The sequence below is a fragment of the Oncorhynchus keta genome, chromosome 12 (genome assembly GCF_023373465.1).
Source record: "Oncorhynchus keta strain PuntledgeMale-10-30-2019 chromosome 12, Oket_V2, whole genome shotgun sequence".
Lineage (NCBI taxonomy): Eukaryota > Metazoa > Chordata > Actinopteri > Salmoniformes > Salmonidae > Oncorhynchus > Oncorhynchus keta.
Window position 1 is genome coordinate 27,376,016 of NC_068432.1, and position 63,019 is coordinate 27,439,034.

General features: G+C 41.9%; 2 protein-coding genes across 7 annotated transcripts in view; one reads left to right on the forward strand and one right to left on the reverse strand.

Annotated features, from left to right (window-relative positions):
- The window catches only part of LOC118391194 (cell adhesion molecule DSCAM-like), a 152,517-nt gene extending 145,621 nt beyond the window's left edge, over positions 1-6,896 (forward strand). For 4 of the 5 annotated variants that reach the window (XM_035782314.2, XM_035782315.2, XM_035782316.2 and 1 more), the window contains 3 exons: positions 2,233-2,430; positions 2,670-2,972; positions 4,965-6,896. In XM_035782314.2, coding sequence (XP_035638207.1) covers positions 2,233-2,430; positions 2,670-2,972; positions 4,965-5,359 — 896 coding nt within the window. In that variant the 3' untranslated portion in view covers positions 5,360-6,896. The remainder of the gene's footprint in view (positions 1-2,232; positions 2,431-2,669; positions 2,973-4,964) is intronic. The other variant, XM_035782318.2, reaches the window with a different exon arrangement.
- Positions 6,897-21,135: 14,239 nt separating this feature from the next.
- Positions 21,136-48,590, reverse strand: LOC118391195 (calmodulin regulator protein PCP4-like). 2 transcript variants are annotated; one of them, XM_035782319.1, is made up of 4 exons: positions 48,463-48,590; positions 25,670-25,718; positions 23,471-23,509; positions 21,136-22,286 (listed from the first exon to the last, which is right to left on the reverse strand). In XM_035782319.1, the coding sequence occupies exons 1-4, from the start codon at positions 48,469-48,471 to the stop codon at positions 22,150-22,152; spliced, it is 234 nt and encodes a 77-aa protein (XP_035638212.1). In that variant the 5' UTR covers positions 48,472-48,590; the 3' UTR covers positions 21,136-22,149. The 2 variants fall into 2 exon arrangements, with proteins under 2 accessions (XP_035638212.1, XP_035638214.1); XM_035782321.1 differs by lacking the exon at positions 23,471-23,509.
- Positions 48,591-63,019: the final 14,429 nt, after the last annotated feature.

Consider the following 63,019-nt stretch of genomic DNA (forward strand, 5'->3'; position numbering starts at 1 on the left):
GGAAACAGCAGAGGGAACACCCCCCTATCCACATCGATGGAACAGTAGTGGAGAGGGTAGCAAGTTTTAAGTTCCTCGGCATAAACATCACAGACAAACTGAATTGGTCCACTCACACAGACAGCATCGTGAAGAAGGCGCAGCAACGCCTCTTCAACCTCAGGAGGCTGAAGAAATTTGGCTTGTCACCAAAAGCACTCACAAACTTCTACAGATGCACAATCGAGAGCATCCTGGCGGGCTGTACGGCAACTGCTCCGCCCTCAACCGTAAGGCTCTCCAGAGGGTAGTGAGTTCTGCACAACGCATCACCGGGGGAAAACTACCTGCCCTCCAGGACACCTACACCACCCGATGTTACAGGAAGGCCATAAAGATCATTAAGGACATCAACCACCCGAGCCACTGCCTGTTCACCCCGCTATCATCCAGAAGGCGAGGTCAGTACAGGTGCATCAAAGCTGGGACCGAGAGACTGAAAAACAGCTTCGATCTCAAGGCCATCAGACTGTTAAACAGCCACCACTAACATTGAGTGGCTGCTGCTAACACACTGACACTGACACTGACTCAACTCCAGCCACTTTAATAATGGGAATTGTTGGGAAATGATGTAAATATATCACTATAGCCACTTTAAACAATGCTACCTTATATAAGGTTACTTACCCTACATTATTCATCTCATATGCATACGTATATACTGTACTCTATATCATCGACTGCATCCTTATGTAATACATGTATCACTAGCCACTTTAACTATGCCACCTTGTTTACATACTCATCTCATATGTATATACTGTACTCGATACCATCTACTGTATCTTGCCTATGCTGCTCTGTACCATCACTCATTCATGTATCCTTATGTACATATTCTTTATCCCCTTACACTGTGTATAAGACAGTAGTTTTGGAATTGTTAGTTAGATTACTTGTTGGTTATTACTGCATTGTCGGAACGAGAAGCACAAGCATTTCGCTACACTCGCATTAACATCTGCTAACCATGTGTATGTGACAAATCCAATTTGATTTGATTTGATTTGATTTTGACTGGGTTTATTGATACACCATCCAAAGTGTAATTAATAACTTCACCATGCTCAATGGGATATTCAATGTCTACTTTTTTTTTTTTTTTTACACATCTACTAATAAGTGCCCTTCTTTGCCAAGCGTTGGAAAACCATAAGCCTGTGGTCTTTGTGGTTGAATCTGTGTCTGGAATTCACTGCTCGACTGAGGGACCTTACAGATAATTGTATGTGTGGGGTACAGAGATGAGGTTGTAATTCAAAAATCATGTTAAACGCTATTATTGCAAACAGAGTGAGTGAGTGCAACTTATTATTAGAATATTTTTTGTTATTTAACCTTTATTTGACTAGGCAAGTCAGTTAAGAACAAATTCTTATATACAATGATGGCCTAACCCAGCCAAACCCAGACGAACCTGCGCCGCCCTATTGGACTCTCAATCACAGCCAGATGTGATACATCCTGGATTCGAACCAGGGACTCTAGTGACGCCTCTTGCACTGAGATGCAGTGCCTTAGTCCGCTGCTCCACTCGGGAGAAAATTATGTGACTTGTTAAGCACATTTTTACTCCTGAACTTATTTAGGCTTGTCATAACAAAGGGGTTGAATACTTATTGACTCAAGACATTTCAGCTTTTCATTTTTTAACCAATTTGTAAACATTTCTAAAAACATAATTCCACTTTGACATTATGGGGTATTGTGTGTGGCCCAGTGACAAAAACATCTAATTTGAATCCATTTGAATTCAGGCTGTAACACAACAAAAGGAGGAAAAAGTTGAGGTGTGTGAATACTTTCTGAAGGAACTGTATGTGTATGGTATCCAACCAAAAAATGAGCCTATTTGCAAAGGACTGCAGTCAACCCAATCAAACATTCTCTTTGACCATGATGGTTTTCTCACTGCTATTGTAAGCTCTATGTATTTGTGTGAAAACAAGAAGTCCCGAGATGAACTCCATGTGCAGAGATATTGTGATGGTGGGTGTTTTCTCTTTGTTGGTTTATGACAGGATAGAGTGTCCAGCCTCATTGCTATAGCCAGCTACAAACTTTAAAACTCCTTTAAAAACAGTCAGCTTAAAAAACAGAGCATTGCGTTACTCGAGATGAGCCCTTGCTAAGTGACATAACACCCTGGTGTGTGACTGTGATGTAACATCCTGTGTCCTTCCTCCTCAGACCCCACAGCCCGCCGCACAGCCAAAGCAGGCCCTGCCGCACGCAACCGCTACGCTAGCCAGTGGACCCTGAACCGACCACACCCGCCAGTCTCGGCCCACACCCTGAGCACTGACTGGAGGCTGCCCACGCCACGGGTGGCCGGATCTGTGGATAAGGAGAGTGACAGCTACAGTGTCAGCCCATCTCAGGACACAGGTAACAACGCACCTGAAGATGAGACAAGTCTGTAACAACAGCTGTAACAGTCCCCATATAAGAATGTCTGCAACATAACCCTTAACCATGCCTATAACAAACCTTTCACCTCTGTATTAACAACAGATAGGCCTACTATAAAACTTGTAACAATGCCAACACTTATTAACAAATATAATGCTTGCATTAGCCCCTAACTGCTTTACTAGCACGACCTCTAACCCTAACCCCTGGTGTAGACCGAGCGCGGAGCAGCATGGTGTCCACAGAGAGCGCGTCATCCACCTATGAGGAGCTGGCGCGGGCCTACGAGCACGCCAAAATGGAGGAGCAGCTGCGCCACGCCAAGTTCACCATCACAGAATGCTTCATCTCGGACACGTCTTCGGAGCAGATGACGGCAGGCACCAATGACTACACAGACAGCCTGACCTCCAGCACGCCCTCCGAGTCAGGCATCTGCAGGTTCACCGCCTCCCCGCCCAAGCCTCAGGACGTCAGCCGAGTCATGAACATGGCCGTGCCCAAGGCTCACAGACCGGGTGAGGCCGCGTAGACACATAGCTAGCTCTGCTATAGCACTTGAGTCCTGAGCTCTGTTGCTAACCTGTTGCTAACCTTCGCTAACCTTCATCAGGCCTGTAATGCTATGGGTTTGTAAATATTTACTGCTGATGTATTCACTCAACTGTTGAATATGCTGAAGATAATGATGTAGTAATGCCACTTGATGATGTAGTATTGCCACTACGACTTGATGCAACAAATGTGGAGTTTTGCAGACAGTTCTTTGCATAAATTACAGGGACATGTATTAATGAATTAAGCTTATTATATTGACGATAGTGCCACAACATTACATTGCAGGAAGACCAATCTTTAAAATTGAACCACTTAAGTCTGTGATCTGCTATGAGGTCACTTTATCTTATAAATTCAGTCTATTTTTTTATTAAAGTCATCATCTCTATTCATTCTATTTTTGGATCATTGTAGAGTATATTTAATTAAACTCAGACTTTGTAGACTTTACTCAGATAACTGTGTAATAAACTGCACTAGTGTCTTAAATCTATAACATTACTTATTTAGGTTATAGAAAAGCCACAGTCTCCTTCATCCATTACCCCAATGTGTATAATGAGATATGGGGGGGCTTTAAACCACATTGTAAATGTTGTCATTCATTTAATGTTGATCAAGGCCATGAGGACAGATTGCAGCATGGCGGTATGAGAATAATTCATCACTGAAGTATTCTTTGGCATATAACCTCAATAACCAGGCAAAGTTTGTATACATAAATCTTCTTAAGGCTAGGTGTCCCGCTAGACAACTTCCGGTGAAACTGGAGGGCGTGCAATTCAAATAAATAATCATAAACTTTATGAATATTAAACATTGATGTACATACAGGTGTCTTATATCGGTTAAAAGCTTAAATTATTGTTAATTGTACTGCCTGATTTACAGTCAAATTTACAGCGAAAGCATGCCATGCGATTGTTTGAGGACGGCGCCCCACATCAAAATATTTTTCCACCGGCACAGGTTTTATAAATTCACAAATAGCGATTAAATATTCACTTACTTTTGAAAATCTTCCTATGATTTGTCATCCAAAGGGTCCCAGCTACAACATGTAGTGTCATTTTGTTAGATAAAATCCTTCTTTATATCCCAAAAAGTCTGTTTAGTTGGCTCCATCGATTTGAGTAATCCACTCATTCAACATGCAGAGAAAGGAATCCAAAGAGCTACCTCTAAACTTTGTTAAAACAAGTTAAAATACATTTCTATTTCATCCCCAGATTAAAATGTAAAATGTAATTAAACTATATTATTTAATACGGAAAGAAGTATGTTCAATAGGAAAACGGTATTAGCAGGTGCGTGTCCTCTTCGTCGCGCGCGCATACACAAATGTTCAAGTCTGTGTCCGTGTACTAAAACTCATTATTCTTCCTCATTTTGGAAGACACAAGCCTGAAACCTTGAACAAAGACTACTGACACCCAGTGGAAGCCATAGGAATTGCATACTGGGAGCTAGATTTAATTATTTACCTATATGTTCCATTGGAAGAGCATTGGATTTTCTCCTACCATATCTATTGTGTTATAGTCTTTTACATTATTTTAACATTTATACAAACTTCAGAGTGTTTTTTTTTCAATGGTACCAATTATATGCATATCCTGGCTTCAGGGCCTGAGCAACAAGCAGTTTATTTTTGGCACGTCAGTCAGGCGGAAATGGAGAAAAGTAGACCCTAGCCTGAAGAAGATTTATGTAAATTACTTTCACATACTGTATAAGCTAGTTTTGTTGGTTGGAGTGGCAGATGTGATGAGCTTGTATCTGAGGGGTAAAGACATTTCTATTTCCACCCAACCCTTCCCCCAGGGGCAGTAATTTCTCTAATGAAGTATTTTGAACTGAGATTTTTTCATAGTTTGGCCATGTTATGTTTAATTCAATGGTGTGGTTTTCCAAAAGCTAACTCCAATCTCTCTCTCTACTTTGTCCTGTAGGGGGCGAGCTTGTGCACCTGCCTCCTTACCTGCGCATGGACTTCCTGCTGAACCGGGGCATGTCGTGCACGGGTACTGGAGGGAGGGGTGGTGCCGGGGGGGAGGGGGCCATGGGTCAGGCCTGTCTGGAACCCCAGAAGAGTCGCTCCCTGAAGCGGCCGTCGCGTATGGCGCCCCCTACACCCACAGAGGCCCCCCAGGCCACCAGCAGGGCCAGCAGCAGGGACCCAGTGCCCCAATGGCAGCCCGGCTCAGCCGCCACCCTGCCCCACAGAGAGGGCTCAGAGCTGGCCCAGGCCGCCAAGCTCAGCACCTCCCAGGAGTCCCTACTGGACTCACGAGGACATCTCAAACAGACCAACAACCCCTACGCAAAGTCCTATACGCTAGTATAACACCAGAGGCATGGGGCTGGACTAAAACTCACACTAACACTGGACTTATTACACTTACAAGTGCAGTAAACTGACTCTCACCACACAGTCCTGTATATAACGTCCCCTTTCTTCTTAAACGAGGGATAACTTTTACTAATCTCCTTTTATTTATTTTGGAGCTTTCTTTGTTTTTTAAACTTGTGAGAAATTTCACTCATCTGAAATGACACGCAGAGCTTGACAAAATATTTACGTTATGCGGGAACATCATTTATTATTGATTATTATTTTTAATCAATAATTATTAATAATGGATTATTTGTTGTTAGTTGTCAACGTTTAATGATTAATAATTATTGATTACAAATGATCAATTATTACCATTACTACACTGTTTTAATAAGAACCTGGACAACTTTTTTCCGGAGTGTGAGATGATAATTTGGAGCCCATCATTTTTTTTCTATGGAAAATTCCTTTTAAACACTGAATGAAACTTGGGAAAAGCTGAAATCTGAGAATGAAAGCAATTGACAGCAGTCCAAACTTGTCAGCTGCTCTCAAATTGTTACTTTTTGAAGAAAAAATAAATCTATTTCCTATGGATGCATGGGGACTGACCAATTAAAGACTATTATAAGGATTATGATCACTACTGGACAGCCCAGTTGAGCATTTTGTCACACTATGAAATGATCCAATGTGAAGATTTATTATTCTTATTACTATAAATATATATATAAAAAGAGATCACTTTTATTTGTGGATATTACAGGGAATAATTGATTTGGTTAATGAAGTCCTTAGTCATGTTTGCACATATCTCGTTTTGATTAGGAAATGGAGTCACTATTGATATTTCTCTGTATTCCATTCTCTGATGGTGCAATATGAAAAAAGATTATGAAAATTATATGGATACTATTTGCTCTATACTGTACTATAATGAAAATGTTGTGAGTATACTTACAGGGCGGGACAAACTCCAGCTATGTATCAGGTGTAGTTTACCACTGCTAATTTACCAGGGTGGTAGATGAAGTTAGCTAGAACAGGGAGGGTTAGAGATTTAACGGTTTGCACTTCATGACACCCAAAAAGTGTGTCCAGTCAGAGCCCCTATTCTCAGTGCACTAGGTAGAGTCTTCAAGACTCTCACTCTCCTCTTCAGTAGATTTACTGTTGCTGCATTGCAGTGATGCTCCTCTACAGGGAAAAAACAATGAGACAATCCAACAGAATCCCCCTTTCAAACCAAACCTAAAGTCTATGGGAAATATCTATCTAAAGTGTGGATATAACAAAACTGTCTTGTTGTTGTCTACCCTGGCCCATTTCTTTCTTTCTTTAAGTCCTGGAGGGAGAGTTTGATAAGAATGCTGTGAGGTTATTAATGCCAGTTTTTATTATTAGTTTTAATTCATTGTCTCCATATTCCTTTTAACAAGATGTTGCTTTTTATTTTTAACATGGTGTTCACCATGGTGGCACTGAAATAAAGAGAAATTAACACACCGTTCAAATTTGATTAATAAAAAGGCTGTTCCCAAAATGATCCTGCAAATTTGGACATGAATGACTGGCGATGGGTCTTTTTAGAGGCACTGATAGAGGAGGATGCCTCCGAAGGTTTCCCTGTGTGGGTCACTGGGGGAGTGAGTGAGTGAGTGAGTGGGGTGGTAGTGGTGGATTTTTGGATAACTCATCTAAAAGGGCAACTGAACGTAAAAAGCAACTTCTCTGGTTGAAAACGGCCTGTCAGAAACATTTATTCCACTGCCAAAACTAACAAAAAAGTTTAAGTAGAATAACTTTGCTTATAAAGTCAGTATATTCCAAAACAGAGTTTTGTGAGATTTGTGTAACTGAGGTCGTCATGACTTACATGAGGGTTAGGTTTGGATTACAATCATGCCCATGAAATGGGATTGTATCGCCAAGGGAGAATTGTTATGCACTGAGAAATTAATGTGGTGATTGCGCTCTATCCAATCATAGCAGCGAACCTCCAGACAGCGAGACAGACCTGCCTATTAAGCAACTCCCCAGACTCTGACTCATTTACATAAAACAACTTGTCGCCAATGTTATGTTGAAATAACATTTGGCCCCTAAGCCCTTTATGGAGTGAACAACTTGCTAATGTGTTTGATAGTGATCACTCAAGTCTGCCACTGTTTTGGTCAAAATGAGAATTGAGACAACTGCCTCTTGTCAATATTCCAAAATTCCAAACCCTTTCTAGAGTGTCTCGTGTCCCGCTGCGACCTGTTTTGTAAGATGATTCTATGAAACGCTGCCAGACAGACACACTCTCTGGTAATAAAGTAGTTTTTCATGCACATGTTATACCTTGAGAAATACTGCACCAAACACCTTAGCTAAATGTCAAATTGTGCGACTAAGACCTCGGCAAAAATGTGAAAATTACAGATTTCTTGATTTATCTCTATGTTGTTTCTATTGTGCCTTTCAGAGGGACAAATAACAGTAACTGCCAGGGTACGATAAATCAAACATAACACCCACATCTAACCACACCCCCAAGACTCAAATCTCATTTATCTTTTTTTAAATATATCATTATTTTCTTTTTTCTCCACACCAGATACAAACATACACATACAAACAACACATTACAGACGCACACAAACAACGACTATCTCATCTGCCCAGGTCCGCATGCTCACCCCCCATCCATAGTACCAGCATTATTGTTTGCCACATGCCCTTAAATTGTACCAATTTGTTTTTCTCAGTTACCCATGCTATTTCAATAATTAATCATTAGATTTTTCCATGGTGTTGATGATGGCAGATTAATTGATCTCCAAGTTTTTAAGTATATGTTTTTTAAAGATGAGTGATGGAAGAGAATCATCCAGCCCATTGGGTATCTCTCACTGCACCCCCATATGACACGTCTTGAAATATGCAGACAGATGGATTAAAAGTTAGTTTACATTCTAATACTTCTGACAGCCAACGTTCTTGCTCCGCCCATAACCTTTGGACTTTATAGCGTTCCCAGAAAGCATGAATGATTGAGTCATTGTTCGTTTTACACTTAAGACATGACTCTGCCATTGTGCCGTGGAATTTGTGAATTTTGTCTCTTGCATAATAAATTGTAAACATTAGTTTATACTGGATTAAGCGTACATTTTTGGGTAAGTGTAATTCCATTAGTTATGCTCCAACATTCCCTCCATCTTGTGACAACATCATTTATTTTTTAGTCTTGGTTCCAATAGCATCTAGCATTTATCTAATTTATCTTAATGAGCAGCAGAAAAATGCATGCGATTCGGTGAGTTCAGCCACTCTTTAAATGAATTTAAACAACAGTCATTGATGATCATCACATTCATTACAGCACTCATGAGTCTCACAATACTAAAATTCTCCAAATGAAAATATTGTTTGTACCAATGACCTTGAATGTTTTTTCTGTGCTAAAGATATTAACCAGCCCTCATTAATAACTTGTGCACAACTCTTTGCCTGCAGGTGGCAGTGTTGCAAAGTTAAGCTGTCTATTTTCATTGAATAACACACTTCATCAATGTATCATCTCTAGGTAGCCTCAAAACATATCAGATAAATTTCACACTTACCGTCTCATATTTCTAGTAAATTTGGTAATGGTTGCCATCCTCCATGCTTCAATATGCAGTGAAGAATGTGAGACGGTATATTCATATTGACTGATCCAATGTGTGGTGTTCTTCAAGACTATTAGGAGAAGGTTTAGTTATGGGGGGAAAATGTGAACTGGCAGGATCAATAGCCAGGATGGATCAAACCAATCAAACCTTATGTTCTTGCTGCAAAGAAGTGTGTGTACAAAAACAGTGAGAATTAGCCTACATTCAACTCTCATGGCACTGCTTCGGATGTGTTCTGTGTATAGACAAACCTAAACAAAAACACACTCAGTTGCTGCTGGAATGCAAAGGCCACATTTCAGGGCCTAACAATTAAGTCCCTTCAAACACAAACTCTCTAATATGCCACTAGCTAGCACAACTTGGCATTTTAACCCATTAGGTGCTGAAAACAGCTCAATTTCAATCCCCCAGTGAGTGGGTGTGGTGTTAGGCTAGTAGCTGTGACTTTGAGTAAGAGGCGCTTACTAAATTGGTCTATTGATTGGGAGCCTTCCAGACTGTCACTCTGGAGATTCAGCCTGAGCTCCGCAAACAACGCCTCGGCCTGAAAATTGCTTCCACTGTCCTATATCACAGACTGGGGGGCTAATGGGAAGGAGTATTACTCAGCATGACAACTTTATTCGCCATCCTCTTCTGAAGTACACAACAAATTAAATGCAGTGACAGAGATTTACACAGCCCGCCACACTTGGCCGTTATTAACTGCTGTCATAAATAAAAGGTGCGGGCCGGACTGAATTCCCTCTGATATGAAGGAGAAATATGGAGCTGTCTGTCACTGGGCCGGGCTGGTATGTTGATTGCATCTATAGATGGACGTGGAGCGCTGCTTGATTTGCTTTAATTAAGACATGTTAAATGCAATCACATGGTCGGCCAAGGGTGTATGTTGTGTGTGGAGAGGGGGGTATGGAGTTGGTGTGGCATCTGGTGTGACATATGGAACATAATGTTTTTTTTTATGAGATATTGGGATATGGGTACATGATGACAGGGAAGTAGGAAGATTAATCGTTTCACAGTCCTCATTTCAGATGTTAATTAAAACTACGACCATATGACTCAATGGAGATGATATAAGAATTATTGAACTGGGTGTGTGTTACAGCTCAGTTGCTGTACCGTACATCCTTCTGGGGTTCAAGAATCCATGGCATGGGTGTGATTGCTCAGAGTTTTGGACCTCCAATTTATTCTGAAGTCAGTATATTTATCCAATGTACCACCATCCTACTCAGTATACTGGTCTATCTCAACTCCTACTCCCAACCCTGGTTCGTATGCTGGCTTCCTGCCAGCGTTGACATCAAACAATGCTGCAGCATCTTTCAGGAAGAGAAACCACTTCACATATCTACATAATGTTTCCTTATGCCTCAGTCCAAAGAATACCTCAAATAGCCAGGCAGCACATCCCACTGACACCAACGTCGCAAATATGAAGTTCCATCTGCATGGACTCTGGGGTGCACTAACCCCTTGGCAAATCGCTACTGTAGGTTAAACCACTTAACAGTGGTGTTAGTTAGCTTACCAACAGGGTCATCCCACTATATTTTCATTCAGTAACTTAAAATGTACAAATACCCATTGTAAAAACTGCATACAGTACATAACAGCAAGATTTTGAGAAAGTGTAAACGCGAAGACAGAGACAGAGTGTCATTGATCTTGGGCAATGTATTTATAGTAGAGCGTTGAGTGTCTGTCACCTCTGACAGAGACCCTCCATTGACCACCAGCACTGAGTCATAAGGCTGGATCTCTTGGTGCCTGAAAACACAACTGCTTCAGCAGCTGTCAGTAGAAAGCATGAATAGGACATTCTTGGGTTAGGGTCAGCCCTAAAAACATTCCAAATAGACTGAAGAGAATGGTATAGTTCCACCATAGTAAACCGTATGGTGTGGCAAATCAATAGTCTATCCATACAACACATGTAGATGTCAAACCCAATACATGTTAATGTCATCGTCACCAATCAACTGCATTACAGTTAAAAATGACTTTGACTACAGTACCACCACCATCTGCTACCAGTTTATATCAGCGCGAGTTAGCATTTAGCAGTCACTTCTTCTAAACCTGAAAACGTATCCAAATTGGACTTTAGTAACCACACCGTGGGCCTTTTACAATACACAAATCATGACGGATTAGACAAATATCCACTGTTAGTTCATATTTGTTAAATGTGCACCAATCCGTCGTCCTTCTTCAGTCCCCCACGGCCTGCGTTCCATTGACCTCTTTACCGCATCTATAGCCAGGTTATAGATTCCTGTATGTAGGATTAGAACAACACTTAAGGCTTGCACAGCCTCAGTGATAGTATTTTTACCGCAAGTTTGTGTCCTGGGATCCCGCTTAATAGCTTAGTGGTTAGCTGCTAGCCGTCAAGCTAATAGAGCAGGCTAGTAGTGTTAGCCACCTGGTGCTTTTATCCATGGCTGGGCACAAATGTGATAGGTGCAAGATGATTTCCACACAAGAGGAGGGAGGGAAAGTGGAATTGATCAATGGACAAGTGTCTGTCTGCCCTACATGCATCACCATCAAGCAGCTTCGGGAAGAGATTGTCCAGTTGCTAGTGCAGATGCAGCAAAAGCAGGACCTGCTTTCCAAGTTAACCGACCTGGCGACAACCCAGGAAAATCCTATCTCAGTCTTGATTGCCTCCTACTGCAACCAAGGTGAGTCGGGCGGTGTCTTTATATTGAATGTAAGAATGCAATAAACTGATATACAATGATTTGATTATTTCCAATGACATTTTCATGCTTACTGAAACCTGGCTTAAACCTGAGGATTGTAGGACTCTAAATGACACTACCTCTCCAGCCTTTTCTTATGTAAAGAAATCCAGTCCTTATGGCTGTAGTGTTGGGGTGGCTGTCATTCACAGAGACAAGTATACAGTGCATTCGGAAAGTATTCAGACCCCTACCCTATTTCCACATTTTGTTACATTACAGCCTTATTCTAAAACTATGTCCACACAATACCCCATAAAGACAAAGCAATATTTTTAGCAAAAAAGTCAGATCATCTGATGCAGCATTCCATCACTTTCCTTCTAGGTCAAATAGTCCTTACACAGCCTGGAGTCATTGTTCTGTTGAAAAACAAATGATAGTCCCACTAAGCGCAATGGGATGGTGTATCGTTGCAGAATGCTGTCGTAGCCATGCTGGTTAAGAGTGCCTGACAGTGTCACCAGCAAAGCACCCCCACACCATCACACCTCCTCCTCCACGCTTCACGGATGGAACCACACATGCGGAGATCATCCATTCACCTACTCTGCGTCTCACAAAGACAAAGTGGTTGGAACCAAAAATCTAAAATTTGGACTCATCAGACTAAAGGACAGATTTCCAGATTTTCTTGTTCGAGAGAGATATATATATACATATATTTTTTACCATTTAGTGTGTGCACTGTATTTACACTTGGGATATTGCATTTCAACATTAAAGTTAAGACAATCGCTGACGGACATCTTTAACTCGTCGCCAAACCCACTGGCTCCAGGTAATCTACAATCTTTGCTAGGTAAAGCCCCGCCTTATCTCAGCTCACTGGTCACCATAGCAGCACCCACCTGTAGCACACGCTCCAGCAGGTATATCTCACTGGTCACACCCAAAGCTAATTCCTCCTTTGGTTGCCTTTCCTTCCAGTTCTCTGCTGCCAATGACTGGAATGAACTGCAAAAATCCCTGAAGCTGGAGACACGTTTCTCCCTCACTAGCTTTAAGCACCAGCTGTCAGAGCAGCTCACAGATCACTGCACCTGTACATAGCCCATCCAACTACCTCATTCCCATACTGTATTTATTTATTTATCTTGCTCCTTTGCACCCCAGTATCTGTACTTGCACATTCATCTTCTGCACATCTAACATTCCAATGTTTAATTGCTATACTGTAATTACTTTGCCACCATGGCCTATTTATTGCCTTATACCTCCCTTATCTTACCTCATTTACAAACACTGTATATAGTCTTTTTCTACTGTATTGTTGACTGTATGTTTGTTTGTTCCATGTGTAACTCTTTGTTGTTGTATGTGTCGAACTGCTTTGCAGTTCTGCTTTGCAGAACTTGTTCTCAACTAGCCTACATGGTTAAATAAAGGTGAAATAAAATAAAACATTTAATTTAATAAACCCTCCCAGGAAAATGTTCAAGGAACCAGAGTAAAACGTTCTCAAAACCTCCTTGTAACCTACAAAGAAAGTTCCCGGAACAGACAATATTCACCTCCGTTCTAAGAATGTTTAAAAAACATTCTGTTTTACCAATCATAAAATGTACAGCTTTGCTCCCAGACCAATTTGGAAACCAAAAACGGACGTTCCCACAACATCCAGGAAAGCAAATGTGCTAGCTGGGCTCATTCCTATTATATTCACACATGGCTCAACATATAACACAGATCTGAAAACAAATCCACTGTAATTGGTAACATGTTATTGTTGTAAGTTTGGCATATAGAACATACTGTATATGTAAGGGATAATGAGGTGTATGGGAAAGTTTGAGAATCCCATTATGTATCTATTGGATCTTTGAAGGCACTTGATCAGCAGGGTTTCAGTGCAAAAAATATTTTAAACAGTTGTCTCAATTGACTGCTGCAACATTATTGGCTTTAAAGCCATATAGTAAATCACCTAGATCGATCAATGCAGTCAAGTTCAGATTACAGTGCAAACTCAGGATGAAGCTGTTAAGCTAAGAAGCCTGTCAAACAGTGTAATGATGCTTAGCTTCAAAATGTTCATGGTTCAAGCAAACACCTTACCTATCAAGCTGACTTAACACGTTCTGCCTACCTCAAATCCTATATGATATACTTTTGTTTTTAAGATACCTTTAAAAGTTATTTGAATTGATAATTTAAGGTCCTACAGTTGAAGTCGGAAGTTTACATACACCTTAGCCAAATACATTTTAAACTCAGTTTTTCACAATTCCTGACATTTAATACTAGTAAAAATTCCCTGCTTTAGGTCAGTTAGGATCACCACTTTATTTTAAGAATGTGAAATGTCAGAATAATAGCAGAGACAATTTATTTCAGATTTTATTCCTTTCATCACATTCCCAGTGGGTCAGAAGTTTACATACACTCAATTAGTATTTGGGAGCATTGCCTTTAAATTGTTTATTTTTGGTTAGCCTTCCACAAGTTTCCCACAATAAGTTGGATGAATTCTGGCCCATTCCTCCTGACAGAGCTGGTGTAACTGAGTCAGGTTTGTAGGCTTCCTTGTTCACACATGCTTTTCAGTTCTGCCCACAAATGTTCTATAGGATTGAGGTCAGGGCTTTGTGATGGCCACTCCAATACCTTGTCTTTGTTGTCTGTCGTGGTCATTTCCTGTATTACTAAATGAGGAGAGTTTACAAACCACACACCAGTCAGAGTTATACTTAAACTTCATCTTTAATTATATGAGCTTCACCATAGGCCATTGACTCTCAGATCAATTCAGTGTCTATAAATGAATTCTGAAAATGCTAACAAAATAATTATAGTATCTTCTATAGCCAAGATACACCCCTCTCAACTTACATGACGAACCACATCGAACCACCATCTCAGAAACTTCACAAAGGGCCTTTTACTTGAGAGATGAGTATCCCATAGCCAGATAGCATTAGCTATAAATTATCGTTCAGTTTGGTCTCTAAAACGAGATTCTAATCTCATTCCTGGTACTCCATAGTACCAAAACATTATTTCACTATCTGGAATGCTCTTTAGGCTTTATTGGCCAAAGACATCGTAAATCTCATCTGTCAGTGCTATCACATAGAGGCCCATCCTCAGTGGAACACACACACACAATATTCGACAGATTATATTCTGTTGAATAAAACAACCATTCTAAAGCAATACAAAGATTATAAAATAATCTTACAAGCACTATAACATAATCTTGCAATTTTCCACAACATCTCCCCATCACATGGTTTAACAGATACATTCACATATGAAGACAGTGTTCCATTCTGACCTCTCCCCTCTCTGGGCCCCAAGTGACTTTTCCCTAGAGAAGAAAGGGAAAATGCAACTGCCGACAGTATAGTCCAAAAAGAGACATTCTAATGACAAGTATCTCACATAAGCATATTATGAAAGTAAATGAAACATCTTATTTATCTATGTTACCTAACTAATTCTGATTCAGCTACGACATGTCATTAAGCCATTTTACTACAACTTTGGAAGTATGCTTGGGGTCATTGTCCATTTGGAAAACCAATTTGCGACCAAGCTTTAACTTCCTGACTGATGTCTTGAGATGTTGCTTCAATATAGCCACGTAATTTTCCTACCTCATGATGCCATCTATTTTGGGAAGTGCACCAGTCCCTCCTGCAGCAAAGCACCCTCACAACATGATGCTGCCACCCCCGTGCTTCACGTTGTGTTGGTGTTCTTCGGCTTGCAAGTCTCCCCCTTTTTCCTCCAAACATAACGATGGTCATTATGGCCAAACAGTTATATTTTTGTTTCATCAGACCAGAGGACATTTCTCCAAAAAGTATGATCTTTGTCCCCATGTGCAGTTGCAAACTGTAGTCTGCCTTTTTTATAGGCGGTTTTGGAGCAGTGGCTTCTTCCTTGCTGAGCGGCCTTTCAGGTTATGTCGATATAAGACTCGTTTTACTATGGATATAAATACCTTTGTACCTGTTTCCTCCAGTATCTTCACAAGGTCCTTTGCTGTTGTTCTGGGATTGATTTGCACTTTTTGCACCAAGGTACGTTCATCTCTAGGAGACAGAACGCGTCTCCTTCCTGAGCGGTATGATGGCCGCGTGGTACAATGGTGTTTATACTTGCATACTATTGTTTGTACAAACGAACGTGGTACCTTCACGCATTTGGAAATTGCTCCCAAGGATGAACCAGACTTGTGGAGGTCTACCATTTTTTTCTGAGGTCTTGGCTGATTTCTTTTTATTTTCCCATGATGTTAAGCAAAGAGGCACTGAGTTTGAAGGTAGGCCTTGAAATACATGCACAGGTACACCTTCAATTGACTCAAATTATGTAAATTAGCCTATCAGAAGCTTGACATGATTTTCTGGAATTTTCCAAGCTGTTTAACGGCACAGTCAACTTAGTGTATGTAAACTTCGGACCCACTGGAAATATTGTACAGTGAGTTATAAGTGAAATAATCTGTCTGTAAACAATTGTTGGAAAAATTACTTTTTTCATGCACAAAGTCGATGTCCTAACTGGCTTGCCAAAACTATAGTTTGTTAACACGAAATTTGTGGAGTGGTTGAAAAACAAGTTTTAATGTCTCCAACCTAAGTGCATGTAAACTTCTGACTTCAATTGTACGTACTTTAACTTCTTCGAGATAGGGGGCGCTCTTTTAATTTTTGGATAAAAAACGTTCCCGTTTTAAACAAGATATTTTGTCACGAAAAGATGCTCGACTATGCATGTAATTGATAGCTTTGGAAAGAAAAAACTCTGACGTTTCCAAAACTGCAAAGATATTATCTGTGAGTGCCCCAGAACTAATGCTACAGGCAAAACCAAGATGAAATTTCATACAGGAAATGGTCCAGATTTTGAATGCGCTGTGTTCCAATGTCTCCTTATATGGCTGTGAATGCGTGAGAAATAATGGTGAGACGTCATTTGACATTAAAAATAATAATTAGAGCAGTGTAATGATGCTTAGCTTCAATAGGTTAATTGTTAATGCACACACCCAATATAGGCACCTGGCCACCTAGCTCTCGAAAACCCTTCTTCTCCATATGTAGGGGTTTCAGCAGTTACATTTGTCAACATTTTATTCCTTTTGAACTATAATTCTGAGGCTTTAACGTTTAGAAAAGTCAATAATCATCGCTTTCAAATGGTTTTCCGAAAGACGCTGATATTCCCCTTATCTTTCCAACAAGTTCAGTCTCAGTGCAGTTAGACGTTCATCCACGTTCTCCAAAAGTCAAATTTTGAAGTTGCTCATTCTAGGCACTCATTCCGAATGGTTAAGAATGGGGTTAAGGTTTGGAATAGGGTTAAGGTAAGAGCAATAATAAAACAAGAATAAAAAACCAGTGTCAATAACTGGGATAAAAACAGAACCTTCTGATCCAGAGTCATGAGATTATGCCCATGACTTAAATAATATAAATAATATGCCATTTAGCAGACGCTTTTATCCAAAGCGACTTACAGTCATGTGTGCATACATTCTACGTATGGGTGGTCCCGGGAATCGAACCCACTACCCTGGCGTTACAAGCGCCATGCTCTACCAACTGAGCTACAGAAGGACCACGACTTCATTTCATGACTTCCTCAGGACATGGATAGACGTCCAATTTTGAAGTCAATCTTGAAAGACCTGGCTGTATCTTTCATATCAGAGAGAAAGAATCTTTCAAAAAGATACACTTACTGTAGCAGTTTTGTACAGATCAACAGCTGTGTCTGCCTCCAGTTGACGAACTACACTTCCTACTCAGTTACGCTTACACACAGGTGTTTGGAGCATGCTAGATAGCCAATGATGTCTTCCCTTTGTCTTCCGTAAACAAGCACTGCAACATGGAGAAATGGCCGTGTGGGAACACTATCCCTAACCCCATAAAGGTGTGTAGTAATTTAACCTTATTTATTTGTTATTATTATTTGTCACTGATATGAAAGATACGTACGTTCCTTATGTTTCCAAAAACTACCGCAAGTGATGCAATATTTGGTTGTGCACGTTTTTGTGAATCTTTTCAATGTTTGTATTTCAAATTTTTGTGTGCCTGAAATGCTCAATTGATGCAGATTTGAAATTAATAACATTGATTTAAAAGAAATCCCGCTATGCCCTCAGACGAACCATCAAACAAGCAAAGCGTCAATACAGGATTAAGATTGGAGGATACAGGATACAGGATTAAATACAGGCTGAAAAACTGGGGAGTCCTACTACACAGGCTCTGACACTCGTCGGATGTGGCAGGGCTTGAAAACTATTATGGACTACAAAGGGAAACCCAGACACGAGCTGCCCTGCGACGCGAGCCTACCAGACGAGCTAAAGGCTTTTTATGCTCACTTCGAGGCAAATAAAACTGAAGCAAGAGCACCAGCTGTTCTGGATGATTCGGTGATAACACTCTCGGTAGCCGATGTGAGCAAGATCTTTAAACAGGTCAACATTCACAAAGCCGCGGGGCCAGATGGATTACCAGGACATGTATTCAAAGTATGCGTGGACCAACCTCAAGTGTCTTCACTGACATTTTCAACCTTTCCCTGACTGAGTCAGTAATACCTACATGTTTCAAGCAAACCACCATAGTCCCTGTGCCCAATGAAGCGAAGGTAACCTGCCTAAATGACTACCACCAATAGCACTCACGTTGGTAGCCATGAAGTGCTTTGAAAGGCTGGTCATGGCTCAGACCAACAGCATCATCCCAAATACCCTAGACCCACTCCAATTCGCATATTGCCCCAACAGAGCCACAGAAGACGTCATCTCAATAGCATTCCACACTGCCCCCCCAGGTGTTAAGATTAGGCAACATCACGTCTGGCACGCTGATCCTCAACACTGGGACCCCTCAGGGGTGTGTACTTAGTCCCCTCCTGTACTCCCTGTTCACCCACGACTGCGTGGCCAAACACAACTCCAACACCATCATTAAGTTTGCTGACGACACAACAGTGGTAGGCCTGATCACCGACAACAAAGAGACAGCCTATAGGGAGGAGGTCAGAACCCTGGCAGTGTGGTGCCAGGACAACAACCTCTCCCTCAATGTGAGCAAGACAAAGGAGCTGATCGTGGACTACAGGAAAAGGCGGGCCGAACAGGCCCCCAGTAACATCGATAGGCCTGTAGTGGAGCGGGTCAAGTGTTTCAAGTTCCTTGGTGTCCACATCACCAACGAACTATCATGTTGGCTCCCTTGTCAGACTCATGATACTTACATTTAGGTCAGTGCTTGCAAGATCCACTGACCACTGTCCATAATGGTACAGCATTTGTCTTCAGGATTAGCATCCTGGAAAGACCCATCGAATGTTCTCCCCAGTTGCACGCACAGGTGTGACATAATAGTAATTTTCTGTGCAGCCTATCCACCCAAAATGAAAAGCAGCAACCACTGTTGAATGTCTTCATTTTTCTGCAAATAGTGCAAAGTATAATTTACACTATGGCATCCATTCACAACACAGTGTGTTTTTGTGGGCATGCTGGTTAGTAGCTTGCTAGCTAACAGTCCCACCACAGATGAAAGGTTACCAGTGTCTTTGGTTGTACGTTCTGCTTGAGCTAGCTAAAGGTTTGTAAATGAAGCCAAAGCAAGGCGTAGGTGGACATGTGATGAGGATTTTAAATGAATTAAAATGATAAGATGCTACTGGGACTGTTGATATTGCAAACAGACAACTCAAAGCAATAGGCCAGAGAAGAATATGTCATTTTTTTTGCATTTTGAACATGTTTATCTAACCAGCTTATTTATCTTTTCTGTGTTGCTATCTAATATTAGAGCATGGATAAGCTTTTTAATTAAAAAAAAATATCATGCCTGTTTATATTGAAAACCCTATTTGGACGTCCTACAGTTAGAATACAATTCTCCACTTTTCCCTGAATGTTCAGGTCTCAATCCAGTTTAGGTAAACTCATGACAAAAAAACAAAAGAAAGATATCCAAACAGCCAGCTACAAAGCACAGTGTCCCCACATAGCTTTTCATCAGGTCCCCTGATGATCCAATGATCTCAGGTCATTGCATGAACTACAATGTTGCCTTTTATGGTTTATTCATGACATTACTCCTAAGACAATCCATAGTGCTGATTATAATCTTTCAACACCGCATTTTAAAGGATTGCCATCTAAAAAACGATAACTTCACGGGGTACACTGAAAATCAGTAAAGATAGTTTCAAGTGCTTAAGACACATTCTGGAGTTTATTATATTGTAGCTCCAAGATATCAGCAGTATTAGCTTTCAGAGCCTGTTCAACCTCCCTAGTGATGAAATTGATAAATATGAGTTATGACATTTTACAAATAAAATGGATTTAGTATTGTCAAAGTAAGGCCTAGATTCAATCGGATTAAGCGTTAACCAGTGGGTCTGAGTTGGCGGTGTCAGAGGTGTTACTGTGTTGGAGCTTTCAAATCGGTGAACAGCTACTTCTGTGATCGTTGTCATGAAGCCACACCCACCTCACTCACGATAGAAGTTCAGAAAGAGAGAGTGTATGCTATATAGAAATAATCAACCTCAAATTGAAAATCATTCAACAAAATAATGATAATTTCTATCAGCCTAACTGAGGTATAGATAACATCTCACATTCAAGTGTTCAAGCTTGTAAACAAGGCCGTAAGGGATTTCTCTTAATGCGTCTCCGTGCAGCCAATGGCAATGTCCGCTTTAGGTAGAATGCCGAGAGCCGCTTGTGGATTTGAGAGCTCTAATGCGGTTGTTGGCTAGAGCAGATCTGACAGAATCTAGCCCTAAGAAAATAATTTTGGGCCCTTGTGTTGATTTGGTGTTTGGTGTGGAGTGGAGTGGAATAGTTTAATGGGGCTGTGTACAGGGTGGGGGCTGGATTCAATCTGTGTCATGGAACATTGTCTTTGAATGTTGAGCTGTAACGTGGAATTCCCCCGATGCTTCTGCGATACGGATTGAATCCAGCTCCTGGGTGTGTTGTGTGGCAGTAATATTGTGACGGAATAGTCATGGAGGAAATGTGATTTTTTTCAGGTGGAAGCGGGCAGGGCCATTTGCAGGGCCATTTGCAGGGCAAACACGGACATTGACGGCATGTGCGGCACAATCTGCTCAGACCTGGATGTGTATTGTGTCGGTGGGGATCGCTGCTGCTTCATGACTAGTTTGAATCATGCTGGCATGTTGTTTTCAGAGTTCAGCTGGGCTTGCCATGTTCGGCACTGGTGTTTGATTTATTGATTTTATGTTCGGCAATGTCAAAATGATTTATTAAATAAAGAAAGAAAATAGACATCGATGACAGGCACATGGGCTAGTGGGGACCATAAACAAACACAATGTTAACAAAATAACTTCTGACTCAATGTTTACCTCTTGGATATTTATTAAGTATTCTTTGAACGTGTCTCTACTGAAGATTGATGGTATTGTACAGTATATTCCACTCATTTGGGTTTGAACAACAAAAGGAAACAATGGGGATTCAATAGAAACACCCATTAAAAAACTATTAATGTCGAAACAAAGTCATACAAACAAAATAAAAACACTTTCCATTGACGTTGAAGTTGAAGAGAAGGAAGGAAATCCACAATTCTCATGTAAATAACGGAACAAGCCCTAGATTTAGTTGGCAAGTTGAGACACCGGAGACATTGGAAAGCAAATTGTAGCCATTGATTCAATTCTAAATGCATCAGCCACTGGGCGCTGCGATAACTGGGAGGGATCAAACAAGACAAGCTGGAATGTCTGGAAACACTTCCCACAACGAGAGGGAAACACCCTTAATAACAGACATACTAGGGGAAAGAATCTTTAGATTTATGATGCCACAGTTGAAAAGAATGCAGAATCTGACGATCAATCTTCACAATACATTTGTCTACATGTTCCGCCTGAGGGTGATAGAACCCTGGTTCCAGTTTCTTAATTGCTTTACGAGGAAACCAACTTATCAAGCAGCGTTTTATTGTTCAAATGGGTATATTGCAGCGTACACGACATGAGAGAGACATGTGAGGACTACTAAGGGTTTGGACTGCTACAGCAACTGGAAAATATAGAGTGTAGTAGTATTACAGTATCATTAAAAAATGAAAATAGCAAAATCATAGGAAAGATCAAGATTTATCCAGAACTTAACCATAATTTATGGACACAGCAATCAATTAATAAGTTACATATAATCATTTCAAAGATATCAGTGACCCCTTGATCCTTGAACCCTGACCCCTCCCTCTAGCCTTCCCTCTTCCCCTTAACTCCCCCTCAGTTGAGTCCATAACGGTGTGGTTTGATTGACATGCAAGACCAAACCCCCAACTGGTGCAGTCCCGGCCTATGGGAGACAGAGCTGCCCGGCTCTGTCCTGCCCACTCTAGGACTTTACTTCCTGCTTCTTCTTGCTCTGGAACTTCCGGAACTGTGATTGGATGGCCACAGCAGCCTTCTCCGTCTCCGGAGCCTTCATGTCGATGTCCGCAAAGTCCTCCTCAGGAGCAGCCTTAGAGTCATCTGTAGTGAGGCAATAAAGACAGTGAGAGACTGGAAGAGAGAGTGAGACAGCATAAAAAAACTCGGGAATCTTACTGTATGTGACTCTACCACAGTTGGGGTCACTCTATTTCATCCCTCCATCATGAATGGAAAAGGTCACCTAAAAAATGGACAGTTTTCAATTCATGAATTGACTGAAAAACCTTTGTTAATAGCTATAGAATGTTCCAAAGTTCATAGAAATGTGTTTAATTTGAATTCAATTCAATAGATTATGTTTAAAGAAGCAGCCTTTTTCGAGCGTTTACAGAGGGTAGGGGGCTTTGCAACTTCAAAGACTTTAAATCAGGGGATAAAATGTGAAATATGAAGCAAGGCAAGCCTTTCTAATCTCCCATACATATACATGCTGTCATGTCCTCTCTTCATCCAGGAGGATTTCATTTTCTAACTCCCCTTTCATTACTCATACATTCCCCCCTTTAATCTAGAAGACAAAAGACATGTACATTAATACATCAGAATATATTTATGTTATATTTACTTACAAATGTAAGGTTAAACGTTTCCTAATACATAGATAATCACAGCCAAAATGCCAGCAAAGACTAAATGATTTCAGATGAGTGCCCATGCCAGATACCAAAGAGGGAACATTCTGTGAATATTAAGCCTTGGTTGATTGCTTAAATATGAGGAGTGAACATACAGAATTGGATGCGTGAAGTGACTGTGAATGACCAAAAAAGCAATACTGGGTGCAATTTCTGTGATGCAGGTTCAATTACTTGGTCTCATCCCAACAGCATTGGGATGCGATAGTATACGTCAGTCTCCATTCACATGCATCTACTATGTGGATTGAATACTGAAAGATCCATTCCTTTACAAGATGTCACAAATACCATATGCATTTTACATTGTACATAGTTGTGAATGTACACTCTTAGAAAGAAAAGGTGCTATCTAGAACCTAAAAGGGTTCTTCGGCTGTCCCCATTGGAGAACCCTTTGAAGTTCCATTTTTGGTTCCAGGTAGAACCTTTTGGGGTTCCATGTGGAACCCTTTCCACAGAGGATTTTACCTGGAACCAAAAAGGGTACCCCTATGGGGACAACCGAAGAACCCTTTCGGAACCCTTTCTTCTAAGAGTGTACTAACATATAAAATGTGCACACATACAGCAAAATGAACAACATACGTTTAGGTTTAGATGGATTTTCTTCACGCCCGTGGCATCCTTTGAAGACAAAATGTTTTCAATGGAGAGGAATGTACATTTCATGATTGCAGAGCCCATACAATTACTCTCCATGCTATATTTCCTTGTGTAATGGAACAGCGTGGGGACATTCCATTTCCCTGTGGGCCTAACCCATCTAAATTGATTGAAGTCAGTGGCTATTGCCAGTGTGGGTGCGTTGTTTTTTAAATATAGTTTCTGGAGGAAAGGGATGTTTCTCATGTACATATCTTGTGTTCTTCGTTAACAGACTGAGTGCCCCCCCCCTCTCCTCTGATACATATTGCACACTTCACAACAAGGTCACAGTCCTCCTAAACCATGAATTGAGACTTGAGGAGGTGCATGTGTGAATATCTAAATTCTCCCAAATTGACGATGTCTTCATTTCTGGGGGAGATGGTAAAAGGTCATGTTGGAGCTAGTGACAGTCTGATGTATGCTGCTCAGGGACACTGGGACAATGATTGATGAAGGTATAGTCTCAGAACATCTAGGTGAGAGCACTCAGTAGCATATGGAGGTGTATTACAATAGCTGGAATCCAAACTACAATACATGTAATCCCCACTACCAAGTATATAGTTCACCAAATTTGTCTAGAATAAAACATAGTCAATATAATACTGAATAAAGTCAGCCTTAAAAACTATAGGACTGAATGTGAGATTGTGGTAATAGATCATTCACTCATGTTACTAGAGCAGGCATGGGATGCCATTGTCAGTCTTTACATTATTATAGGTTCCTATGGTACATGTATTCTATCAACTTAAACTTAGGCAATAAAACCAATCAAATTCAATTGGCAGGAGTATGGTATTTGTGTGGCTTTTACCTTTGTATTAAACTGTATAACAATGCAACTCATCGTCCAACCAGTTGAGACTAAAATCCATATGAACACCAGGTCTTACTCTTTATACTGTCATCAGTGGCTCCAGAAGGGTGGAGAGGAGGCTCACGGCCACCCTGTTATGCTGAAGGAAGGATCAATTTCATGTGCAGAATGGCCAAATGAACCCTTTTAAAAGTGATTGGCTATCATTAACCTGCCAGCTTCATTGTGTCTTAGGATGAGATTCAAGGGATGGGGGGAAGGACATAATATGTTACATCAATTGATTATATTGTGTATTGTTTAAAAACGTATTGACTCAATTATTGGCTCTGTCGAATTATATAGACTACAGGAAGTAGCAGGTTTACCTTCTAGTGTACAATATGACTATCAAATACCAAAGTCAGGGAATAATCTTGGGGAATAATCAATTATTTGAATCTATTTGAAGTAGGACTTTTAATTAAATTTATCCTGTAGTCACATTCACTTTACCTAAATGACTGAATTCTACACTTAATGTCATTTATAGATATCAAAGGATCCTCCAAAGTATTGCAAGCCTAAGTTTGACGTCTCTAACTCTGAGGATTTGAATGTCATTATCATGACAACAATACCATGCCCCAGCTTGGAAAGTAGGTCTTTCTGTGAATTTCAGGCATGAATGTACCCAAGGTAGATTGTCTTTATTTCTATAATGGCATATTTTATTTCATAAAAAAACACAGAGAGTTAGTCAAGACAAATTATCAGTTGAGTTCTATGACTCTCACTCAATGTGTTCTATGACTCTCACTCAATGTGTTCTATGACTCTCACTCAATGTGTTCTATGACTTTCACTCAATGTGTTCTATGACTCTCACTCAATGTGTTCTATGACTCTCACTCAATGTGTTCTATGACTCTCACTCAATGTGTTCTATGACTCTCACACAATGTGTTCTATGACTCTCACTCAATGTGTTCTATGACTCTCACTCAATGTGTTCTATGACTCTCACTCAATGTGTTCTATGACTCTCACTCAATGTGTTCTATGACTTTCACTCAATGTGTTCTATGACTTTCACTCAATGTGTTCTATGACTCTCACTCAATGTGTTCTATGACTCTCACTCAATGTGTTCTATGACTCTCACTCAATGTGTTCTATGACTCTCAAGCAATGTGGTCACATGAACCAACATGGATGGCGTTTTCTGAATTTCACAAGATGATTTTTAAAAGCAGGATATTAGTTAGTTACAGCAGGCCTACGTGATGCATGTTGTGTATTTTGTCATATTTCTCCTGTATAAATCCTGTACACACCTTGTCCAGCAGGTTTGCTGTTTCCACTCATGGCTCCAGATCCTTGTCTCTGCAAAGGAAGAGATAGCGAGGGATCAATATTCCAATATTCAATACTTTACATATGGGGAAAAACTTAGAGGTAGACCAGTAGCCAGAAGGTCTTGGGCCGTTTGTGTACGTCCATGCGTACATGTGTGAGCTTCTGCAGAGACTTCTGCTCCGTGGAGGAAGCCCACACTCCCCTTCCTGCACATCACATCCCTACCTGAGTTATTACTACAGTGCTTTCAATGAATTGAAACACAACAGATGAGCTTTGATGCCAGGTAGGCGGCTGAGGAGGGAAATCACAACAACAAAAAATGGTAGTCTCCTCAGTTTCCTCAGTTCTCCTATAGAAGGGGAAGGAAGGGGAACTCATTTCAAAGCTTTGCCATCTGTCTCACTGTTAGTGTGGAAAAACTCCCAAGAATTCACTGAGGTGATGGGATGGCATCCTTGTTAGGTCTCATCTGTCTGTGTTATACTCTGTCACATGGGGTGAGGTTGATACTGGGGTTCACCAGAGGTTACTAACACCCTCCCTTACTCTCTCCATCTCATTTTCTCTCCCCCTCACTCCATCTCTACCTTTCTTTTCCTCTCCCCCATCTTCTTCTTCTCTCTTCCTCTCTCCCTGCACCCTGCAGCTCTCAACAAACAATGCCTGAGCAGACAGGGGCCATGGCTCCGGACCCAGAGAGAGAGAGAAAGAAAGAAAGAAAGAAAGAAAGAGAGAGAGAGAAAGAAAGAGAGAGAGAGAAGCAGAGGAGGGATGGGAAGCTAATCCAAGTTCAAAGGAATATAACACTCCTCCATATCAGGCCACATTAGAGCCATGAAATGAACTTCTACAGCCCAGACCAGCACTCCAGCGCAGTGCCACACAAGACACTACACATGGCAGTCTATCCTCTATATAGGGAAACACTGTCAAGGAGTACCGTAGGCAACACTTGGTAGGAACATAGGGATCCACTGAACAGGTATACAAACAACACAACGGACAAGACATCCTATAGGACAACACCTCCAAAGACTGCCATGCAAGATACTGTAATACAGGCAACTACAGTGAAACAACACACAAACACACACAAGCTCAAAAGTTTACATTATGAGTTGGTATTTCCCAACTGGAAAGGAGAGGATACCTTTATTGCTTTTCCACTGGTGCTGCTGTGATACAGTAGAGAAGCTCAGCACATAGAGTGGTTACAGAGGTCAATGAAGAAACAGTAATCGCTATCTAATCTGCTCTAATCTTTGTGTTGTTGATCGTTGTCATTAGGGACCCTGTAATTGTTTAATGGTTGTTTTCTCTTTAATGACACGCAAGCAACGGCCAACAGATGTGAAAGGGAACAGCTGTGATGAAAACCATAAACATGAAGGATGGTTTCTCCTAGTCTTCATCAGTTTGAGGAAAATCCCTGATTTAGGGTCGTATCAGCTCTGTGTCTCTACACACTCCTCCCTCTCTCACTTCTCTTCCTCCTCCTCCCTCTCCCCCTCCCTGTGATCCTCCTCTCTGCCTGGCTATGGTTAGAGCTTACATAACCAGGCTGGTCATAATGTTCAGGAAGATTACTCTGAACACACTGGCACATTTTCCACATTACTCCTCTTTGCTCTTTTTTTTCTCTCCAATGAGTCTTTTATCTCGCCCTCTTTCAGCTCTATCTTTGTTTTACAGCGCCTAATAAAATGTGCCCCAAAAAAATTATACATTTGCATGAGGCTTTAGAAACCATGAGTGAATTCCAAATGAGACGTTTGTCACGGCTGCCTGATTCTCACGTTCCCTCTCTACTCTCACTTCTGCTTGGCTCCTTGATGCTTATCGTTCCCGCACTCGCTCATGCAAGTTTAGCAGCTATTGCCAAAGTCCTGCCAGCAACATCATCAACAAGCCATTCAAAACATTATGTATTCTATATTATACATAATTATGGGTCACATGCTCAGTGTGGTGTGGTGGCTTTCCATACTGAACATTTCATTAGGCGCAACAAAGTGTGGGCCGTTGTCTGTGCTGAGTGTCAGATGAAGTGATGAAGCTGTAACAGTCTGTTAATCAATAGGGTTACACATGGAGCACAGTCCCTATCTGAGCCACTTTACTAGAATACTGTAGAGGTTTGAGCGGGCACAACAATAACATCCTCACACGCCCTCTGCCTATCTCTCTCTCTCAAGCATGCAGAGGAGCAACATTTGAGGATCTAGATTAGCATGACAACGTGGTCCGTTAGGCTCTTTTGCTGTTGCTAACTCTGTGGGTTGGCATAATTAGTCCACCAATAGAGTAGCATGTGGATACAAACTGAACTTGCCGTGGAAGCAGAAAGCATCTTCCATAAAAGAGGAGATAAAGCAGTGGATCATGAATATTTGGTGAATGATGTCAATGCTTCAGGGTTTGGGGAGATGTGAACTGCCTTACTTGTCTTTTTGGGTGAAACTAATGCAAAAAAACAGTTTTTGCATTTTATAGCCAAGATAAAAAAATACCCACAAATACCCATAATTTGTGACTGGCAAGAGTCCCACCACAATACATGGAGACATTGACATGATCTGCACAAACAGAGTTATTAGCATTTTGTCTCATGAAAGAAGGCTTGAATTAATATGTATGTCTGAATGAATGAATGAATGAATGAATGAGGACACAATGTGCACTGCCAGTTTGGCATGGAGGAGAGACCAGCAGATTTGTCACGCACCTGCAACCCTGTCTCTGGAAGACCTCAGCATCCACACACGCACGCACATACACACTCACACAAATGCTCTCTAACTCTCTTCCACTTCCTGAAAATCCCCATGTTTTTGAAAGAAAAACATTTTTGTCTATTAAAATAACATCAAATTGCTCAGAAATAGTGTAATGTTGGAAATGACTTTTGTAGCTGGAAACAGCAGATCTTTTATTGAATATCTACAGTACATAGACGTACAGAGGACAATTATCAGCAACCATCACTCCTGTGTTCCAATGGCACATTGTGTTAGCTAATCCAAGATTATCATTTAAACGGCTAATTGATCATTAGAAAACCCTTTTCCAATTATGTTAGCACAGCTGAAAACTGTTGTATTTCAATTTATGCTCAGCCGTGCGTGCCTCGCAAGTGCTACACCAACTGATCTATTTTGTTATCAAAGCTCGAATTTTGAAATATAATATGGTCTGAGAAGAACAATATTGGCAGGCCAGGCATGTGCTGTGATAATGTAATAGGCATACTGCACAAACCTCATTCCTACAGAACTGTTTTTATTAGGTTAAAAACATTTAAGCCATGTTTAAAAATACATCTGAGTGGTAGATGCCGGCTTGCTTTTGACCGCAAAAGTGATCTCGACTCAGAAAAGGTTGGCGACCACTGGTATAGATAAAGGTGAGGAGACAGGTTTAAGAAGGATTTTTAAGCCTTGAGACAATTGAGACATGGATTGTGTATGTGTGCCATTCAGAGGGTGAATGGGCAAGACAAAGGTTTTAAGTGCCTTTGGATGGGTTATGGTAGTATGTGCCAGGTGCACTGGTTTGTGTAAAGAACTGCAACTGTTTTTCACACTCAAAAGTTTACCGTGTGTATCGGTCCACCACCCAAAGGATATCCAGCCATCTTGACACAAAATGTGGGAATCATTGGAGTCAACATGGGCCAGCATCCCTGTGGAAAGCTTTCGACACCCTATAGAGTCCATGCCTGGACAAATTGAGGCTGTTTTGAGGGCAAAGGGGGGTGTTCCTAATGTTTGGTATACTCAGTGTAGAACGCAGTGTATGTTACTGATAGGAAAGAGTCTGCATATGAGAGGTAGATTGTAACCACAGATTTAGAGCTAAGTGTGTTTATATGAGTGTACCCTCCACTTCATTTCTGATTGTGTAACTAATATCACAAACTAGAGATGTGGATAATGTGTACTGTCTCCTGGCAGGCTTCAGTCCAGGAGGTCTGCACTACAGTGTGTCCTGCTTCAGCTCAGCACAGTTCAGCCTGGTTGGGCCCATGGACAGCGCAGCTTACACAGCAGCCATGGAAAACACTACATTAGGTTGGCCACTGAGAGATGCCAAAACAGATGGCTCCCAATGTTGGAATACTTGTTTGGTGTGGCCCGCGAGTGAGCAAGAGTGTGTGTGTGTGTGTGTGTGTGTGTGTGTGTGTGTGTGTGTGTGTGTGTGTGTGTGTGTGTGTGTGTGTGTGTGTGTGTGTGTGTGTGTGTGTGTGTGTGTGTGTGTGTGTGTGTGTGTGTGTGTGTGTGTGTGTGTGCGCGCATGTGTGGGTGTGTGAGTTTGTGTGCTTTGTGAGTCCAACTCATGCCAGACCTAAATAAAACCTGAAACTCAGATGTGTGAGGGTATGTACAAATCTTTATATTTAGTTGCGTGTGAACGTGTGCGTGGGTATGTGTGTGCGCCAGTGTGTGTCTGTTACACGCTGGCATGCCTCGGTTCCATCACACCTCGTCCCAATACATCTGAGCCTCTCCTCCACTCCTTTCCTCCCCTATCTGCTCTCCTCTCCTCTGCTCTCCTCCTCTCCTCTACTGGGCTTAATTTCATTAACCCACAGACCTATCATGAAGAATGACCTTGTCTCCACCTCATTTCATCTTTACTGATAGATGTGTTCCTGACACAAGAGAGCCTAGGACACACAAAGAGTAATGACCGGATGATCTTCCATCAGAGTAATGAATGAATGGTGCTGTGGTGAAAAACATAGGAACACAGCAATGAGAGACAGATTAACAGAGCTTTTACACAACCTAACCTTTGCACACTCAAATTTCAGAAATGTTGGTAAATGAGCTTTAATTGTTTAAAGAAATGATGAAAAAGATCGGTGCTTTTTCTAATCATGGCCTGGGGTTGTTCAACGACAGACATGTATTTATTTAAAAACTTGGTTTCATTTTAGAGAGACAATTAATCATGTTTTCTTTGCACACACATAAAAAAAGGTTTTATTGTCACATACACTGGATAGGTGCAGTGAAATATGTTATTTTACAGAGTCTAGTAGTACAGCATCTCTGGAGGAAATTAGGGTTAAGTGACTTGCTCAAAAGCACATCAACATATTTTCTTCCACCTTGGGTATTCAAACCAGCAACCTTTCGGTTACTGTACCAACACTCTAACCGTGAGGCTACCTGCCACCCCCTGCTATAGCGCTTAGCAAAAAAGAACACACATTTTCATACACATCTAAAAGCTACGAATTCAAAATATGACAACAGTAATATTTTACACACACACGAAGGAACCCACATTTATTTGAAGAGTTTATTTCCAAAAAGCTATAATCACCAATTTTTCACACACACACACAAAACGTTCCTTTTTCAGGACACTGTCTTTCAAAGATAACCCAAATAACTTCCCAGATCTTCATTGTAAAGAGTTTAAACACTGTTTCCCATGCTGAACCATAAACAATTAGTGAACATGCACCTGTGGAACAGTTGTTAAGACACTAACAGCTTACAGACGCTAGGCAATTAAGGTCACAGTTATGAAACCTTAGGACACTAAAGAGGCTTTCTACTGACTCTGAAAAACACCAAAAGAAAGATGCCCAGGTTCCCTGCTCATCTGTGTGAATGTGCCTTAGGCATGCTGCAAGGAGGCATGAGGACTGCAGATGTGGCCAGGGCAATACAGTTCAATGTCCGTACTGTGAGACATCTAAAACAGCGCTACAGGGAGACAGGACGGACAGCTGATCGTCCTGGCAGTGGCAGACCACGTGTAACAACACCTGCACAGGATCGGTACATCCGAACAGCACACCTGAGGGACAGGTACAGGATGGCAACAACAGCTGCCCGAGTTACACCAGGAACGCACAATCCCTCCATCACTGCTCAGACTGTCTGCAATAGGCTGAGAGAGGCTGGACTGAGGGCTTGTTGGCCTGTTGTAAGGCAGGTCTTCACCAGACATCACCGGCAACAATGTCGCCTATGGGCACAAACCCACCGCTGCTGGACCAGACAGGACTGGCAAAAAGTGCCCTTCTCTGACGAGTCGCGGTTTTGTCTCAATAGGGGTGATGGTCGCATTTGATTTATCACCAAGGCCTATACTCTGGAGCGGGATCGATTTGGAGGTGGGGGGTCCGTCATGGTTTGGGGCGGTGTGTCACAGCATCATCGGACTGAGCTTGTTGTCATTGCAGGCAATCTCAACGCTGTGCGTTACAGGGAAGACATCCTCCTCCCTCATGTGGCACCCTTCCTGCAGGCTCATCCTGACTTGACCCTCCAGCATGACAATGCCACCAGCCATACTGCTCGGTCTGTGCGTGATTTCCTGCAAGACAGGAATGTCAGTGTTCTGCCATGGCCAGCGAAGAGCCCGGATCTCAATCCCATTATGCACATTTGAGACCTTTTGGATCGGACAGTGAGGGCTAGGGCCATTCCCCACAGAAATGTCCGGGAACTTGCAGGTGCCTTGGTGGAAGAGTGGGGTAACATCTCACAGCAAGAACTGGAAAATCTGCAGCTGGTGGCCACACCAGATACTGACTGTTACTTTTGATTTTGACCCCCCCTTTGTTTATGGACACATTATTCTAATTCTGTAAGTCAAATGTCTGTGGAACTTGTTCAGTTTATGTCTCAGTTGTTGAATCTTGTTATGTTCATACAACTATTTACACATGTTAAGTTTGCTGAAAATAAACACAGTTGACAGTGAGAGGACGTTTCTTTTATATATACACTTTTAGAACCACATATACCAAGCTCATGCTTATGCAACAGGCACCACTTTTTAGAGGCTAAAAGTTCACAAAAACATCACATGTAGATACAGTAAAACATGTAAAACTGTACCTATTTATCTTTCTTTTAACATTTATTTTAAGAGCTTATATCCAAAACGCTATATATACCGATTTTTCACACATATATCTGGGTCTGGGTGAGAGATTAAGAGATTGCGTTGGCCCCTGACCTCAGTGGCTGGGTCTGTCTGTGGTGAACGCCAGTGGTTGCTGGTCACTCTCCCCGACCATGTCATGCCGACAGTCATTCAGGAGCATCATGGTGATACATTGAGACATCTGTCACAACATTATGTCAGACTCTCACTGAACACGCCAACTTGCCGTTCATCATTAAACACTGCACTCAGGCAAAGGCATAAAATACACAAACATTAACACAGGCACAAACTAAAACAGATTCTCATGTTGGGCCACCAAGCAGCACAGCACAGCCATTTCCAAAGATGCCACTGATTAGGAGTAGGAGATTGGGGAAAGAGGAACAACAACAGCAGTCATGGTCCACTCAGTCTATTACATAGTGTTTCACTGAGACTCAGGCAGTAATATGGCCAGTTAAACTGTGAGTGGGCACAGTTACTGCAGGAACTGCAAAGATAACGATTCCATGGTGTTCATTTAGTTCAGTTCAGTCAGTTCCCAGTTGAGACAGGCATCATGCGTACAGCTTGGACTGAGGCACTGAGGAGCTGCTTGTCACGTCATGCTCCCAGTCCCATATGTCAAAGCCGGAGAGGAAGCTTAACTAATGGGATGAGGGTGATGATATTGATAATGATGATTGTTTCCAGCACATAAGGCTGGTTTTTCCTAGCATGGTTGTGTCATAAGTTATAGTGAGCACACAGCGCTGAGCTTAGGGAGGTGTTGGTAGATAACTCAGAGCTGTGATTCCTTCTTACACACACACACACACACACACACACACACACAAAAGACGTAAGCAAGCATAAGACCCTGCCATCCTCTGTCCCTTCCACAGGAGGTAAATTGCTGACGGGTGAGTCGGTGAATCCCCAGGGCATGCCCAGCCCAACCTGGTCCTATACTCGCATGCAGAGCTTGGCACGCACCACAGCGCAGTGCGTTTAACCTGGTGCCACCCAGAGGTCTGCACTCAGCACTCCAAAGCCCTTCAGCTTGACTCTTCAACCTATCTGTCTACCTGGCAAAGCCACCCAAAGTCACGCCAAACTGCTTCCTCTCACTGTACACCTTAACCCCTTACTAGGGGTAGATGGGAGCCGGGTTACTGTATATGAGCCAAACCTCATTGCCTCAAGCTCACATTGATGGTCTGGATATATGGTATAGAGCTGCCTTTATGGCATAGCTAGTACGTAACCTTAACAACGATGTGTTGTTGTGAAGCTAAATATCATCAGTAGGCAGATAGAGACATTCTCTTCCTGCTGTTAGTTAATGTATTCATCTCATCTCTCATGACTAAATGGAGTCAAATTTCTGCTGTAGTTTAAACCTAGATCGGAGCATCACTTCCTGTTTGATGTTAAACATGTATGTTTAACCATTGATATAATTTATTTAATAAAGCACGCCCTCACAATGATGTGATGAAAGGGTGGTGTGGTAGTTTGGGGGTTGAATTAGTCAAATAAATAAATGTCTCCTCGCTGACGTTTCTGGGGCTATTTTGGGTGTTTCTGGCAGCTTGGTCTCTCCAGAGGTTCTCCACACTGCAGTCAGTGTCTATTAACTATTCAACAAGGAGGAGAGGAGACGCTAGGCAAACTAGGACACAGATGACAATGTCGACAACTCAGCCCCAACCAACAGTCCTCAGCAGCACTATCGTTGGTGGGTGTGCAGGGGATGGGACTCGGGAGCCGGAGTGACAGTGTGGAAGACTGGCTACCACGGCTCAGAGGGATAGGAGGGAGGTGGGAGCTGAAGGGAAGCAGAGTTCAGGTAGGATGGAGCCGGCTACTGAGACAGGCTGATTCAGACACTGGACTATGACAGCTATGGTTCATAGCCACCAGAACTGTTACCAAAAATGTGCACTCAAGCTTAGTGGATTTTCTGCTGCAAAGCACCCATTGTGATTTGGTACCATACATGGACGCTGAAATTGTATCCACCTAAGCATTGGGCGCTCTCCTAAGCTTATCTATGTACAGGCCCTACTGTGATTTGTATTGTTGTCTGGTAAATTAAATGAACACTGAAATTGGACAATACAAGCAATAAGCCAGCTGATTGGAGTGAATGTGGACTATTCAAATGAACCATTTTCACCACTGACCAATGGAACCCTCACTGTATTAACCTAAGAATAACCCCTTCTTCACACATTACCAGGTGTCGAAACTCATTAGCATACCGGTACGCCAATGTTCCCTAATCAAAAAGACCTGACACAAGAAGAGTCTCCTTTAAATGAATGCTTTCAAGGCAGAGCTTTAAGCTGAGATGGTCTTTGTCATTATTCCAGGCTCTATGGGAGGAAAGGGATCTCCTCAGCTCAGCTGCCAACACATTAGATAACTCTGGCTTAACCATAATTCTGTTTTGTTGCCCGATATTCATCTTAAAAGCTCCGGGCTTGGCAACATTGGATGGAAATGTGAAAAATTCAATGCATGCACATACAGAAATTATTACTTAGCCTAATAATCGCTGGAATCCTGTCAAGTGTCCATCTACCTTGAGGGGTAGTGCTAGAATGCCTACTCGTTAAGCAGACGCACAGAAGACAAGTTTAGAGGACAGAGGATGTCCATGTTGGAATGGGATGGCATAATGGTAAAGGTCTTCCTCTCATGCGTTAATGCTCTGGTGTTGGAGGGCACAGTTAAGGCGTTCAACTTTATATTTAAGTCATTCAGCACACATTCTTATCTAGAACAACTTAGAGAAGGGAGTGCATACATTTTCACACGGGTCACCCTTGAGAACCGAACTGGCGTTGCAAGTGCCATGCTCTACCAAGTGAGCCACACAGGCTTGACTCATCCATCTATCCAGAATCTGAAGCTGACATCGTCATTATTAGATACAGACTAGGTCAGCGGTACCCCTGAGAGAAGGAAAGTTAGGGGACGACCTTGGTGGTAGGAGTGACCGTGGGAGAGACTATTTTGAGATGGCCTCCTCTTCGTGACAGTGTTAAGTGACAGTTGTTGAACTTGAGTTCATTCTCTCCGGCATTGCATTTAGCTGTTTGTTAATATCAGCATAGAGTCAATAGTAGATTCTGCCTCTGCTCTTCACTTTAGACCTGGGAATGTTGCCTATGTTCATTCAGTCTGCACACTGACTGATGTAACAAAGGAGAGTGGAATTTTGCAATGACAATAACAAGGCTTCAGACTTAGGTATGTGCATCATAATTCCAGATACTGTCTGAGTATAATGTAAGTTCTTAATGTTTTTCTTTCCGTCCATACTTTCTGGAAAGTTCAGATTCTGTATTACTGTCTTTGTATAAAAGGTAATTATCATTCCATGCGTTGCCATGGTAAACATTGAAGGACGGAAAATCTTTATGTAGAGACAGACAATCCAGCAAGACATGAATCTCTAATTATAGAAGAAGAGGGACCTAGTGACATGTGAGTGCTGTCCTTCTAGTGGGCCACTCATTCCAAGTCGGGTACTTCCATTGACATCCAATCTGCCCTGGCTGCCAGCCCATGATGTGTTAACAGAACCTTCCTTCCCTCACTGACCTGTATGTGTTGTACTAACTACAGTACTCATTATCAGACAGACAGGAAATAGCAGTTTTTCTCCCTGCTGGAATAACCGGAGCAAAACTAATGATACAACAGCATGGTTTCCCCATAAAACATTAACACGCATTAGACAGACTCCAGGGCTCTCTCTCTCTCTCAGCACACATCCAACAAAGTGCACAACATCTTTCAGCAGCACATCTGTATATACAAGCGTCTCAGAGTAGGAGCGCTGATTTACAGTAGTATCAGGTTTGTCTTTTAGATTCGAATGAATGGACCTGATCCTGGATCAGCACTCCTACTCTGAGATGTTTAATGAATACAGGCCCAGACAACATGACGGCTGTTGTCTACACTGTATTTCTATTAGGATGAGTAATCATTATGAGAAGTTAATCCATACAGTCAATCCTGTGCCTCAGTCCTAGCTCGAGCACATGGCTATATGTAGCTGGTTATTATACAGTAAGTGTAATCCTTTGGCATCACATGGAATGTGTTACGAAAGCATCATAAAAACAATGGGGTATTAGATGTTTAGGCGTTGCTATAAATGCATCGTATTTATGTTACTTTATTGAGATTAATGCTGAATGAGACTAAAACAAATGTCCTGAGACTGACTGTTATGAGAAACTGGAGCTCAGATGCTAACCTCCCTTTATGACTCTCTGAGACATGCAAAACTGGGTTCAAATAGTTTGTTTTCTTTCAATACTTTAGCTGTGCTTGAATGAGTTTGTCAAATATATGGGTCTGGCGCAATGGAACAAATGGAATAGTTCCAAAAGTGCATACTTTAGTCCCATCTGGCATACCTGGCAGGCTAAGTCTAACAATCAAAGTATTTGAAAGATCTTAAATACAATTTGAACCCAGGACTGCTTCCACGCTTAAATGTGTCTGCAGTGTAAAGCTTACTACAAGCTCTACGCAGATGCAAGATTCGGAGTGTTGCAATGCCATTTTTAATACCAAAAGGAGCATCTTCTTGTAAATGCTCCAGCATTCAAAACACATTTTTACTACCTGAAAATTGAGACATGCTGTATCATTCCTTCTGCAGCTGTGGGGGCAATGTTGTCGCTTGATTGATATAGCTGATCTAAAAGCTATAAAGGCTATTCATCAAAGTAGCGTATTTTGCATTGATAACCAAATATAATCTCAGCGACTGTTCAAACTGTAAACCAAAACATCAAGAATCCACCCAAAAAGGTATTTTGTTTACTACAGGCTATTGTGAAATGGTAGAACCTGCTGTAGCCATCTTGTTAGCCATGTGCTTTTTCTCCAGGATCAAAACATGATAATTTTCTATTTTTATCTGATATGGGTCTGCTGCCTCAGTTTGTATGATGGCAATTTGCATATACTCCTGCATGTTATGAAGAGTTATCAGATGAAATGCAATCAATTGCAAAGTCCCTCTTTGCCATGCAAATGAACTGAATCCCCCCAAAAACATTTCCACTGCATTTCAGCCCTGCCACAAAAGGACCAGCTGACATCATGTCAGTGATTCTCTCGTTAACACAGGCTGGAGATCACTCTGTCATGCTTACTGAGTTCGAATAACCGTCTGGAAGCTTTAAAAGGAGGGTGTTGCTTGAAATCATTGTTCTTCCTCTGTCAACCATGGTTACCTGCAAGGAAACACGTGCCATCATCATTGCTTTGCACAAAAAGGGCTTCACAGGCAAGGATATTGCTGTCGGTAAGATTGCACCTAAATCAACCATTTATCAGATCATCAAGAACTTCAAGGAGAGCGGTTCAATTGTTGTGAAGAAGGCTTCGGGGCACCCAGGAAAGTCCAGCAAGCGCTAGGAAACTCCTAAAGTTGATTCAGATGCAGGACTGGGGCACCACCAGTACAGAGCTTGCTCAGGAATGGCAGCAGGCATGTGTGAGTGCATCTGCACGCACAGTGAGGTAAAGACTTTTGTCAAGAAGGGCAGCCACTTCTCTCCAGGAAAAACATCACGGACAGACTGATATTCTGCAAAAGGTACAGGGATTGGACTGCTGAGTACTGGGGTAAAGTCATTTTCTCTCTCCTTTCCGATTGTTTGGGGCATCCGGAAAAAAGCCTGTCCGGAGAAGAGAAGTTGAGCGCTGCCATCAGTCCTGTGTCATGCCAACAGTAAAGCATCCTGAGACCATTCATGTGTGGGGTTGGTTCTCAGCCAAGGGAGTGGGCTCACTCACAATTTTACCTAAGAACACAGCCATGAATAAAGAATGGTACCAAACATCCTCCGAGAGCAACTTCTCCCAACCATCCAGGAACAGTTTGGTGACGAACAATGCCTTTTCCAGCATGATGGAGCACCTTGCCATAAGGCAAAAGTGATAACTAATTGGCTTGGGGAACAAAACATTGATATTTTGGGTCCATGGCCAGGAAACTCCCCAGACCTTAATCCTCAAGAGGCGGTTGGAGGCGGTTGGACAAACAAAAGCCCACAAATTCTGACAAACTCCAAGCATTGATTGATGGGCTGCCATCAGTCAGGATGGTCTTGAAAAAGAAGGGTCAACATTGCAAATATTGACTCTTTGCATCAACTTCATGTAATTGTCAATAAAAGCTTTTGACACTTATGAAATGCTTGTAATTATACATCAGTATATATAAAACTCATTTCGTCCGTCATTTCCACTGCTCCAGAGTCCAATGGCGGCGAGTTTTACATAACTCCAGTCAACGCTTGGAATTGCGCGTGGTGATTTTAGGCTTGTGTGCAGCTGCTCGGCCATGGAAACCTATTTCATGAAGCTCCCGACGAACAGTTCTTGTGCTGGCGTTGCTTCCAGAGGCAATTTGGAACTCGGTAGCCACTTGTTGCTCCTAGACGTTTCCACTTCACAATAACAACACTTACAGGTGACTGGGGCAGCTCTAGCAGGGCAGACATTTGACAAACTGACTTGTTGGAAAGGTGGCACCCTATGACGGTGCCATGTTGAAAATCACTGAACTCTTCAGTGAGGCCATTCTACTGCCAATGTTTGTCGATGGAGATTGAATGGCTGTGTGCTATTGCCACCTTGACAATGGGTGTTGGATCACCGACGATATAATGTTACCAAAAGGTGTCCTCTACTCCAAAAATCCCACTCCACCCACCTGCGTGCATGCACATAGATCAACGAAGTGAAACTTGAAGTAACCTTTAATAATTGCTAGCAATTCAATCTGCCTCCTCTCCTTCTCCTGGTGTCTGTCCCCATCCCACACCTCTGATGTTAGCCCTATGTTGTGGACCAGGTTATGGGGAGTGCACAGCAGACAGGGATCAGACAATTTAGCTGGATTACAGATCATTTTAGCATAATCTCTGCTCATTGTGAGGAGCGATTAGGGTCAGAGTGTGGCATCGTGATTCACAATGAGCACTGAATAATTCTGAACCAGGACCATGTCTCACCAGCGTAATGTTGCATGTTTCGTACACCGTGGAGTATTACATAATGGACTGATCTGAGGACTGTGACCAATTTCAATTTCAGAGAAACATATGATTTTTAAAAATTATACCTATGCACTCTGTGAGATGCCAGTTAGTCATTCAAAAGAGATTATACCAATTAATATGACATTTCCACTAACAGATTAACTCAAAAATATTGTTCAGGTCAAAAACAACAAAAGATTTACTTTGGCTAATTTCCTCAGACTTCCATTGACTGAATTGGTGCCTAAATCTGTCAAACAGGCACTTCTGAGCTGAATTTAATTCCCTCTTTCTGAATTTCATCAGTAGAAACAAGGGTAAAAAGGACACAAAGAGACACTACTCTTCCCTACCTCCCTCGCCTCTGCTACACCGACCTTTTTACACTAATTGGTAGCAACCTTCTCTCATTCTCCTTTTCCATTGATGTAGAAAAGGCTAGAGTGAAGAGGGGGCCTGGTGGTCCACTTCTGATGATGAAACAGAGGGCTTTGCTAAGTAAGCATCAAGGCCACCATGCATCCAAATTGTTGGATGCAGTTCCATATTGGACTCTTTGTCTGATGCATTGCCATTACTTAGACAGAGCATCAGTAGGTTAAGATTTAAATAATACTATTTTCAAATAGAGGATGTTATGAAACTGTTTAAGTTTCTATATCATAGAAATGTAATAAAATATGTCAAAATGAAGTTATATACCACTGTTAGTTGATCATAGCATGCATGATTGACGGTTTTTGAATCAACAAACCATTTCCTTATTATTCTGCATCTACTGTACACACATCCATATGAATGGCATACTTCAGTACTTGTCATCTTAACCTACACTGACAACTCACATGGAAAACACCAAACCACTGGACCATGCTCTCAAAGCTAATCAAGCAAGGCTGACTGCACCCTGTTTTTAAGCCTGGAGGCGACACTGGCTGTGCTGCTCTTTCTGTCTATATATCTACCAATCTATCTCTCTTCATCTACTTTATCTATCTGCCTGCACGATCACAATCGACAACTAACTCAGAGACATTGGTATTATTTACAGCACGTTAAGCGTCTGTTGGTTGGGTCCCCCAAGTCTCTACAGGGATAGAACATTCTGGATCATCTACCCATCTTCTTAACCACACTGCACCTTCACTGTGGAGGCAGTGTTTTATCGCATCGTGTTTCATAATTTCATAATGACATCACGCTCAACGTACTAAAATGCTTATTTTTACCCCAAAATAAATTTGAAGGCAATAGAACAAACAGTGTTGTGATTTGTTGTCATTGTGAAGAGGCTGTGAAATTAAACAAGTGAGTGTCTCATCAACACAAAAGATATCATGGCTGTTGAATGAGCCTTAACTGTCTAAATCTGAATGTTTTTTTAATTTAACCAGGTAGGCTAGTTGAGAACAAGTTCTCATTTGCAACTGCGACCTGGACAAGATAAAGCAAAGCAGTGTGACATAGACAACAACACAGAGTTAAAACAGGAGTAAACAATAAACAAGCCAATAACACAAACAAGTCAATGACACAGCAGAGAAAAGAAAGTCTATATACAGTGTGTGCAAAAGGCATGAGGAGGTAGGCAATAAATAGGCCATAGGAGCGAATAATTAAAATTCAGCAGATTAACACTGGAGTGATAAATGAGCAGATGATGTGCAAGTAGAGATACTGGTGTGCAAAAGAGCAGAAAAGTAAATAAAATAAGTATGGGGATGAGGTAGGTAGACTGGGTGGGCTATTTACAGATGGGACTATGTACAGCTGCAGTGATCGGTTAGCTGCTCAGATAGTTGATGTTTAAAGTTGGTGAGGGAAATAAAAAGTCTCCACCTTCAGTGATTTTTGCAATTCGTTCCAGTCACTGGCAGCAGAGAACTGGAAGGAAAGGCGGCCAAATGTGGTCTTGGCTTTGGGGATGACCAGTGAGATATACCTGCTGGAACATGTGCTATGGGTGGGTGTTGTTATCGTGACCAGTGAACTGAGATAAGGTGGAGCTTTACCTAGCATAGACTTATAGATGACCTGGAGCCAGTGGGTCTGGCGATGAATATGTAGCGAGGGCCAGCCGACTAGAGCATACAGGTCGCAGTGGTGGGTGGTATAAGGTGATTTGGTAACAAAACGGATGGTACTGTGATAGACTGCATCCAGTTTGCTGAGTAGAGTGTTGGAAGCTATTTTGTAGATGACATCGCCGAAGTCGAGGATCGGTAGGATAGTCAGTTTTACTAGGGTAAGTTTGGCGGTGTGAGTGAAGGAGGCTTTGTTGCGAAATAGAAAGCCGATTCTATATTTGATTTTGGATTGGAGATGTGACAGGACGGGATAGATACACCGCACCACAGACAGAACCAAATCTCCACCCGAGCGGATTTACATAATCCTGCATGCAACAAAAAAATATTGAACAAATCTGCTTAATATCTGAGTATTTGTAGAGAGCATTCCAATCTAGCCTGTTGACAGAGGGACGGTCACTTGTCTCTAAATGTGGAGATAATGTGGATTTAGGGACCGGGTTATAATGCTATCGCCAGAGGCCTGACACAAGAACTTAATGCATGTACAGATGCAGTTACAAATAATACACGAGTATACTTAAGAAATGACCCAGCTGCTTTTCAAGACCACAGATGGCTCCTAAAGCCCCCAGCCAGGAGGCTGCAGCGTGGACGGTTGCGATGTGTTTAAAAGACACTGAGACCAAGCAATTCTTCAGGCTCTGGCTGAGACTGGGACCAGGGTGTGTGACTGGTTTATGATTGCATGTGATTCTTTCTCTGATTATCTCCCAACCTCCCCCATACACCGTGCGCACCACCTCTTTTCTACTCCACACATGCATAGTCTGATTATATAACCCAGTAGTAACCCAATACTGGGCCCCATCTTTACTGGTTACCTGCACATTGTTTGGAACACATTGTCATTTCATACCAGTGTCTTCATACTGGGCACAAACTGGTGAGATTATTTAGGCCTATTTATAGGTAGAAACTTTGTGTGAAAGTAAATGGGTGGTGGGGTGGGAGGTGAGCTAGTGGGGACTATTGGCATTGATTTCCATTTAATTATTTATTCACAGAGCCCCTCTAAAGCCTTGGCTTGATTCTTTATGGGCATATAAATCCATCATGGAGAAGGGAAGCTAGTGAATGTCTTGTGTGTTGCAAGATCCCACTTTGTAATGTCTTATTAAATCACATTTTATTTGTCACTTGCTTCGTAAACAACAGGTTTAGACTAACATTACATTTACATTTAAGTCATTTAGCAGACGCTCTTATCCAGAGCGACTTACAAATTGGTGCATTCACCTTATGACATCCAGTGGAACAGCCACTTTACAATACATTGAAATGCTTACTTACAGGCACTTCACAACAATGTATAGATATATTTTTTCAATAATAACACACGGAACAAATACACAATGAGTAACAATAACTTGGCTATATACACGGCATACCAGTATTGAGTCGATGTGCAGTGGTACAAGATAATTGAGGCAGATATGTACATATAGGTAGGGGTAGAGTGATCTCATTTATAAAATCCTGTGTTCATGCAGTACCATAGAAACCTATATCAACATGAGCAGGGAGAATCATTGTCAGATAGGTGCTCTGCGACGGTCACACCCTGACCTTAGAGAGCCTGTTTATTTCTCTATTTGGTTAGGTCAGGGTGTGATTTGGGTGGGCATTCTAGTTTTCTATTTCTTTGTTGGCCGGGTATGGTTCCCAATCAGAGGCAGCTGTCTATCATTGTCTCTGACTGGGAATCATACTTAGGCAGCCTGTTTTCCACCTGAGTTTGTGGGATCTTGTTTTTGCACAGTAGCTGTATAGCCCTGCAGAACTTTACGTTAGTTTATCTTTTGTTGGTTTTTTTTGTTCATTTTAAATAAAGAAGATGTACACTCTCCACGCTGCGCTTTGGTCTCATTCCCGACGATGGCCGTAACAGCGACGTACAGTATGATCTCATACCTCAGTGTATTTTGTATTTGTACTTATTATGGATCCCCATTAGCTACTCGTCCAGGGGTCCAACAAAATTTTTAAATCTGTTTTACAAATCTAGTTTTACTTCTTGCGTCAGTTACTTGATGTGGAATAGAGTTCTATGTAGTCATGGCTCTATGTAGTACTGTGTGCCTCCCATAGTCTGTTCTGGACTTGGGGACTGTGAAGAGAACTCTTGTGGCATGTCTTGTGGGGTATGTGTAGGTGTCTGAGCTATGTGCCAGTAGTTTAGACAGCTCGGTGCATTCAACTTGTCAATACCTCAATACATCAATACCTGATGAAGTCAATTTATCCCCCACTTTCAGTCAGGAGAGATTGACATCCGTATTATTAATATTAGTTCTTTGTGTACATCCAAGGGCCAGCCGTGCTGCCCTGTTCTGAGCCAATTGCAATTTTCCTAGGTCCTTTTTTGTAACACCTGACTACACGACTGAACAGTAGTCAAAGTGCTACAAATCTAGGGCCTGTATGTAGGACCTGTCTTGTTGATAGTGTTGTTAATAAAGCGATGCTCTGCCTTCTTATAGACAGACTTCTCCCCATCTTAGCTACTACTGCATCAATATGTTTTGACCATGACACTTTACAATCTAGGGTTACTTCAAGCAGTTTAGTCATCTCAACCTGCTCAATATCCACATTATTTTTTACAAGATTTAGTTGAGGTTTAGGGTTTAGTGAGTGTTTTGTTCCAAATACAATGCTTTTAGAAATATTTAGGGCTAACTTATTCCTTGCTACCCACTCTGAAACTAACTGCAGCTCTTTGTTGAGTGTTGCAGTCATTTCAGTCGCTGTAGTAGCTGACGTGTATAGTGTTGAGTCATCCGTATACATAGACACTCTGGCTTTACTCAAAGACGTTAGTAAAATTGAAAAAAGCAAGGGGTCTAAACAGCTACCCTGGGGAATTCCTGATTCAAAATGGATTATATTTGAGAGGTTTCCATTAAAGAACACCCTCTGTGTTCTGTTAGACAAGTAACTCTTTATTCACATTATAGCAGGGGGTGTAAAGCCATAACACATACGTTTTTCCAGCAGCAGACTATGATCGATAATGTCAAAAGCCGCACTGAAGTCTAACAAGACAGTCCCCACAATCCCTTTATCATCAATTTCTCTCGGCCAATCATCAGTCATTTGTGTAAGTGCTGTGCTTGTTGAGTGTCCTTCCCTATAAGCCCACTGAAATTCTGTTGTCAATTGGTTTACTGTGAAATAGCATTGTATCTGGTCAAACACCATTCTTTCCAGAGGTTTACTAAGGGTTGGTAACAGGCTGATATTGGTTGGCTATTTGAGCCAGTAAATGGGGCTTTACTATTCTTGGGTAGCGGAATGACTTTAGCTTCCATGCAGGCCTGAGAGCACACACTCTCTAGTAGGCTTAAAATGAAGATGTAGCAAAAAGGAGTGGTAATATCGTCTGCTATTATCCTCAGTAATTTTCCATCCAGATTGTCAGACCCCAGTGGCTTGTCATTGTTGATAGACAACAATCATTTTTCATGTCTTTCATAATTGTCATCACAAGTAGATTTTGGTTGATGTCGACTTAATGTTGCACTAAAGACCGGTAGCTAACACACCTAGAAAGCCAATCCAAAACCCAGGTGTGTTATGTGTTTTCGAACTCAATGTGTTTAATTTTTTTTTTTTTTTTAACTAGGCAAGTCAGTTAAGAACTAATTATTATTTTACAATGACGGCCTACCCCGGCCAAACCCTCTCCTAACCCAGAAGACGCTGAGCCAATTGTGCACTGTCCTATGGGACATCGAATCAAGGCTGGTTGTGATACAGCCCGGGATGGAACCAAGGTAGTGTAGTGATGCCTGGAGCACTGAGATGCAGTGTCTTAGACCGCTGCGCCACTCGGGATCCCACTGGGTAGGGTTGCCTGGGAATGCTTCCCTCACACACACACACTGAGGCAGCCACTGACCGAGCCTCTCCATTGGACCACCTATCCAGGCAGAATGTGTACCAGGATAGAGAGGGGGCAGCTGTAGAGAGGGGAGGGGGGGCTGCTGTAGAGCTAAGAAGACTAGCCTCATCTGCCACTACCACGGCCAGCCAGTCTGTCTGTCTCTCTCTCTCTCCTGTCTGTCTGTCTCTCTCTCTGTCTGACTCTCTTTCCCTGTCTGTCTCTTCTTCTCTGTCTCTCTCAGCCAACTGCTGCTGGATTCCATTGACAGAAAGCAATTGTGTTGCACGAGGCCAACTGTACTAGCCTATACACCGGGAAAGTGACCAAAGAAAATGCAGCTCAATTGTTTCTAAGATTGGCCCATTGTTCTGAGGGAACGAGACAGTGATAAGGTCCAAGATTGGGGGCCTCACTTATTTCCATTTCCTCCTGCTCTGCGCATGCAGTGACAGAACAGAATGTGTTATTGCAATGGGTCAGCGGTATACCTTGAATTATTCAGTGACTGTAGGGTGTACTCTTTTCCGGCGCTCAGTGCAGTGTTTGCATATACTGGATTCTGGGATGGCTTGTTCTGTTTTTCTCTAGCAGTGTAATAAACACAGAGACCAATTGCCTTCAGCTGAGACATGATTGTTATAGACATGGTTTTATGGCTTAACTGAACTGACTGATGCATTCGGTTGATTGGCAGACTTTGTGTCTAGGTCAATATCACTCCCGCTTCAACTAACACATTTACTATTCATGCTGGATTAAGCATTAATTTACATGTCATAGCTCAACAATCTTGTTTATCAAATGATTCTCACACAGGTAGAATATTCCCTTATGTAGGCCTCTCTAAGTAGTTCTGCCTACTTCAAATGCAAAATATTAAATGAGAAGACTACATGATTGAGCAGGCCTTTACAGTATGACAACAACCATTAAATAAAGACTGCATAAAACATTTTGACTATGTATGGCTCTTACAGCAACCGCGGCCATTAGACAATCTGCTTTCAATTTCCCGGAATATTTGTATTTTGCGCGCGGAACACCTGGAGCGGAATGCTGGTTTGTTCTTCGGTGATTTCTGCCAGATTAGAGGCCATATGAAACTGTATCCATTCAACAAAAGTCTTCAGTTATTATGTAACCACGTAAATTCATGTTTCCTCTTTTCATTAGGCTAATTGACAGTTTATAATCCTAGTATGTCCTCGCTTTTAAGTATAGAGTTAGTCAGATGATTTATGGTTCTCTTCTAACAATACATTCAAATCATAATGCACCAGAAAACAAATGTGGAGCTGCTGCTGGGCTGCAACCTGGATTCAAGGGTAGACGTAACATAGTAAAAGTAAATCCCTCCATTTTAGTATGCTATGTTAGGTTTTGTATGGTATGTATTCATTTGTGGATGTCTTTCATCCATTTCGTATTATTTGTTACAAATTACAATTTGTATGATATCCCAATGGGCTCAGATGTCAGTTCAATGTATAATTTGATTTACATTTGGTTGAGTTGTCAACTAATGTGATTTCAACATTATATTTAAAAAAGTTTGTGTTATATTGCCTACCTGTCCACATTGACCAAACACAATCCTTTCATTTTGCCTTAAAGATTTCTTCAGGATCGGTGTCCCTTCCACGGGACGATTGAGCTAATGTAGGCTAATGCGATTAACATGAGGTTGTAAGCAACAACAACATTTCCCAGGACATAGACATATATGATATGGGCAGAAAGCTTAAATTATTGCTAATCTAACTGCACTATCCAATTTACAGTAGCTATTACAGTGAAAGAATACCATGATATTGTTTCAGGAAAATGAATTTTGAAAATGAAAAGTTATTAATAAAACAAATTAGGCACATTTGGGCAGTCTTGACACAACATTTTGAACAGAAATGCAATGATTAATTGGATCAGTCAAAAAGTTTGCACATACACTGCAAAATCGAAATTGCACCTGGTCTGAAAATAATACATTGTGGCCTTTCTCTTGCATTTCAAAGATGGTACATAGAAATACAAAAGAACAGTTGTTTTTTTCTTTGTATTATCTTTTACCAGATCCATTGTGTTATATTCTCCTACATTCCTTTCACATTTCCACAAACTTCAAAGTGTTTCCTTTCAAATGGTACCAAGAATATGTATATCCTTGCTTCAGGTCATGAGCTACAGGCAGTTAGATTTGGGTATGTCCTTTGAGGCAAACATTTGGGGAAAAAGGGGCAGATCCTTAAGAGGTAAAAGTAACCTTCTGTCTTAGGTAACTGTAACAAGTGTGATATACTGTATTATACTATTTTGAGCATCCTGGATTTACGTTTCCTATGTTACGTCTAGTCTATGAGACCAGGCCTGGAATTGTGTTTACTTTAAGGTGTCTGTCTACCCTACAAAGATAAGCACGCAGGCTATATTTCCAAAGCTATATTTCCAAAGCATGCATTATTGTATTAACAAACTAAACAATAAATTCCACATGAGGACAAAAATTACCAGTGGTGGTTCAGAGAGGACCGTTTTGGGTTGGTTTACCGGGAGTTGGATAATAAATCATTTTAGATCGGCTGGACTTCACTGACACTTGCTTATATTCTAGCGAAACGTTTACTATCGTTGCCATAGCAGAAACTACAAATAATTTATTTTATTTCAGGCTGTATCCTAATTGGCTACTTTGACACGATTTGTTTGCGCTCCGTTTGAATACTGAAATTAGCAGCAACAGACTATCCCATATATTCGTTTATTAGCCTACGCTATTATAATAGCGTTAATTGAAATAAAGCAGGTACACCTACCTCACTCATGATTTCCAAGTGTTGTAGTGTGGCAGCTAGGATGATTTCAGTATTTGATATACAGTTGATGTACAGTTGTCACTGGTAAGAAGTCCTGTCCACGATGCCTTGGATCCGTTATAGAGGGGAGGTTTTATACTACGTGAGTAAATCTTACATGTCATCACGTTTCCATTAAACCAATAGGAATGTCGTCGGCACTATCTCAAATCACCACTCAGAGCTAAAACATGCATTATAGTCGTATGTAAAGGCAGCATTATCAAGTTATTGTCACCTCAGCTGATTATTCGATAAAACAAACCAATAACACTTCTGTTGCCACAGCACAGTGTAGACGACACATCAAAGCTACCCAGATGTTTTCATGAAATGCAAAGCAGCTAATGTCATCCAATGTTAATGGCACTGCAAGTTGTATAGGAAATGTGTTATAGCAACACATTTAGCCTTATTATGTGGGAAGACAGCTTTGCCCTGACCAACATAGCTGCAGGAAGTAGGGGTTCTGAGAGTGCTGCAGTTCAGTTGAAAAATCACAATTAAAAGTGTATTAATACCAGTCAAGTTGTTGTTTTTTTTACTATTTTCTACATTGTAGAATAATAGTGAAGACATCAAAACTATGAAATAACACATATGGAATCATTTAGTAACCAAAAAAGTGTTAAATCAAAATATATTTTTGATTAGAGATTCTTCAAATAGCCACCCTTTGCCTTGATGACACCTTTACACTCTCTTGGCATTCTCTCAACCAGCTTCATGAGGCAGTCACCTGGAATGCATTTCCATTAACAGATGTGTCTTCTTAAAAGTTCATTTGTGTAATTTCTTTCCTTCTTAATGCGTTTGAGCCAATCAGTTGTGTTGTGACAAGGTACGGGGTTATACAGAAGATAGCCCTATTTGGTAAAAGACCAAGTCCATATTATGGCAGGAAAACGCTCAAATAAGCAAAGAGAAACGACAGTCCATCATTACTTTAAGACATGAAGGTCAGTCAATATGGAAAATGTCAAGAACTTTGAAAGTTTCTTCAAGTGCAGTCGCAAAAACCATCAAGCGCAATGATGAAACTGACTTCCATGAGGACCGCCACAGGAATGGAAGACCCAGAGTTACCTTTGCTGCAGAGGATAAGTTCATTAGAATTACCAACCTCAGAAATTGCAGCCCAAATAAATGCATCACAGAGTTCAAGTAACAGGCACATCTCAACATCAACTGTTCAGAGGAGACTGTGTGAATCAGGCCTTCATGGTCAAATTTATGCAAAGAAACCACTAGTAAAGGACACCAATAACAAGAAGAGACTTGTATGGGCCAAGAAACACGAGCAATGGACATTAGACCATTGGAAATCTGTCCTTTTGGTCTGATGAGTTCAAATTTGAGATTTTTGGATCCAACCGCGTGTCTTTGTGAGACGCCGGGTAGGTAAACGGATGATCTCTGCATGTGTGGTTCCCACCATGAAGCATGGAGGAGGAGGTGTGAGTGTGCTTTGCTTGTGACACTGTCTGTGATTTAGTTAGTTTCAAGGCACACTTAACCAGCATGACTGGCACAGCATACTGCAGATAAGCCATCCCATCAGGTTTGCGCTTAGTGGGAGTATAATTTGTTTTCAACAGGACAATGACCCAACACACCTCCAGGCTGTGTAAGAGCTATTTTACCAAGGAGGAGAGGGATGGAGAGCTGCGTCAGATGACCTGGCCTCCACAATCCCCCGACCTCAACCAAATTGAGATGGTTTGGGATGAGTCAGACTTCAGAGTGAAAGAAAAGCAGCCAACAAGTGCTCTGCATATGTGGGAACTCTTTCAAGACTATTGGAAAAGCATTCCAGGCGAAGCTGGTTGAGAGAATGCCAAGACTGTGCAAAGCTGTCGTTAAGGCAAAGGGTGGCTATTTGAAGAATCTCAAATATAAAATATATTTTGATATATTTAACACTTCTTTGGTTACTACATGATTCCATATGTGATATTTCATAGTTTTGATGTCTTCACTATTATTCTACAATGTAGAAAATAGTACAAATAAAGAAAAACCCTTGAATTAACAGATGTGTCCAAACTTTTGACTGGTACTATATTCAACAAACTTCTGGCTGTCTTTTTGAGTGGGTGAATGAAGATTGATCAAAGTCTCATTCATTATAATTTCTACACATTAAAAACATGTTTTATCTGTTTTTACACTTTGAAGTTATGGATTCATGATGTGTAAATTATGGGCCAATACCTACATCTAATATTTTATTTGCAACATCGACCAATACCGATATATACAGTGCATTCGAAAAGTATTCAGACCCCTTCACTTTTTCCACATTTTGTTACATTGCAGCCTTATTCTAAAATGGATTCAATTGTTTTTTCCCCTTCATCAATCTACATGCAATACCCTTTAATAACAAAGCAAAAACAGGGTTTTAGACATTTTTGCAAATGTATAAGAAAACAGAAATATTTCATTTAAATAAGTATTCGTACCATTTACTCATTACTTTCTTGAAGCATCATTGTCAGCGATTACAGCCTTGAGTCCTCTTGGGTATGATGCCACAAGCTTGGCACACCTGTATTTGGGGAGTTTCTCCCATTGCCTCGAAGCAACTCCTGCACTGTCTTGGCTGTGTCCTTAGAGTCGTTGTCCTGTTGGAAGGTGAATCTTCACCCCCAGTCTGAGGTCCTGAGCTTTCTGGAGCAGGTTTTCCTCAAGGATCTCTGTACTTTGTTCTATTAATCTTTCCCTCGATCCTGACTAATATCCCAGTCCCTGCCACTGAAAAACATTCCCACAGCATGATACTGCCACCACCATGCTTCACCATAGGGATGGTATTGGCCTCGTGATAAGTGGTTCCTGGTTTCCTGCAGACGTAACGCTTAGCATTCAGGCCAAAGAATTCAATCTTGGTTTCATCAGACCAGATAATATTGTTTCTCATGGTCAGAGAGCCCTTTAGAGACCTTCAATGCTGAAGAAATGTTTTGGTACCCTTCGCCAAATCTGTGCCTCTACACAATGCCTCTTTCGGGGCGGAAGGTAGCCTAGTGATTAGAACGTTGGACCGGTAACCGAAAGGTTGCTGGATCGAATCCCCAAACTGACAAGGTAAAAATCTGTAGTTCTGCCCCTGAACAAGGTAGGCTGTCATTGTAAATAAGAATTATTTCTTAACTGACTTGCCTTGTATTTTTTATTTTTTTAAAGACACAATCCTGTCTTAGAGCTCTACAATAGCTTCAACCTCATGGCTTTTACTCTGACGTACTGTCAACTGGGGATCTTACATAGACAGGTGTGTGCCTTTCCAAATCATGTCCAATCAATTGAGTCCACAGGTGGACTCCAATCAAGTTGTTGAAACATCTCAAGAATGGTCAGTGGAAAAAAGATGCACCTGAGCTCAATTTCGAGTCTCATAGCAAAGGTTCAGAATACTTATGTAAATAAGGTATTTTTGTTTGACATTTTTTTGCAAAAATGTCTACAACCTGTTTTCGCTTTTTAGAATGAGAATAAGGCTGTAACATAACAAAATGTGGAAAAGCAAGTTTCTATGTTCATAAGTGTCACAACTTCCGCCGAAGTCGGTCCCTCTCCTTATTCGGGTGGCGTTTGGTAGTCGACGTCACCGGTCTTCTAGCCATCGTCGCACCACCTTTCATGTTCATTTTGTTTTGTCTTGTTTTCCCACACACCTGGTTCACATTCTCTCATTAGACTAGATGTATATTACCCTCTGTTTCCCCCATGTCTGAGTGTGGAATTGTTCTTTGTGTAGGGTGTTACGCTACAGGCTGGCTTGCGCTAGGTTTGTTTCAAACCTAGGTTTGTTTGAGTGAAATGCATCAGAAAGGTATTGGAAAGTTCCGGAAAACATCAGGGAAGATAATAAGGTTAAAATTGCGTGAAGAAAAAAAGGATCTGCGTTGTTTTTATTTGAGATTTTGTCACAGTCCCTTCTAACGTGTCCTGCACTGCCTGGGAGCATCGTAGAGAGGCACGCACGTGTTCCTGAGAGTCATAGCTTTTAGACATGGGTCGTAGCCCCAACTGCTCAAATGCTTCAGACAAATCCGGAGGAAGAAAACAGAAACCAGTAAGTTTGTTATAATAGCGCACATCAGAGATTACTCACAATTGGAGGAGGGTCTCAAGCGGAGGAGGAAGGAAAAATAACAGAAATAATATATTATTACGGGATATTATGCCAAGTTTCAAGAGGCCCTCTGAGGCCCCAGGCAATGTTATTTATAATAAGGGTCATGTGGAGAAAATTGGAACTCTGAAATGAAAATGTATGGCCCTCCCTTCAGCAAAATATGTTTGATCTAAACCCTCCCTGAACGCATGAAAAAGTGACCCTCCCCGATACCCATAACAGTATTTAAAACCTAAAGTGGATAGCAGACAACATGCCTAACATTTATCCTCACTTCTTGGACAGACCAGAGCCTTAGTTATGCAGTTTTAGAAACTGTTCTTCATCCTGTAAACATTACATGGCAACGCAGGAATGGCACACAGGGCTGCAGGCCAGATGGTTGTTGGTTTGCAGACCACCATGGAGAAGAGTAGGGGTGGAAAGATGTCCTTTATAGTAAAATCATTGCATGAATCTATCATTGTATTTGCAGGTCTGAGAAAAACAATCCTTTTATAAAGATTTCATGCATTTCTACATAATTTGACAAAACATTTTAATACCACACATATTACAGAAATAATGGTTTAAGAATGGACAGAGAGTTCATGTATTCATTTTATCATATTTCTACAATGCCAAAATAGTTTGTCTTGTTCGCAAAGAAACTGTCCCTGCTTGCAAATAATAAAGAAATCTGAGCATGGTACTTTCAAAAGTTAGGCCTACCTTTCCACCCCAGACAGAGTAGGCCTACCGACGCAGACATTTTAAGCTTTAACTGCTGACTACTCTTCTTTCATAGCTTAACACAATGACAGAAGGTCACAAGTGTTTACCTAAAAGCTGCCTATAGCCTAATTTCATCTGTCAAACAGGTAGGCCTACCTCTTATTTCTTAAATAGGAAGAAATAGGCTCCAACACAAAGCTTTCTTGTTGTTAGTAAAATCTCATTAAAATGAAGACGGTTAAAATGAATTGTGCCTTTTTCGAATTTGCCTACTTTCAGCACCATGAGCTGTCCATTTCAGATTGATTGCTCTGCAGCTGCTGCTTCAAGTTTCAGCACCACAATGTAAGTTACTCGAATCTGGCTTATTGTGAGGTCAATAACGCTGATAAATACATCATGGGCAAGAAACATATTGTTTTTCATCAAATCAATTATAGTAGTAGCAAGCAATCAAAGTTGACCTCCAGTCCTCCTCATCTTTGCGTTTTTCCTACAGGTAAAACGCAAAGATGTATTTATGTAAATTCCGATCCATCCCTTAGTTCTCTAATGGTAAGTCCGCCACTGACTGCCTCACTGTAATAGCAGATCACCCACCAACAGAAATGAGTGGGTCCTGTCTGTACAGCATGGAGTGGTATGGTTTATGATTCCTGTCTCGGAGGGGTTTACAATTAGTCTCCTATTGTCCAGTAACAATGTTTTGGCTTTATGGTTTTGCTTTAAGCAAGGGAGGCATCGATTCTATTCATTGGCTGGGTTGAACAAGTGTAACAGTATTGCTTCCTCTCCTTACCCAAACCTGGGCTCGAACCAGGGACCCTCTGAACACATCAACAACTGCCTCCCATGAAGCATCATTACCTATTGCTCCACAAAAACCACAGCCCTTGCAGAGCAAGGGAAACAACTACTTAAAGCTCTCAGAGCGAGTGATGTCACCAATTCACACCGGTTACACTCACCCCCTTTGACCTCCTCCTTCTACGCAGCAACCCCAGCAGAGCCGAACTGAGTGATCTGGGTCAATAGCATCAATGTAACAGTGTTGCTTCTGTCCCTCTCCTCACACCAACCTAGGTTCGACCAGGGACCCTCTGAACAAATCAACAACTGCCTCCCATTTAGCACCATTACCTATTGCTCCACAAAAGCCTCAGCCCTTGCAGAGCAAGGAAAACAACTACTTAAAGGTCTCAGAGTGAGTGACATAACTGATTCAACCACTATTAGCACTCGTTGCTAACTAGCTAGCCATTTCACACCATTTACACAAGTCCACTGGCCCGCTCTGTTGTTTGATAAGGTCTAGAGGTTTATAACTTTCATAGTGCAGCCATTTTGCTGACTTTGGTTGTCCTTATCTGTCAACTGGCATAGGGAAAGTGTTTTTCAGGTCTCCACACTTTATCCTTGTTACCGCGATTCATGTTTTTCTTTGCAGCTTCGTCCAATATTGATTCACCTGAGTAGTTATTTGGATTCAAAGCCGCCTCACTTTTGTTTAGGTATGTGTTCCATAAATTAATCAATTTAAGACTAGCTAACTCTCAATCAGCCATTGTTCCACATCACAACCAGTTGGAGCACCCAGCTGCATCCGAACCAGCAGACCCACCTGTCTTCCTCTGGGCCAGGCAGGGGGATTGGGGAATAGTGCTCTATGTTTTACCTCCCTTGATCATCAGTCATTCTGTGCATGGATTTACCTGGATCCAGGAATGAAATGTTTAAGCCCTACTACACACAAACATGCACATGTACACACACACACACACACACACACACACACACACACACACACACACACACACACACACACACACACACACACACACACACACACACACACACACACACACACACACACACACAGAGAAAGACAATCCCCAGGGGAGACACAGAGTTTGTTGTTACACATGGTTCAGTAAAAAAAGGAGTCTCTTCAGTTTGTTATGTTCGTTATGTTAAAATACAATTCTATGGTTATGGGTCTAATTGGTATTCTGTGAGAACATTTAGCTGTATTTGCATAAACAGTTCCCAGTCATTCATTTGGCAGTTAAAACTTGGAGATCCAGATGACGAGCAATCGATGTGAGATGAATTTTTGTTACAGTTTACGATGTGAGTTCCTGGTGATTAAGTAGCTCCAGTGGTATTTGGTGGGAAGAAGCGGTGCAGGCCTACATTCTAAGCACACACCCAGTTCCCACAGCAAGATACAGCACTATATTTCCACAGAACCAGCTCTGAGATGAGCAATGCATGATTCCTAATAACCAGCTTGCATTGACATTTAACCTCAATTTGATATCCTAACATACAGGAAGTTTACTTTGAACTGTTTGTAATATTATTCAAGATCATTGGCAAGCTGCTCACTCCAGTCGCGTGGATGTATCTCTAGGTCTATATGGCAGATGCTTGAAATAAAGATCATGACATGAAGCAACAAGATCATTCACTTTAGTTTTCAAGCACTTGTACTGGAATTCATTCAGGAACAACATCTACCCACTCTGCAAAACATCTACATGGAAAAATGATTTGAAAAAAGTAATCAAAATAAGGGAATTTAGTCTTTTTTCACCCAACTTTTAACCTAAATCCAATGACATGGTGACACGTTTTGTTGATTTCACGTTGAATTCACTTTAGTTGACAACTCAACCAAATGTAAATCAAAACTAAACGTTGAGCTGACGTCTGTGCCCAGTGGGTACTCTGCAAAACTACTTATGCAAGCAGGATATCATCATGGCGCTCTTGAACACAGCCCTAATCGATTAACTCTGAATATCTTGGTGTGAGGTTAGAGGAGCCTTGTCATTGAGTCACATTCACTCTCTGACCGAAAGACAATGCAAAAATACTGTCAGGGTGGCTGTGGAATAAACTTCTGATGTGGGGAATATTTGAGTAGACTCTGATGAAACCTAAAAACTGTTGTGAAAACACAGAGAGGATTTCAGCTTGATTGGCTGTTTCACCATCCTGTCTGTCTGTCTGTCTGTCACACTGGCTCTGGCCTTGGCACAGACAGCTAAAGTCAGCTGTGAGTCACCACTCTGCTCTCCTTTTTCAGGTCACATTATTGCTTTTAATAGAGGTGTCTTAATTGTAGAGGGCAATTAAATAGCACTCTGTGACACCCCCTACTCCCACGCAGCTTACTTGGCCTTCCATTCAGCTCCAGGGAATCTCTCTCTCTCTCTCTCTCTCTACCTATAACACAAACCCCTCTTCCTGTCTCTCCCACTGTCTCATTCTCTACATATGAGATTCATAGTATCTATCTACTCTCGCCCTCCCCCTCTGCAATGCATTCTGTAAACAGCAGTGAGGGTAAGGGGTCTGTCTGTAAGAGCCTCTGTGTGTTTTATGTGTCAGGCTGGCGACTTGCATCTAATCCCAGTAGTCTCGCCTCTGCCTGTGGCCAGTGTGAAGAGACAGAGACAGCTGCCTGTTGACAGCCTGCCTGCACGGCTGCCTGCCTATACTGGGAAAGTCCTCCAGCCAGCCCTACACTGTGCTTTACTGAGGGTTAGGCTTGGCATGGTAAGGCAGTGGTTCTACTCTTTGCAATAAATACACTTTTTTTTATTTAATTCCATTTGTCATTTAATGTTCCTGAATCTCCTCTCTGCAATGGTAAGGCATTGGTTCCAAACACCAGTCGTCGAGTACCCCCAACAGTTCACATTTATATTATAGCCCCAGACAAGCACACCTGATTCAACTAGTCAACTAATCACCAGTCCCTCCAATGAGTTGAATCAGGTGTTTTTTTGTCCAGGGCTACAACAAAAATGTGTGCTGTTGGGGGTACATGAGGACTGGAGTTGGGAACCACTCTGGTAAGGCACAGAATGTAAGGGATTCCTGTTACAGGCACTGCTGATTGGTTGATTCAGCAGCCTGTTTAAGTGGCCTTTATCCACAGGTTAAATTATTCTCCATAGGTTCATTTTTGTAGTGAGTCATTCTTACAAATACATTTTTGTTATACTATCTACATTATTTATTATTTAATCATTCATCCAATATGCTTTAATGACTTCAGTAACTTACAATGGTAGGGGATCGTTTGTTTTTTAATAGTTACTAATGGTATTTACACACACATACAGGCTGACCAGAAGTCTAATAGCCTACTGAACAAGAGACTGTGACAGCACACCACAGTTTAGGCACTCAGTTTACCTGACTGTGCTTCCTTTTAAACAATAGTTAATTGTGTGACAAATCAAACTAAGCCAAGCAGTTCTACCCTGTCAGATGTTATACTTGGAGACAACCCTGGAGCCTATATGCATTCCCAAAGCTATGCCTTCCGATGCACTGTGCAACCCAGACTCTCCAAGCAGTCCACACTTGCCGAGTCTGACAATTTGAAGCCAAGCCCAGATGCAATGTTGTTCTCATATTGCTAAGGTCAGGTTAATATAGGCAAGAACCATCTACTGGTGAGCATTTGTAAAGACAATGTGGTGGTCTCAGTGGTAGTCTGTATTAGGACATGCAGGACTGACTGATAAAGTGGTATATTCCACTGTCAATACAACAGACCGCAATCAATGATGACATGCACAAACAAAATGGCCTCTCATGTAAAGCATTTTCACACTGAAGATTACAACTAACATGGGTTATATTATCTGTGCCTGCACAAGGCAGTCTTGACTCCCTCCTCAAAGCAGCCAACATCCAATGGGTTAAAAAAAATATTTCACCTTTATTTAACCAGGTAAACAAGTTCTCATTTACAACTGCGACCTGGCCAAGATAAAGAAAAGCAGTGCGACAGAAACAAAAGCACAGAGTTACACATGGAATAAACAAGCGTACAGTCAATAACACAATAGAAAAAAAAGAACGTCTATATACAGTGTGTGCAAAGGGCATGAGGAGGTATGGCAATAAATAGGCCATGGTAGCAAAGTAATTACAATTTAGCAGAATAACACTGGAGTGATTGATGAGCAGATGATGATGATGTGTAAGTAGTGATACTGTTGTGCAAAAGAGCAGAAAAGTAAATAAAAACAATATGGTGATGAGGTGGGTAGATTGGGTGGGCTATTTACAGATGGACTATGTACAGCTGCAGCGATCGGTTAGCTGCTCACATAGCTGATTTGTAAAGTTAGTGAGGGAAATGTAAGTCTCCAGCTCCAGCGATTTTTGCAATTCGTTCCAGTCACTGGCAGCAGAGAACTGGAAGGAAATGAGGCCAAAGGAGGTGATGGCTTTAGGGTTGACCAGTGAGATATACCTGCTGGAACGTGTGCTACGGGTGGGTGTTGTTATCGTGACCAGTGAGCTGAGATAAGGTGGAGCTTTACCTAGCATAGACTTATAGATGACTTGGAGCCAGTGGGTCTGGCGATGAATATGTAGCGAGTGCCAGCCAACTAGAGCATACAGGTTTCAGTGGTGGGTGGTATAAGGCGCTTTGGTAACAAAACGGATGGCACTGTGATAGACTGCATCCAATTTGCTGAGTAGAGTATTGGAAGCTATTTTGTAGATGACATCGCCGAAGTCGAGGATTGGTAGGATAGTCAGTTTTACTAGGGTAAGTTTGGCGGCGTGAGTGAAGGAGGCTTTGTTGCGAAAGAGAAAGCCGATTCTAGATTTGATTTTGGATTGGAGATGTTTGATATGAGCCTGGAAGGAGAGTTTACAGAGTCTGGGAGGAGAGTCTGCAAAGTAGTTGGTGAACCAGGCGAGGCAGTCATTTGAGAAACCAAGGCTATTGAGTCTGCTGATAAGAATACGGTGATTGACAGAGTCGAAAGCCTTAGCCAGGTCGATGAAGACGGCTGCACAGTACTGTCTTTTATCGATGGCGGTTATGATATCGTTTAGTACCTTGAGCGTGGCTGAGGTGCACCCGTGACCAGCTCTGAAACCAGATTGCACAGCGGAGAAGGTACGGTGGGATTCTAAATGGTCAGTGATCTGTTTACTTGGCTTTCAAAGACTTTAGAAAGGCAGGGCAGGATGGATATAGGTCTGTAACAGTTTGGGTCTAGAATGTCACCCCCATTGAAGAGGGGGATGATCGCGGCAGCTTTCCAATCTTTAGGGATCTCGGACGAAACGAAAGAGAGTTTGAACAGACTGGTAATACGGGTTGCAACAATGGCGGCGGATCATTTTTAGAAAGAGAGGGTCCAGATTGTCTAGCCCAGCTGATTTGAACGGGTCCAGGTTTTGCAGCTCTTTCAGAACATCTGGTGAAGGAGAAGCTGGGGATGCTCGGGCAAGTAGCTGCGAGGGGTGCAGAGTTGTTGACCGGGGTTGTGGTAGCCAGGGGGAAAGCATGGCCAGCCGTAGAGAAATGCTTATTGAAATTTTAGATGATCATGGATTTATCGGTGGTGACCGTGTCGCCTAACTTCAGTGCAGTGGGCAGCTGGGAGGAGGTGCTCTTGTCCTTCATGGACTTTACAGTGTCCCTTTTTTTGGAGTTAGAGCTACAGGATGCAAATTTCTGTTTGAAAAAGCTAGCCTTTGCTTTCCTGACTGACTGTATGTATTGGTTCCTTACTTCCCTGAACAGTTGCATATCGCAGGAACTATTTGATGCTAATTGCAGTCTGCCACGGGATGTTTTTGTGCTGGTCAAGGGCAGTCAGGTCTGGAGTGAAGCAAGGCCTATATCTGTTCTTAGTTCTACATTTTTTGAAAGGGGCATGCTTATTTAAGATGGTGAGGATATTACTTTTAATTAAAAGACGACCAGGCATCCTCGACTGACGGGATGAGGTCAATATCCTTCCAGGATACCTGGGCCAGGTTGATTAGAAAAGCCTGCTCGCAGAAGTGTTTTAAGGAGCGTTTGACAGTGATGACGGGTGGTTGTTTGACTGTGGACCCATAGCGGATGCAGGCAATAAGGCAGTGATCGGTGATATCCTGATTGAACACAGCAGAGGTCTATTTGGAGGGCAAGATGGTCAGGATAATATCTACGAGGGTGCCCATGTTTACGGATTTAGGGTTGTACCTGGTGGCTTCCTTTATCATTTGTGTGAGATTAAAGGCATCTATCTTAGATTATAGAACTGCTGGGGTGTTAAGCATATCCCAGTTTAGGTCACCTAACAGAACAAACTCTGAAGATAGATGGGGGGCAATCAATTCACATATGGTGTCCAGGGCACAGCTGGGAGCTGAGGGGGTCTATAACAGGCGGCAACAGTGAGAGACTTATTTCTGGAGAGATTCATTTTTTAAATTAGAAGCTCGAACTTTTTGGGCATAGACCTGGAAAGTATGACAGAACTGCAAGCTATCTCTGCAGTAGATTGCAACTCCCCCCCTTTGGCAGTTCTATCTTGACAGAAAATGTTGTAGTTGGGTATGGAAATCTCAGAATTTTTCGTTGCCTTCCTAAGCCAGGATTCAGACACGGCAAGGACATCAGGGTTGGCGGAGTGTGCTAAAGCAGTGAGTAAAACAAACTTGGGGAGGAGGCTTCTGATGTTAACATGCATGAAACCAAGGCTTTTTCGATTACAGAAGTCAACAAATGAGAGTGTCTGGGGACACGCAGGGCCTAGGTTAGCCTCCACATCACCCGAGGAACAGAGGAGGAGTAGGGTGAGGGTACAGCTAAAAGCTAGCAAAATTTGTCATCTAGTGCGTTGGGGACAGAGAATAAAAGGAGCAGATTTCTGGGCGTGGTAGAGTAGATTCAGGGCATAATGTGCAGACAGGGGTATGGTGGGGTGCGGGTACAGTGGAGTTAAGCCCAGGCACTGAGTGATGATAAGAGAGGTTGCATCTCTGGACATCCTGGTTATACTGGGTGAGGTCACTGCATGTGTGGGAGGTGGGACAAAGGAGGTATCTAAGGCATGTACAGTGGGACTAGGTGCTCCGCAGTAAACTAAAACAATGATAATTATCCTAAACAACAGTATACAAGGCATATTGACCTTTGAGAGAGACATAAAGCGAGACATTAAGCAATCACAGGTGTTGACTGGGAGAGCTAGCTAAGTCAACAACGGGTAAAACAACAACAGCTAATCAGCTAAGTCAACAACAACAGGTAAAATGGTGATGAATGGGCAGAGAGGATCGGTTAACTACACACAGGGCCTGACTTCAGGCTAGGGCCGACAGATAAACAAAGGTAAACAAAGTGGAGCACCGTGATAAATGAACAGTCCAGCAGGCATCAGCTATGTAGCCAAGTGATCATAGGGTCCAGTGTACAGCAACAGATGAAACAGGGAAGCCGCTAGGTAGTCGTTACTACGCTAGCACGCAGGAGACACGGCTTTTAAAGTTAGCACTCCGGGGTAAGGAGAAGCGTCTGCTCCGTCGTCCGGCAAACGTCTGAGGACCAGTTGTGGTGGTACGGAGGGGCTATGTGTGGACAAAGGGACCGGGCCAAATGGTGAAAGAGGTATTGTAGTTGTGGTAATTTCATTTGCTAGCTGGGAGATGCGCGTGGTCCTTCTGTGGCTCAGTTGGTAGAGCATGGCGCTTGTAACGCCAGGGTAGTGGGTTCGATTCCCGGGACCACCCATACGTAGAATGTATGCACACATGACTGTAAGTCGCTTTGGATAAAAGCGTCAGCTAAATGGCATATATTATTTATTATATTATATATTATGCGCCTGACTCAGGGCTAGCTTCGTGGCTGGGTCACTCAGTGGCAGCTAGCTAGCTGTAATGATCAATGGTCCAGGGTTTACAGCAGAAATCTGGCGTCGTAGTGGAGAAAAACAGTCCAAGGCTGGCAGGTATTATCCAGGCTAAAAAAACAACTGGTGCCTGAGCAGAGGGTAAAGTCCACTAACAGTGGCGAACAATGACTAAATAGCAAGTAACTTAGCTAATTAGCTGGCTACCTTCTGATGAAAGTTTTGGCTATAGGGTCTAACAAAATAGCGGATCCGTGTCACATTGAGTGAGGCAGGTTACCGGAAGGTATATTTAATTTTTTTAAATGGAAAAAGAGATTGAAAAATATATTGGAATATATACACAAAAAAAAAGAAAAATGCAAAAAGTAAACGAGAGGACAACAAACCACGTCTTCACTGCTACGCCATCTTGGATTTGTTTGTCCCATCGCTTCAACTCCCCTACGGACTTGGGAGAGGCAAATGTCGAGAGCCATGCCTCCTCTGAACACGACCCTGCCAAGCCGCACTGCTTCTTGACACACTGCTCACTTAACCCGAAAGCCAGCTGCACCAATGTGTCAGAGGAAACACTGTACAGCTGGCAACCAAAGTCAGTTTGCAGGCACCCAACCCGCCCCAAGGAGTCGCTAGAGTCCAATGACACAAGGAAATCCCGGCCGGCCAAACCCTGCCCTAACCCGGACAACGCTGGGCCAATTGTGCGCCGCCTAATGGGTTTCCCAGTCACGGCCGGCTGTGACACAGCCTGGAATCGAACCTGGGTCTGTGGTGACCGCTGCGCCAATCCTTTAGGCCCCCATTATCTCATTGTTATGGATGTATCCCAAGAAATGTCACTAGAAAACAGCTTAAACAAATGATAATGAAGAAATGTTGCTGTTATTCTGGCTGATTTTTTTGATGCAACTGTAAGTTAGTCATAGTTGGCTAGCTAGTAAGCAAGGGATAAGAGTGTTGCCAGCCAGTATGGCAATGGAAC

What these genes read in the sequence shown, in the direction of transcription:
- LOC118391195 (XM_035782319.1), bottom strand. An exon ending in CAGCAAACCTGCTGGACAAG is followed by an intron (nt 23,510 to 25,669) that starts GTGTGTACAGGA and finishes TTGTCTTCAAAG; the next exon opens with GATGCCACGGGCGTGAAGAA. An exon ending in AAATCCATCTAAACCTAAAC is followed by an intron (nt 22,287 to 23,470) that starts GTATGTTGTTCA and finishes GCCTCACTACAG; the next exon opens with ATGACTCTAAGGCTGCTCCT.